The sequence below is a fragment of the Podarcis melisellensis genome, assembly GCF_964234715.1.
Source record: "Podarcis melisellensis genome assembly, chromosome: 14".
In the NCBI taxonomy this organism is placed as follows: Eukaryota; Metazoa; Chordata; class Lepidosauria; order Squamata; family Lacertidae; genus Podarcis; species Podarcis melisellensis.
This window is the reverse complement of record NC_138546.1, coordinates 9367051-9439139: the sequence shown is the minus strand read 5'-3', so window position 1 is coordinate 9439139 and position 72089 is coordinate 9367051. Positions and strand designations below refer to the sequence as shown.

The window sequence follows — 72089 nt, the reverse complement described above, 5'->3', positions numbered from 1 at the left end:
AGTTCTCCACTGGTTCATTTTAGGATTGTGCGTCAGATATTTCCTGCTGCCTCCTAATTGTTACATTTATATCCACACTTTCTCCCATGGAACTCAAGGTAGCATAGGCAGGGTTTCAGACAGACTTCTTTCCAAGCATTGGCCACACCCAGCCCTGCTTAGATTCAGCAAGGTCTTTTGCCCAGACTTCCTCAACCCGGTGCAACTTCCATCATCCTTGACCATTGGCTATAGTGGCTGATATTGATGTGAGTTATAGCCCAAAACATCCTGAGGGCACCAAGCTGTGGAAAGATGCTTTAGCAGTGTCAGGAGTTCTGGTTCCCAGCTTGATAACACTGTAAGCGTCAGTAATTAAAAAGGAGGATTTATTGCAAAAACAGATAGTTTCGGACGGCTCTGACAAAGCCTCTGGCATCATTACTCAAGATGACCCTTCTGAAGACTTCTTCCGGCATTGACAGAAGATATTGAATTCACGACCTTTACTTCTCTTGTTTTGCTTCCTATCTTGCAGCCCTCCCATTCGCCCACTCTTCGGACTTAGTGGATCAGCTCCAACCCCTTCCTAATCTGAGAGGCTGTCTCTGAATCTATTTGCGCCTATTTGTGCTTCCGGCCAGCTTTGGTTGTGTTCTAGCCTGCTCTCAGCTACTGCCTTATCAGCCTGCCTGTCAAGGTCAGGAAGAGCCGAAGTCTGCAGCTGCCTGCTCTCCCCTGCCTGACTAACATCTAAGCCTCTCTGTTCCTGGCTGCTTTCTGCAGTTGGCTGTAAACCTTTGCTCGGAGCTGGCTCATTCCTGACAAGCACATAGGCTTTGGCTTCCTTCTTCTCAAAAATGAAGTCAAGACGTTCAGTTGTGTCCTTTGCCCATTGTGGAAAAATGATTTTGTTGTTCTTGTTTATTTCTATCCATTATCGTTCCAATGATGTAGAAGTCACTTGAGACCCGAGTTCCAAAGACCTCACCATTCTGCTGACTCAGCCTGCTCCATTTCTTATGTCTCCTTGAAGGAGATTCAGTCAATTCAAGGCTTTGCTACCCCATACATAGCTTTGCTATATCCATAAGTAGCATAAAGAGACCAATTTGGGTCAGTCAAACTCACAAAGCATTCATCTTGCTTCCCATGGGAAGACCTTAGTAACACAAGAAAGTATCTGCAGACTCTTGTGTGGATCAAAGTGACCCTCAAGAGGAGCTGGGTAATTTTGCAATATGATGATATTGGGACCTGATAAACCCTAGAAATGCTATTCAAATTCAAATAAAAGCAGTTATTGAGGTCACTGATAGGCTTTAAGAAGGACATGTCTCGTCCATGCCATTCATAGGAACTACCTTGCTGGAACAAGCTAACCCAGACCCTGAAAAGTGCCTGGAACCTTTGGAATGTTGCACTGCTCAGAGATTGGGCTGGTGTGCAGCAATATTAAGACAAAGTACCGTTCTAATGAAGGGATGCAGGTGGTGCTGTGCGTTAAACCACAGAGCCTAGGACTTGCCGATCGGAAGGTCAGTGGTTTGAATCCCCACGACAGGGTGAGCTCCCGTTGCTCAGTCCCTGCTCCTGCCAACCTAGCAGTTCAAAAGCACATCAAAGTGCAAGTAGATAAATAGGTACCACTCCGGCGGGAAGGTAAACAGCGTTTCCGTGCACAGCTCTGGTTTGCCAGAAGTGGCTTAGTCATGCTGGCCACGTAAGCTGGAAGCTGTACGCTGGCTCCCTCGGCCAGTAAAGCGAGATGAGCGCTGCAACCCCAGAGTCGGCCATGACTGGACCTAATGGTCAGGGGTCCCTTTACCTTTACTCTTCTAATGATGAACTCATACGCAGAGTAACAACCACTGCATAGCCCAAACGGTCCCACTGAAAAACAAGGAGCAGGTACCAGCATGCTTGGGAAAGTCCAGGATTTGCAGAAGTACACAAAATTTTAGAAAACCCAACGAGGACGTAGTGGAATGCTGAGCCTCTGTTTTTGGGATGGTTTGGAGCATAGCTGCCTTGCTGGAAACCTCAACCAGGGAGCCCCACATTATTGCACTATTGCACTGCAGGTCCCTCTTGTAAATTGCAATGCAAATACTTATTGACAGCAATTATACATCAATCCATCTTGCATTAGCCGTAGAATCAGTTTTGATGCCAGATGCCATTTCAAACTCTTCAGGCTGCTGTTTGCAAAAAAATAAAACCAACCAATCAATCATCATATCTTTAAATGGCTTCATTTAAAGCTTTTGATAAGTCCTGAGGCCTGAGACGAGTTACTGGTGGAAGGCTCTGGTCTGACCTCTGGTCAGGTGAATTGCTGCTAGTTATTGGGAGGGGTGAGGTGGCAGGGAGGGTGGTGCAAACACAGCAGCAGGAGCAGCACATCTGCAGTGCACCAACCTTGATGCTGCCTCATCCTTCTCCCTTCTAGGAAGCAGCAAGGACTCACCTGCTGGGAGGTCAGGTAAGCGCCTCTGCCCACCATGTCTGCTGAAATGCATCTGTGGCTGATCGTCCACAATAGAATCATAGAATTGTAGAGCTGGAAGGGACCTCATGGGTTCTCTAGTCCAGTGTTTCCCAACCTTGGGTCTCCAGCTGCTTTTGGACTACAACTCCCATCATCCCTAGCTAGCAGTACCAGTGGTCAGGGATGGTGGGAAATGTAGTCCGAAAACAGCTAGAGACCAAAGGTTGGGAAACACTGCTCTAGTCCAACCCCCTGCAATGCAGGAATCTCAACTAAAGCATCCATGGCAGATGGCCATCCAAACTCTGCTTAAAAACCTCCAAGGAAGGAGAGTTCACCGGAGGGAGACCGTTCCACTGCCGAACACCTCTTACTGTCAGAAATTTCTTCCTGATGTTGAGTCAGAATCTCCTTCTAACATTACTCCATTGGTTCGGGTCTTGATTTCCGGAGCAGGAGGGAACAAACTTGCTCCATTTCCCATGTGATATATTGCACAATATGGGACACGGGTGGTACTGTGGGTTAAACCACAGAGCCTAGGACTTGTCGATCAGAAGGTTGGTGGTTCGAATCCCTGCAACGGGGTGAGCTCCCATTGCTCGGTCCCTGCTCCTGCCAACCTAGCAGTTCGAAAGCATGTCAAAGTGCAAGTAGATAAATAGGTACTGCTCCGGCGGGAAGGTAAACGGCATTTCCGTGCACTGCTCTGGTTCGCCAGAAGTGGCTTAGTCATGCTGGCCACATGACCCAGAAGCTGTACACCAGCTCCCTTAGGCCAATAAAGCGAGATGAGCGCCGCAACCCCAGAGTCGGCCTTTTTATATTGCACAATGGTTATGTACACTTCTGTTCGCTTCCTGTACTTCTGATTGCAATGTTTCCCCCCCTGCCAAATTAACAGCTCCTCCTCCACTTCAAGCTCCCAGGCAAAATTAATGGTACCTCCCCATCAGTGGAGACTGGTCCATTCAGACAAATGGGGTGCTATGCCAACAACCTCTGCCATCAACCAGCCTCCACCCGCCTGCCTTCTTGTGTACAACCAGTCGGAGGGTGTCTCTGCCTGTCACTGGCTCTGGCGCTGCCTACTGTTGGCCTCCCAGCCTCTCACCCTACCAGTGTCAATGGAACCAGCTGCCACTACTTCCCAGGTGTGGCAGTACTTGAGCCACAATGTCCTATGTGCATTGCATGAGATTCTGGGATATATCTCTTGGAGGGCATGTTGGTTTATTAATAGCCCTAAAAATATGTGTCCCAAGCACTCATCTGGCTTGCTTGTGGTGTTGTGATCATCCTGTGTAGTTGGTGTCCATCACTGCCTCCTGTGGGCATGAGTTCCACAGTTTCTTCTTTGGCGATCACTCGTAGCCGAGTAAGATTGTCTTCCATAAACATGGTGTTAACAATGAGTCCATAAGCGACTGTGGAGGCCAAGTCTGGACCCACACGTCCTTCCACAGTGGGGACATTGGTTTCTGGGTGGGAGTTGATCACCGTGTGGATTTGCCAAGCGTGCCTTCCTCTTGGCATGTTTCTCCCTTGGGTCCTGAGTTCGAGTGTCTTCAAAGCCCATGACACCTTTGGTAAAGGCTGTTCTCCAACTGGAGCGCTCGCAGGCCAGTGTTTCCCAGTTGACAGTGTTTATACTACATTTTTAAAGATTTGCCTCGAGACAGTCTTTAAACCTCTTTTGTTGTCCACCAGCATTACGCTTTCCATTTTTAAGTTCGGAATAGAGTAGTTGCTTTGGAAGACGATCATCAGGCATCCACTCAACATGACCAGTTCAACGAAGTAGATGTTGTAGAATCATTGCTTTGACACTGGTGATCTTTGCTTCTTCCAGTACATTGATATTAGTTTGCTTGTCTTCCCAAGTGATGTGTAAATTTTTCGGGAGACACCGTTGATGGAATCTTTCAAGGAGTTGGAGATGGCGTTTATAAGTGGTCCATGTTTCACAAGCATACAGTAAGTTCCGCAGTTTAATTCTATGCTGAGACCAATTATACGCTGTTTTGTGTCTCTTTCTCTCTTTTAAGTAAGAGAACCCTTCCCAGCTTTGGCCTACCATTTCCATATCTCCTTCTTAAGGGCTCTAATCACCTTACAAAGAGCTGCAAAATGTTAGGCATTTGCCAGCCACAAGTGCTTGCAAACTCACCATGGTACCAGAGCAATACTCAAGCTCATTAAGGGAATTATGAACTCATTGCTGTTTTTGGATCGTTGTTGGAAAAGGAAGTGAGAAATATACCATTACAATAAACTGAATGACTTCTGCTACTCGGATACTCTAATGGCTTGTTCTGTGGAATGCGGCGGAAAACAAGGAAGGCAATTAATATTGCATCAAGCAGCAACCGAGATGCACTCAATCTAAAACAAACAAGCCAAGTAATTTTCTTTTTCTATTTAAAAAAACCCCAATGCATTATGACAGCTATGATGTTAGTCATGTGCAGAGCAGACCCATCAAAATCATTAGACCCAATTTATTTGGGTCTATTGCAATTTCAGAGGGTCTACTCAGCGCATGGGCTTCCTGACATTACTCAGAACAGTATCATTTTACCTGTGAACATGTCTTATCCAGGAACGTCCAGTTAAAACCACTCTCTTCCCCACAGTACAATTTCAGTCCTCAATTGGCAACTGACCAGTGCTGAAGCAACATCGCAGGCTGTTTTAGCCAGGCTATGAACCTCTCCATGAGCTGTCCTTGGTACTGATCCCTTGCCACTGCAACTATTTGAGCTGTGTAATGGTGACAGCAGCCACGAAATTAAAAGGCGCCTGCTTCTTGGGAGAAAAGCAATGACAAACCTAGACAGCTTCTTAAAAAGTAGAGACATCACCTTGCCAACAAAGGTCCTTATAGTAAAAGCTATGGTTTTCCCAGTAGTGATGTATGGAAGTGAGAGCTGGACCATAAAGAAGGCTGGTCGCCGAAGAATTGATGCTTTTGAATTATGGTGCTGGAGGAGACTCTTGAGAGTCCCATGGACTGCAAGAAGATCAAACCTATCCATTCTGAAGGAAATCAGCCCTGAGTGCTCACTGGAAGGACAGATCCTGAAGCAGAGGCTCCAATACTTTGGCCACCTCATGAGAAGAGAAGACTCCCTGGAAAAGACTCTGATGTTGGGAAAGACTGAGGGCAGAAGGAGAAGGGGACGACAGAGGACGAGATGGTTGGACAGTGTTCTCAAAGCTACCAGCATGAGTTTGACCAAACTGCGGGAGGCAGTGGAAGACAGGAGTGCCTGGCGTGCTCTGGTCCATGGGGTCACGAAGAGTCGGACATGACTAAACGACTAAACAACAAATACTTGAGTCCTTATATTTGGCTGATTTAGAAAATGTGGGCGTCCCCCACACCTGCCCCTCTTCATTAAAGTCCAACACCTGGGACAGTGAAAGATCTGGGGAGATTGTGGGAACCGGAGACAATTCACCTGGCCAGTTCATCATCACACAGAGGGCCAATATAGTGTGAAGGTGAGAGAATTGGACTAGGAGAGGAAAGGGCAGAGTTCAAGCCTTTTCCAGCTGTGAAGCTTTCTGGGCGATCACTATTTCTCAGCCTATCTCATAAGGTTGTTGTGAAAATGAAATTCTGGGAAGGAATCCATGTGAAGGACCAGGTGTGCAGCCTGGGAGTCATTCTGGACTCACAGCTGTCCATGGAAGCACAGGTCAATTCTGTATCCAGGGCAGCTGTCTCCCAGCTCCATCTGGTACGCAGGCTGAGTCCCTACCTGCTTGCAGACCGTCTCGCCGGAGTGGTGCTTGCTCTGGTTATCTCCCACTTGGACTACTGCAATGCTCTCTACATGGGGCTATCTTTGAACGTAACCCAGAAACTAATCCAGAATGCGGCATCTAGACTGGTGACTGGGAGTGGCTGCCGAGACCACATAACTGACGGTCCTGAAAGGCCTACATTGGTTCCCAGTACATTTCCGAGCACAATTCAAAGTGTTGGTGCTGACCTTTAAAACGGACTTGGCCCAGTATACCTGAAGGAGCGTCTCCACCCCTATCGTTCTGTCCGGACACTGAGGTCCAGCGCCGAGGGCCTTCTGACGGTTCCCTTACTGCGAAAAGCGAAGTTACAGGGAACTAGGCGGAGGGCCTTCTCAGAAGTGGCACCTGCCCTGTGGAACGCCCTCCCATCGGATGTCAATAAAATAAACAACTATCTGACTTTTAGAAGACATCTGAAGGCAGTCCTGTTTAGGAAAGCTTTTAATATTTGATGAATTATTGTATTTTAATATTTTGTGGAAGCCACCCAGAGTTAAATAATAATAATAATAATAATAATAATAATAATAATAATAATAATTGTTATTATTATTATTATCCCTAACTCTTGGGCTCATTGTAGTAAAAGTGGGGTATAATTGTAATAATCCAAGCTCACTGGGTCCCTATTTCTCAGCCTAATCTACTTCACAGGGTCCTTGTGATGATGAGGTGGCGGGGGGGGGGGAAGCACCCTGATCTTTTAGGGATAGGGAAGGAGACAGGACGCAAATATAGCAAATATTATCTGTGCAAGTCCTTACTTGATTGCTCCCTGGTCTCCAGTTCCTTAGGACCTGCCGCTTAAGATAGCTGTTTCTTAAAGCAACATGGCATGCTTTATGAATAAAGATAAACTCGACTTGGAGGTTTGGGAAGGGGAGGGTGGGGAGAGGGAAGAAAAGAAAAGAAAAGAAAAGAAACCTAAAGCTAAATCAGAACAAAAAAGCGACTCTCAGAGAATAGATACTTGCTCCAGCTCCCCAGGCGTCCCCTAAAGGGCTTAGATAATATGTCTGAGCAAAAGAGCAAAAGAGTCCTCTCTGACTGTTTTGCAACTAATGGCTCAGCGGCACGTCGAGTGGCTCTTTGTCAACCCCTGGCAAATCGGAAAGACAATTCTGCCCATTGTTTGTCGCTTGGCATCTTTGGGGAAGGACGAGGAGGGGCGTGGAGTTAATCCATGACCCGGAACAAGGCAGAGGCTTCTCCCTCTCTCATAACAGTAGAAGAGAAGGGTGTATGTCAACCGATGAAGCAGATTTTGTGGGAAGATTCAGCGACAGGAGCAAGCCAGCAGTAAATCACACTGTGCACATTGAAGTGAACACTTTATTAGCAAGGACAGGATATGCATAGACTTGGAAGAGTGTCAGGCCCAGTGAGCACAGGAACTCATCCCTGATAGGTCTTGCCTCATGGATCAGTTGCTGAGACTAAAGGTCCCTGCCTCTCCACAGCTGGCTATGTTATTTCCTCTCCAGGGTTCCCCCCCCAAGCAATTGAAGACTAAGGCTGCATATCTGTCTTTGCTCCTCCCACTTCATGCCTCTACTGGTTCTGGGAGACCAGAGGGGAAAGGAGCTTGTTGCGCAGGAGGGGGAAACACCTTTGACTCTGCACCAGCCTCTTGGCCTCCCTCCTCCCCTGCTTCTGCTTCTGCCTCTGCCTCTGGACTTTCTACCACAAACTCTCCCCGCTCACTAAGCCCTGTTACCACTTCAGCTTCTGACACCTCCTCTTCCCAGTCTTCTTCCTCTGACCACTCATTAACATCTGAGCCTTCTCCCATTAGGGGTTCCCCAGTTGGTTCCTGCCACCATTCCTCTGCCTCTAACCAGTCCAGGACATCCGGGGTGCTTCTTTGCAATGGTGCACAGCTAAAACTGTGGAACTCACTGCCACATGATGGAGCAACAGATAGCTCTGAAAGGGCATTAGACATTGGGTGGGGAAACTTTTTCGGACTGGAGTCTGCATTCCCTGCTGGGCAACCTTCCAAAAGCCACAAACCAGTGGTGGGGGGCAAAAAATTAATTAATTAATTAATTTTACAATTAATGTAAAATCCATCTCGGTGCAGCAGCCTAGTTTCTACATGCAGTCACCCCACCTCATCCTCCAGAGAGAGAGGTATTATCAGAGTTCAAGGATTCATTCCAGCTGAGCCAAAACATTTGGGGGGTGAAGCAAGGTGTAGACTGGGGAAGGTTCTGTGAGACAGATAGAGAGGCCTGGGGCCACATTTGATTCCCAACCCCCAGAGCATGAGATCCCCCTCCTCTGGATTAGACCAACCCACAGAGGATGCCTATCAAAGGCTACTGTTACGAAGGCTATGTGGCATGGATGCTGAGTGATTCTTTGTATTTTGTCATGATCATGATAGATTTTGCATGTTTGTGTGTGTGGGTCCGTGTGTGTGTGTCCATGTATGTGTGTCTGTGTATACACACTACTGCTGTTAATGGGTGAGACCCAACATTGCATCCGTTATAAATAAACACACAATTTATTTATTTAAATTTGTATACCACCCTTCACCTGAAGCTCCCAGGGTGGTTCACAGCATAAAAATTCAAGATTTGAACACCCCCTTCTCCCCCTCCCCACAACAGTGCTCCCACCATGCCCCACCAAATCTGTGCCGGAGGCTTGGGGACCTATCCAAAGCAGATGGGGTGCAGGGCTAAAGGGACAGAGCAGGTAAAAAAAGGTAAAGGTAAAGGACCCCTGGATGGTTAAGTCCAGTCAAGGGTGACAATGGGGTTGCAACGCTCATCTTGCTTTCAGGCCGAGGGAGCCGGTGTTCATCCACAGATAGCTTTCCGGGTCATGTGGGCAGCAGGACTAAACTGCTTCTGGTACAACAAGACACAGTGATGGAAACCGGAGCACACGGAAACGCTGTTTACTTTCCCGCCACAGTGGTACCTATTTATCTACTTGCACTGGCATGCTTTCGAACTGCTAGGTTGGCAGGAGCTGGGACAGAGCAACAGGAGCTCACCCCATCGCGGGTATTTGAACCGCCGACCTTCTGATCGGCAAGCCCAAGAGACTCAGTGGCTTAGACCACAGCGCCACCCGCATCCCAAAGGGACAGAGCATAGTCTTTGTGGCTAGTAATTGTAGCTATCAATTGTCTTCTCCTCCGTGAATTTGTCTTAATCCTCGTTGGAAGCTGTCTAAGTTGGGGGCTATCACTATCTCCTGCAACGTGTTGTCATCAGGAAACAGCCTTAGGCCGTGTTCACATTTTGGACAACACAGTGTGGACACAGAAATTTTAAAACCCACAGCACTAAACGGCAGAGTAAACAGGACTGTGAACACAGCCTTAGCTTTTCATCAAACAACACACCGCTCCTTCCTCTACAGAGAAAACTGAACTTAAAACCAACCCTTGCTGAACTTGAATTTCTTTGGATGCCAGCCAATGTTTCCCTCTCCAAAGGGGAGGGGGGAAGGGGGAGAAACTTCTAGCAAAATGTAAAAAATATAATAAACGAAGCTGTATCTAGAATCTATGCACCACCAGATATACGATATGCATAAGGTAGACAAAAAGAAGGGTGGTTTTGGACCAAAGCTCACAATTTCAAAAAGGAACTGTTACAAAATAAGGATGAACTGCTATCCAAAATGTATAATTTTTTATTAGAATGGGAAACAAAAAATGAGCTAGTTAAAGTATCGATGACACACTGGGCAATAGATATAGGACACAATATAGACCTAGACCTCTGGGAGAAACTTTGGAAAAGTGATTTGAAAATTACTGTGTGTTATTCTCTGAAAGAGAACTATTTGAAAATGATTCATGGACGGTATTTAACTCCGAGTAGGTTGGCTAAGGTGTATAAAGCAGAATCAGATACATGTTGGAAATGTAAAGAAATGGAAGGAACTTTTTTCATATGTGGTGAACATGCAGAAAGGTAAAAGAATATTGGGGAATGACTTATAATGAGTTGGGGGGGAATGTTTAAATTTACCTTCCCCAAAAAACCAGAGACATTTTTGTTGGGAATAACCCAGACAGAAATCCTCAGGTGCCAGAAAAAGTTTATTTATGTATGCAACAACAGCTGCCCACGTTCTCTTAGCCCCAAAATGGAAAGTGAGAGAGATCCCATGTGAAGAGGACTGGCAACTTAAGATGTTAGAATATGCAGAACTTGCAGGCTTAACACATAGAATAAGAGAGCAAGAAGAACGTACATTTAAAGAAGAGTGGAAAATATTTATTGAATATATGGAAAAGAATTGTACACAGCTGAAAACACTGGCAGCATTAAGATAAATTCAACAAAGTAAACAATATTTGATTGATGTAAAAGTTGAAAATTGATTTGAATGGTTATAGTAAAACATACAGGAATGTGTGATATGTCATGTGAACAATGGATAAAGAGTAAGGGAAGTCACTGGGTATTTGAAAGTTTGCAAAATGTTTATATTGAAATGTAAAAAACTGAAAACTCAATAAAAAGTATTATTATTATTAATAATAATAATCCATGCACTGCTGACCAACTCATTCACAATTCCCACATCAAAGCTATCCTTGTGACAGTCAGGTCTGAGGTAAACTTGCATGCATTCTCTTAAGACCCATATTCATACGCACACAGCACTGGTGAGAGCTGGCTCTTTCTGACATCCTCTGTTCTTCTTACAAAGGGCTTTGGTTGGGTACTGCCAGCTTCATTTACAATTCAACTAGGACCTCTCCTCGTGTTTGATAACCTCACCCACTTTACAGCCAGGATACAAAAGGGAAGCACGTGTTTTTCACTGAACCTCAAACAGCCACAAGAAAGCAGCCGTCCTCCGCCCCTGGGTATTGCTTTCCCCTTCAGCCGATGTCATCTTCTCAGCAGGATAACCTCTGTTGCCTTTCATTCCATTGGCTGGTGGACATGCTGGTTCCTTGGGGTCCAGGCTGTGGGATTGCTGGATCGGTAGATCTGAAGAGATGCGGGAGGATAGTTCAGTCCTTTAGAAAGACAACAACACAGAAGACTTTATTCCTACCACGTTTCTAAGTTGCAAAGCAGAAGAGGCTAACCTGTGATCCTTCATAAGTTGTTGGACTCCATCTCCCATCTCCCCTGACTAGTCACCATGCTGGCTGGTGTTGATGGGCATCAAAAACCCAAGAACATCTGGAGGGATGGTCCCGCCTTTCTCTTTGTCCCTAGCGGAGGAATGGGGATCCTGTGATTTCTAAATGTTGCTGGTCTATTATAAGGGAGATGAGAGTTGTTAAAGGTAAAGGTAAATGGACCCCTGACCATTAGGGCCAGTCGCGGACAACTCTGGGGTTGTGGCGCTCATCTCACTTTACTGGCCAAGGGACCTGGCATACAGCTTCTGGGTCATGTGGCCAGCATGACAAAGCCACTTCTGGCAAACCAGAGCAGTGCACGAAAATGCAATTTACCTTCCCGCTGGAGTGGTACCTATTTATCTACTTGCACATTTGAACTGCTAGGTTGGCAGCAGCAGAGACTGAGCAACGGGAGCTCTCCCCATCACGGGGATTTGAACTGCCGACCTTCTGATCGGCAAGCCCTAGGCTCTGTGGTTTAGCCCACAACACCACCTGTGTCCCTGAGAGTTGTTAGGAGACCACAATTCTCCTTTCAGAGCTACAGTTCCCAGTGTTTCTTGAGAAGAGGGATTCATTGTTGAAACCACTCTAGGAATTGTGGCTGTGTGAGAGGAATATGGGGGTCTCCTAACACCTCTCAGCACCAGTGCTTCTTTTCTGGGGGACACAGGGGTACACATACCCCTAAACATTTTGTGAATCTAACGGGAACATGGTCTAAACAAAATTTAAAAATTCCATCTAGTAGGGAGCATGGTGAATCATCAATTCTGTTGCTACCCTGATGGCAGCCTCATTTCCTTTCCCGGTGTTTCCTGAGGCTCAAACGGAAGCGAGCATTTAATGTGTGAAGCAGTGTGAAATGTGGATGTGTGGTGTTTTACTGATGGAAGTCGGGAAGATGTTAGTGTACACAACCTCATGCCAATGTGGAAGTTACTGTGAGCTGTCAGCTGTGTATCATGAGGTAATGCATGTTCTTTGTACTTTTGTCCATTTACTGTACAGTGGTACCTCTGGTTACATACGCTTCAGGTTACATACGCTCCAGGTTACAGACTCTGCTAACCCAGAAATAGTACCTTGGGTTAAGAACTTTTCTTCAGGATGAGAACAGAAATCATGCTCCGGCAGCACGGCAGCAGCAGGAGGCCCCATTAGCTAAAGTGGTGCTTCAGGTTCAGAACAGTTTCAGGTTAAGAACGGACCTCTGGAACAAATTAAGTACTTAACCTGAGGTACCACTGTATTTATTTTTCCCGATATGAACTATAAAATGTCAAGTAGGAACCTAGAATGCAACAACTGATTGGCTTGCAGGAGAAGACCAATCAGGCTCCAGGAAGAAGTTAATCAGCCTATTGGGCTGGTAGGATCATAGAATGCAACAACTGATTGGTCTGCAGGAAAAGACCAATCATGCTCCAGGAGGGAAGCAGAATCAGCCAATCAGACGGGGCTCATTGTGTAAATAAAAGCCTGAGGTTCGGGGAGCAATTCAATCACTGTTTTACAAGCTGCAATAAAGAGCATGAAATCACTACAGGACTCCGAGTATAATTCAACCACTAAACATTTTTTTAAGGGGAAAAAAAGCATTGCTCAGCACACTTTACAAACTACAGTTACCAGGATTCTTCAGAGGAAGCCATGACTCTTGAAAGTGGCATGAAACTGTTTTAAATGCTTAGTGCAGACACGGCCTTTGCTTCTGAGTCACCCCAGTTGATTTGCAAGGCTGGTCATCACGGTCCTGTTCCCAGGATTAGGAACCACAACCCCATTTGTGATGATTCTAAGGTGGCAGGAAGCCTGAAGAGCCAGGCCGCTTGCCAGCTGCACAGAAGCAGAAGCCATGGAGACCGCGATGTTCCTACTAACAAGCCCCTCCGTCCCTCTCCTGCCACAGCCGTGAGATCACCCACGCAAGTGGCTTTTAAGGCATCACATTTCGCCTGGAGGGGGGAATCCGAGGAGCAAAGAAGTTCACACCCAGGAAACAGGGGCACATATGCTCCTCTGCGTCTACCGCCCCCTGACAGCGGAGCCTCCGACAGGACTGGACGAGGAATTTGGCTCCTGTCCCAGTCAATCCTTAACGCCTGTTTACATAATCAGTTATCCTGGGACAAGAACCTCTGGTCTCCTGTCAGCATGCATAAAAACAGTCCTAAGATATGGGGCTCCGTTCATGCTGTCTGTCTTATATTATTTTTTGGATAGCACCGGTTGGATCATGTCAGTTTCTTAATTTGAACGTGTTAGTTTTTAGGGAATGTGGCTGCTTGCAGACGATCCGCTTAAATTGTGGCAGTATATGGTTATTGACTCTCACTTGACGTTTGTTTGGGGGGCGGATGTAAAATCTAACCAGGTCTAACCAGCCTGGTGCCATCAGTGGTGCTGCTCTGCTAGGAGAGTGCAAGAACCTCTTCCCAAACCTTCTCTCTCCAACAGCATATTCATCCTGATTTGATGCCCCAAAGTTTGCATGGAGGTTAGAAGTCGGCTGTACACACACCACTAAGCATCTGAAGCACATTCAAGGAGCATCTCCCCTCTCAAAGAATTCTGGGGCCTGTAGTTTGCTGGCAAATGTAACACTCTGAGGGGTAAACTACAGTGCCCAGCATTCTTTGAGGGGGGAAATATGCTCTGGATTTGCTTTAAAGGCACAGGCAATGCTCTCCTTTCTTCTCATGCAGAGGATTGTTCATAGCGGGGTAGGAGAGCTGAGGGGAGGGGGGGATCACCTCTGGCAACCAGTGTGGCCCTTTGGTTTTGGATAGTACATGGGTAATAATAATAATAATAATAATAATAATAATAATAATAATAATGTATTATTTATACCCCACCCATCTGGCTGCGTTTCCCCAGCCACTCTGGGCGGCTCCCAACCGAATGTTTAAAACACAATACAGCATTAAACATCAAAAACTTCCTTAAAACAGGGCTGCCTTCAGATGTCTTCTAAAAGTCAGATAGTTGTTTATTTCCTTGACATCTGATGGGAGGGCGTTCCACAGGGCGGGCGCCACTACCGAGAAGGCCCTCTGCCTGGTTCCCTGTAACTTGGCTTCTCGCAGTGAGGGAACCGCCAGAAGGCCCTCAGCGCTGGACCTCAGTGTCTGGGCTGAATGATGGGGGTGGAGACGCTCCTTCAGGTATACTGGGCTGAGGCCGAGACACAAATTTTCATGGCCCTCTGGCGGCTATGGTGGCTCATTTACCAGAAATAATGCATTCAGCATTAACTCTGGAAGTATATTCTTGATTCTGACCAAACCTAGACTCCTGATTTATATTGTGCATGCTTAGGTAATCTCTCAGCCTCGATAGCAATGTTCCCCCTCCACTGTCAGAGGCACCACACTTCTGAATAACAGTTTTGATGTTCTTATGCTCAGGCACTGCTCGAGTGGAGTGGAGAATTCCAAGGAATTGCTGTGATCGAGTGGTGCTCGAGGCACCCCTGTAGGGTAAGTGCATCAAGGATTGCAGCCAACTATGGCTGGAGATGGTTCGATTGTAACCTCTTTTGCTGCCGCCCACCAGATCCCAATGCAACAGTCTCTCGGAGCCCATCTTTGCATACCCTCTGTTCCTTTAGAGACAATGACCCAGCTGCAGAAGCGAGCCCTGCGGGGGTTCCTTTCCAGAAAAGTACCCCTTATTCGTTTAAAATGGCAAAAAGAATCCTCCGTCTCCAGGTGACATTTTCCTTCTGACCAGCAGGATGACTTGTATAATGAGCTGCGTGACATTCACCTGAAACAGCCAGACGGTACACAGACACACAGCTTCAGGGAAGGCAGTTGGGTGATGGGCTGGTCTTCCCCTCAGACACAGGGATAGGCTTGGGATCACTCGTGGGCTCAGAGAGGGCAGAGTGGAGAATTCCAAGGAATTGCTGTGATCACTTTTGGGCTCTGAAAGCGTTGCCGCCTCAAAATGCAGCTAGGTGATTCTTTTCCTTCTGTTCCAATGGAACCTTGTTTGGGGAGTGAGAGGGAAAAGCACACCAGAACACACTATTTCCTAAGGAATATGGTGGTACCTCTGGTTAAGAACTCAATTCGTTCTGGAGGTCCGTTCTTAACCTGAAACTGTTCCTAACCTGAGGTACCACTTTAGCTAATGGGGCCTCCCACTGCTGCTGCACCGCCGCTGCGCAATTTCTGTTCTTATCCTGAAGCAAAGTTCTTAACCCGAGGTACCATTTCTGGGTTAGCGGAGTCTGTAACCTGAAGCGTGTGTAACCTGAAGTGTCTGTAACCCGAGGTACCACAGTACCTGCATGTGACCTGGGAGATGGGCATGGCCCTGGCTGACTCCATAAAAAAGATGAGTCATGCAGCCATTTTCTCAGTCTAGTTTTTGCTAGTTTTCTCTTTTGCTGCCATGCTGCTCTCCTGCAGCCATTTTGTTTTCTTAATGTAATTTTGCTGTCTGCTGGGTCTCCGCCAGCAGCACATGAGTTCAGTCACCCTATGAGATGAACTCACAGTTTGTTGTAACCACTAAGCAAAGTCTGCCTTTCAGGAATCATATCGTGAACTGAAATGTGAGTAAACGTTTTGTTACTTTACTCAGAAAGATTCTTGTGTCTTTCTTCTTTTAAGGGGGATTAAAGGGGACACCAGGAAATAATCTTAGCTAAGAGATTCAAACGAATCTGCAAACTAACTTCCAGCTATATTGAGGGAAATCTGCGTGAGTGAAGGAAGGATAATACTTATTCAATATATCCTTTCCTACAATCCTTAACATTCCGACAAAAGAGTAGGGTGAGGCCCTGTGGGTCACCTGTTCATATGCCCAGAAATCCTTTATACAGGTAAGAACGGTCTTTTTTCCATTACAGCAGGGGAGCAGTCACACTGGGAGTGAGATGTCACTATTACATCCTTCTCTGTTTCTTGGCTTCTCAAAATCAGCCACCTCGGTCTCAAGAGAATGAAATTGTTCCCACATGTGATATTCTATACAATACAATGGGCAGCCCCTACATTGCATTAATTTACCTCTGAGCTTGGTATTTATTTGGTCACTAAGGGGAGAGGGGCAGAGCAGTTTGTTCTGGCCTGATTGCCCTGCTGCTGAACTTGCTCAGTTGCAGAACTCACTTGTTACCATGACACTTTGTCGCTGGGGTTGAGCCATGGCTTCATCCGGGACTCCCCTCTTGCCAGTCGAGCGGCTTCCCTTGCTAGGTTGTGCCAAATTTGGCTTGCTTCCTCCGGCTCCTAATGCAACTAGAAGGTCCTCGTTTGAAAAAACACAAGGAAGTGTGGGTCAATTTCTGAGCTAAACCAAATTCCAGTGAGTAGGAATTTGAATGAGAGGTTAGTTTTGGCTCAGTTTAACCCCCTGGGAGTGGGGAGTAGACAATGGGTGGTGATTATTTGAGGATCAACACTGTGCAAGATTTTTCTTGAAACCAAAACTAGCGTTTAACTGGGTGGTTGTTGTTGTTTTTTACTGAACTGAACTGAAAGCGGAAACTTGGACTCAGACTGAGATTTACTATTGACTTTACCTTGTATGCTGCACTTAATAACATTTGATTGGACCTGCCATTGTGCATGAGGCTTTTTAAAAGCACAAGTTGCACTGTAGTCGGAACATGTAAGCAAAGGTTCCCCGTTCCTGAGCTGCAGTAAGATGGCCTTCTCCCTCACATGGCGGTTTCAGTAGGTTGTAAAATTGCCCATTACTATGGACCAGAGCGAGTTACATAAAGTATTTACTGTATTGCCTGCGACCATCTTGACAAGAAGCCAATGGGATGATTAGGTGACGTTTGCTCGGCCTGGGAAGGATTTCACTTGAGAACATCTGCTGCCCGCTCCGGTGGCCCGAAATATTTTATGTAAGCTCCTGGCAGGAGTTTTACGCGGTGGAGTTGGTTTGTGCGTGGATGTGAGAAACATGACCTCGGCCAACTTTCAACCTTCCTGCCTTCAGTTCGGAGGGACAACCTTCCCTTCTGTCACAGTCTGGGCCTTGAGCTTGGAGTCTGAGGAGGAACATGAGCTGGTCAAGTCTGCCGTTGGCCAAAGAGATCTTCACTCTGAGCCTGCTAAGCCAGAGTCTGCAGAAGCAGAGTTGGCCAACCTTTGCTTGAGCCTGAAGAGCCAAATGCCTCCTACACCAGCACACCTGGTGTGTTGCGTGGTGAGTTCCTCCCCCCCCCGGTAGAAATAATGACACATGACTCAATTATTAAGGTCAATGGGCTAAAACAGGCCACAACTTTATTGGTTACAGGTGATGAGTGGTATTGACTTAGGCATTGGACCTCACCAACTATATCTGACTCCAGCCCATCTGTTGGAAGTCCGGGAAGAGTTAACCACCAGTAGGGGGAGTCCTGCTGATGCACATCAACTAGGAGCTCCCCCGGGGTCACCGATAGGGGGCATGCCTTAGGCCCTCACCTCCATAGGCTTCGGACAGGGCCACGCCCCCGGAATCCTTTATCAGACTCCACTCATTACTCTCATGGCATTTACTTAAACCATCGGTGGAGCAGGCAGCTGTGCTTCTGCATCAGAAATCGGGGCATTGGAAGGGAGATACAGGAATTGCACAAGAGAGACTCCTGCTGAAACCCTGAAGAGTCACTGCCAGTCAGAGTAGACAACACTGAGCTGGATGGATCAATGGTGTGATTTGGCATAAGGCAGTTTCTTATGTTTATTGTAAGCTATGGGGAACATAGAATCATAGAAGGGATCCTGAGGATCATCTAGTCCAACCCCCTGCAATGCAGGAATATGCAACTGTTCCATCTGGGGATCGAACCTGCAGCCTTGGCACCATCAGCACCACGCTCTAACCAGCTGAGCTAGGAAGCTACCTTATACTGAGTCAGACCACTGGTTCATGTAGCTCAGCACTGTCTGCTCTGACTGGCAGTGGCTCTCAGGGTTTTGGCAGGACACCAGGGATTGTGCATGCAGGGAAAGTAAAGTTACATTAATATTAAGATAAATTACAGGACAAAAATTGGAAAAGATGGGAAGGATTTGCTGAAATAGCTAACCGAACTAGAATACAAAAAAAGGGAGGTGTGAGGAGGTCAAGGAAACAAGCTAATGAAAGATAAGTTATGGGAAGAGTTGCTGTGTTTTTTAATTGTTTGTATTTTTCTGTTCTTTTTTCCCCTTCTTTTTTTCCCTTTTTTAAAAAATTCATTGTGATGTGTTGACTTGCTTTTGTTTAATATGGTGTTTTTGTAACCCTTAAAACTTTAATAAATATTATCTTAAAAAAGAGAGAGAGATTGTGCATGCAACACAGGTGCTCCACTGCTGAGCTAAGGTCCTTCCGAGTATAGGGCGAGTATATAAACTCAATAAATAATAATAATAATAATAATAATAATAATAATAATACCTTTCTGAGATATTCAGGTGAAGGGTGGTATACTACTACTACTACAACTACTACTACTACTACTACTAATAATAATAATAATAATAATATACAACAACAATGCAACCCACAGCAATGAACGCAGGTGGCTCAGGTTGAGATGGAGACTACGTCTACCTAGAAGTCAGCCCTATTCAATTCAGTGGCGCTTACTCCCTGGTAAGTGGGGTTAGGAATGCATGCCAAGCCACCCTTAGGTGTGCCCTGTGTATCTCTGCCACCATCTGATGTGCCCTTTCTGCTATCACTGCCAGTGGCACAGCCCTCTCCTCTGCCACGAATTTGCTTGGTCCCTTATCGTACACCGAACGAGTGTCTCTCGTCATTATGTAAGAGAAAAAAAGACTGAGGGAATCTATCGATCGTCGTTTGGCCGGATAAATGCCCTGGCTTGTGACATTACATTAATGCTAAAGTGCTCTTGGGTGGTGAGTGGGGTGGGAAGGCAGTGATAGGGTACATGATGGAGAGGACAGAATGATGGGGGAGGGGAGGGAAAACAAGTCATTAAAAGGTTTTGGTAATAAAGATACATTTCCCTCAATACACCGACTTATTTGTTGTCTCAAATCTCCCTCCCATCCTTTCTGGCTAGGTTTTGGGACACAGCCAGAACTCTCTCTCCCAATCATTCCCAAGTCCACTGCTGTTAAGCCATGTTATGAGGGGGAATTTCAATTCAGTTTGCATTTAAAGTGTTATTTTCCTAGAAAAAGAGGTGCCAGAACTCATTGTGAATACCTCCCTTGTTCTCTTAGTATGGCAATGGCGCCCACCTGAGAGGTGAGCTCTGGTGAGTTACGGCTGGGGTGGGGGGCGGGAAGCCCCAGATCTACCTAATTCTCACTTTGGGAAACGATAAAAGAGCCGTTCTTTGAAATTCGCACTGCTCTGAATTTTGCAATGCAGTTCTCAAGCCAAGAAACATTTACAAAAATCCATATAGCAGGAGTGACTTGTCCCTTAAAAAAACATGTATTGGTGCAAATGACATTATATTAGGGGAAACTGCTTTGCGGAAATGTGTTTATTGGGGGAAATGACATACAAACTCATGTATTAGGAGGAATTTATACTAAAACGCTGATGAATTTTCATGAGGACTTGAAAAAAATGTGTAAACGCGGAGAGCTACTGAACTCAAGTTTGGGAAAAATAAGAACGTGAAGGAAGCAGAGACTGACAGAGTTTCCCATTCCTTGCCACATAACAGCAATGGTTGCTTTTTTAATTAATTTTTTAAATTAATTTTATAATGAATGGTTTTAGAGTGTTGTTTGTGCTGTACTTTTGTACTGTTTTATTGTTGTTAGCTGCCCTGAGCCCGGCTTCGGCTGGGGAGGGCAGGATATAAATAAATTTATTATTATTATTATTATTATTATTATTATTATTATTATTATTAGGAGGGTATGGAACAGCCAGGCGTAACTTCTATTTTATATCTGGGGAAAGGCTAAAAATTAAACAAGGATCAATTGAGATATTGTGGAAGGGGTGGGTGGGAAACTTGTCTATATCTTTTTTAAGTTCCTTCAAGAAAGACTACAAATTTTCCTCAAAGGATAAAACTGGTCAGTGTGTATTTTTCATTTACACTATGCAGTCTACCTCTGATGAGGATTTTGAAAAACTTAAGTTGAAACTTCAAAAGCATTCCTAAAATGGGTAAACAACATAAGAGAGCACACCCAGATGATATACCGTATTTTTCGCTCTATAAGACGCACCAGACCACAAGACCCACCTAGTTTTTGGAGGAGGAAAACAAGAAAAAAAATATTCTGAATCTCAGAAGCTAGAACAGCAAGAGGGATTGCTGCGCAGTGAAATCAGCAATCCCTCTTGCTGTTCTGGCTTCTGGGATAGCTGTGCAGCCTGCATTCGCTCCATAAGACGCACACATATTTCCTCTTACTTTTTAGGAGGGGAAAAGTGAGTCTTATGGAGCAAAAAATATGGTATATAAAGGGCTTCTTTTCTATACTCCCTCAAGGGAGTTGGACTTTCTTAGATCTCTTGTAGAATGACCAAGTCTCTTATTTCACAGAGGGCAACCCTCTATTTGCAGGGCTCTTTGGTTCAACTCTGGCTTAAAGATAAGGTCCCCTCCAATGTGTGCGTGTGTGTGCGTGTTGTATTTAATTACAGTCATACCTCATGTTGCGTCTGCTTCAGGTTGCATTTTTTTCGGGTTGCGGACTGCTGAAACCCAGAAGTACCAGAACGGGTTACTTCCGGGTTTCGGCAGTCACGCATGCGCAGAAGCGCTAAATCGTGCTTTGCGCATGCACAGAAACACCGAATCGCAACCCGCCTGTGCGCAGACGCTGGTTGCGAACGCTGCAGGTTGCAAACGTGCACCCCGCATGGATCACGTTCGCAACCCGAGCATCCACTGTACAGTGAATCCTTGGCAGATTTATACTGGACTGCCTTGTGGACAAAATATCACTTTCTGCTTCCCCAATGCACCCTTGCTGCCTGGAGAGGCACTCTTTCAGCAAGTGGAACAAAAACTGGACCCTCAGAATATTTGTGGTATAAAGGTTTTGGGATTTCAGCAGGAAGATATGGAACTGGAGCTGAACGGAAATGAAGCAGTGTGCCTGCCATGAAGCTTTTGCAGACGCAAAGCGTATTTGCCATGAGATGGTGTTTAACTGCTCCAATGCCATCATGGACACAAATCGTCATGTATCTGCAATAAAAGGGATTCCTGAGAAGGAAGGAGAACACTGAGGAAAGGGCAACTGAAGTTGCCTACCAGCAGTTAGGACATGAAAAGTTTGGCCGAGCAGGAGCAAGGGCTCACCTCCTTCCCCAAAGGAAGGGTTTCATTTCAATAGAAGTAGAGCAATTCCTTCTACATTTGCATCTACACGTATATAAGTCACCGTGTACAGAATGTATGTAGATCCATGTCCTTTTTTGCCATCTCTTTTATCAGGAGCGGGTGTCAGGACCAGGTCAGTAATAACTCACACGGTGCCAGTGAATTCATTCAAAGAAAATGACAACTCAGGAAGCCAACTGAGCGCAGCAACTCTTGAACAATTTCCAATGAGCTCCCATGGTTGTTTTTTGCAGTTGCATACACACAGTTCCAGCCACGATCCGTATGCATCCTGTCATTTCTTGGGAAATATCGCTGTTTGGTACATTTCCCCTTAAACCAGCTTCCATCTGATTTGCAAAGGTCAAGCCGTGTGGTTAAGCTGAGGTGTGTACATCTGAGACAGCCTTTGCGCATGCGCAGAGGACACCTTCACTGAACAGGAGTTTGGCGTGGGAAAACTACCGGTAATCAGGTAATGCACATCGCGTGAAAGCATCCTCACCACCTCTCCGGTGTGTACAGCGATGTAAGAAAAAAGCCACAGCATGGGGAAACGATCTCATTGTGTTTGAAGCTGCTTAAGGACTGCATAGCTTCTCTCTCACCATGAGGAGCAGGAATAATTGGACATTTCGAAACATTCCCCCCCCCCCACACACAAAAGGACCGTGGCCGATGGCGGTTTCTTGCTGAGAGAATGCAGCAATGAAGGTGGGGAGGGGAAACAAAGGCGATGGTGGCTGTGGGTGAAATAATCTGGGGGTTTGGGGAGGGAACAGGCTCTGGAAAAGCTCCAGCCCAAGTAGCCAAAGAGGAAATGCAGAAGCCGAACTTGTGGCTAATAAGAGAGAGAGAGATTCAGTAGCTGCTGTTCTTGAGCGAAGCAGTAGGAGGGAGTGGAGCAGTGTGGGAAGGAAAGCAGCTCTCTCTTTCTCTTCTGCTGGTTGCCTGTGTTACATGCTCTGCTGAGAGAGAGAGAGAGGGAGCCTTCGCTGGGAAGCCAACTGCACTGAACTGCAGCAGCATTGCCCCCCCCTCCAGCTCAAATAGCCCAAGCCACCAATAGCACACAGCAAAAGAGAAGAAAGTGACCACAACTCCACAGTGAGAGTCAGGACAGCACCTTCCTACCACGCCAAGCGCAAGCCAGCCAAGATTTGAGCCGGGATTAAGCTGAACAACTAAAAGAAGACTTCTTGCTGTTTTTATTTTTTTCGTGGGGAGGGGAAAATGGATCCTCTGTCCCTTCCCCAACCCCACTTCAGCCTGTCGCCAGCTCCCATGGGATAGAAGGGTTTGACATTAAATGCACTTGTATTGGATGTTCCTGGGCATTATTTTTTTGTTTTAGAAAAAGAGGAACTATATATATTTTTTCCTCCAGAGGAGTGGGGGGGGAAGTTGGATATTCTTCTTTTTTCCCCTCCCCCTGCTTGTGTCCAAAGATTTCTGCCCTTGTGGTTAAAATGGAGCGGTGGATTCTCGACCCGAGGGCCAGCACAGCCCAAGTCTTGTGGGAAAAGAAGGAAGATCTAAGGAGGATCCCTACTTTCTCGGGACTTACAGGAAGGTTTTGGGATTTGGTGGGATCCATGCAGTGAGAGGTAAGTGATGAACGGGGCGATGAGGCAGGTGCAAATCGATGCATACCAATGTATAATATATGTACAGAGCTGCAGGGGGTCTAGCAAGTTTTTCGGAAGGAACTGAAAAGAGCCATCTCATAGTGAATTACTCAGTCATGCCACAATCTGTAGCTATGAAATGAAGGCAAAGAATCGAGGAATGGAAGGGAAGGGAAGCTTCCGGGAACCGGAGGAATCCTCAAAGGTGAAATAGCACCGGCGTGGGCTGGCTTTGAGTCAGAGAATCATGAGAGATAGAAGAGATAATCTAGCACAGTTCAGCCTTTTAGTTTTTAACTACACACACACAGGGTACAGATGCGTTTTAAATAGATAAGCAAGAGGACAGACTCAGCCTTGCTTGCAAGAGAAATCAGAACTAATCTCTGTTGAATGATCCTCAGCGTGTATACTCTTTGCTGGAACCGGCCGAGACCTAACCAGTTCGCTGTTCTTTGCCAGGATCCCAGTAACCTGTAGATATTAGGCATGTGATCCAGTAGATGCCACCAGCCAGTGGTCCGTTGATGAACTGCGGTTGACCTTTTTGCCCCCTGTGCTGAGGCCAGATCCATTGCCACATGAAACAGGCACTTATCTAGGGGGTGAAGCCCAACTCAGGCACAGGGGGGCTTCTGAGTAAACCTGCAAAGAACCGAGCTACTAAACTAATAGTAATAAGAAGAGCAATTATTACTTTTATTCGTAGGATTTATTGAATGCCCTTCCCCATCATGTTCAAGGGTGCGTTCTGATAATATCATCATGCAGTTATAAAAACAAGTAAACAGTGATAAAGGCAGTGTTACATACATGGAAAACACGCCCCCCCCCAAATCTTGGGAACTGTAGTTTACCCCTAAGAGGTACAATTACCAGCACCCTTAGGCTGCTGTTCCTGGGGTTCTTGGGTGGGAGGGAATTTGCTTTCAATGGATGTTGCAAACATAGCCAAAATGAGCTAATCCAGTCGAAGCAAAACCGGACAGTATGGATCCAACGAAATAAGTGTTTCCCACAAAACAAAATACCTTACCTGTCAAATGCAAGGGTAAAGGTGATGATAAAGACAGACCTCTAGGCAACTGCTTTAAGAGGGCGTGGTGCTCTAAATTTACAGGCAGGTGAATATTTTGGAGGGCACTCCAAACAGTGCAGAGTTCAATATTCCGAAAGAGGGAAGATCTGGAGTAAGGCAGGATCTAGATTAAAAGAGTGCAGGAAAATAAGGAGGGAAGTAGAAAAAAGAAAAGGAAAAAGCACCAGAGGTTTTCACATAGCCATGCTCCTCTGGTCCTCTGGCCTGAGAGATCATTTACATTGGTGATATATGCTCTGCACTAAAATAATTGGGGGACTGCAACAGCCTTTTAAAACACTTGCTGTTTTTAACCGTCTAAAGTTTACACCATGTTAAACATTGCAACCCTATAGACATTTATCTTTGAGTAAGTCCCAGCAAGCTGAATGAGTAGGCGTGTACAAGACTGCACTGTAAATCCTTTATAGTCTCTGCACTGCTTTAAAAACAAAACAAAACCAGGGTGTTTTGGTTTTTTTTTTTGTTCCAAGCTCCTTTGCGATGTCTGTGATCGTGACCTCTGCGTTTCCGGATCTGCTTTGAAACTTTCCCAAAGCTCGCGTGCTTGTGTGTGTGTGTGTGTTTTGCGCACACAAGATCGCAAAAGTGACAGTGCTCAAAAGACACACTTATTAGGGAGTAAGCCCCATAGAACATAGTGTACATATTAATATGTACATAGGATTGTGCTGTTGGCATCTGTTAACCATCCTGAATGTTCACCTCTCTGAACTCACTTGAACCACTTTTACAGATTTGGAGAATGAAGGGGGAGGGGAAGTGTTTAAAGGGCAAAGATTATGATTCTATTAGCTGACACCAACCCCCCATTCCCCATTAGAACTGTAATAATAATAATAATAATAATAATAATAATAATAATAATAATAATAATTTGTACCCCACCCCTCTGTCTCAGTTGCACCTCACTTCTGAGGAATGAACATTGAGTACACTGGGACTTCCATTTGCTAAAACATGCATAAGATTGTGTTAAATGTGAGGGTTTTCTTTTAAAAAATAGTTTTTATTGAGTTTCAGAACAAACTCAATAATATACTGAATAAAACCATACTGTATTCGGGAGGAGGTGATCCGTCCTCCTACTAAATGAGAGGTTTGTTTAAAAAAACCCACCTTGTTTTTATAAGCATCCCTTGAAAGTAATTTGATTTTTCATACTGAATGCATTTTAAGTCTGCAAATACATACATGCATTTATTAATGGTGTTGAAGAGGCAACAGACACATCTACGTTAAATGATTATGGGTTTTATTCGATGCTATCCCTACCCAGAGGAGCCCTATTGAAATTAATGGGTGTGACTCCTTCAGGTCCATTAATTTCAATGATTCTGCTCAACATAGAACTTAGCTGGTTACAGCCCAGTGAGAACATGTTAGAATTCAGCTAGGTTTTTTTTGGGAGCAGTACTCTTTGAGAAGAGAAGGAGGCTATCAGGCTAGATTTCCTCTCACCAAATTACCTGTTTTAAGATTCCATTTCTACAGATGTTTCTTCCTCCCTGCCCCATTTCTTCTGGAGTAATGAGCTGCCTTGTCTTATGTCTTTAAAAGCAAGGAAAGAGTCTTAGAAATGTAGAGTTGAAAGGGACCACAAGGGTCATCTAGTCCAACCCACCAATGTATGATTCGAACCCACAACCTTGAGATTAAATGTCTCGTGGTCTACCAACTGGGCCAGATTTAATTCAGCAGCCACCAGTGGCTGACCCCGCTGAACTAGAAAGTGTTACTAATTGTACTAATAGTAATGGCATTTCTAATGTGAAATCGATTGTGATGATTAGGGATATACAATAGTTGGATAAAGGATAAGATGCAGAAAACTTAAACTTTAAATATAAGATCCTATGGTTGGGAGGGGAGGGAGTCTGAAGGTTCAGAGAACCTTGTAATTTAATGTTTGAATTGGTTAGAGTTAAAGTGTATAAAATGTGAAATGCTAATAAGAAATTTATAAAATAAATAATAAATAAATAAAATTCCCTACAACTCAAAAAAGAAAAAAAGAAAGTGTTACTAATTCCAATGACACAACTAGGAAGTTTCCTACATAATATACATGAATCATTCATCCAGAATAAGAGAAATAACTTTTGCAACTGGTACTCTAAACCCAGATAGATAGATAGATAGATAGATAGATAGATAGATAGATGATAGACAGATAGGTAGATAGATATATAAATGGATAGATAGATGGGTGGACAGATAGATAGATGGGCTGGTGAAGTTCTACACAGAGCAGATCCTAAGTCAGCTATGCCTATGAATTTCAGTGGATAGGACTAGCATGCAATACAACCCAAAACCTTCCTCTGTGTGTCTTGCAACCCACACCCCATCGGTTGCCTCCTTGCTTATCCACCTTCCTGTCAATCTCAGATAGCAATGAACTGACAATATATTCCTGTCCCCACCGGGCAAGCTGAAAACTATAGTGCTAATCAGGAAAAGCAAAATCACACATCTAAAAAGACATTGTGCTACAGGAATAGCAACATCTCTCTACAAGAGCTGGCAACGATAATTTCCCCTTCGAGTATTATATTTGGAAAGTGCCTTCAATTACCACCTTAATGTCTCGCTGGCTGGCATGGTGTGGCGGACTAGAATAGCAGGCATCTTTGAGGAGCAAGAATCCTAGAGGGAAATGTACTGGCAGAGTAGCACCTAAGCGTGTCAATTTCAGACCTGTTAAAGCAGCAGGAGTGTGATCACAGCAAAGCTGCGAGGCTGTGTGTGTTTTAGAAACCTTTGTTCCGATGGCAGTCGCCCGCTTTGTAAGAACAGCGCAAGCGAAGAATCTATTTTTGCCGCCTGTTCTTAGAAAGATCTGTGGCGGCTTATTTACCAGCACATATTGTTGTTGTTGTTGTTTAGTCATTTAGTTGTGTCCGACTCTTCGTGACCCCATGGACCAGAGCATGCCAGGCACTCCTGTCTTCCACTGCCTCCTGCAGTTTGGTCAAACTCATGCTGGTAGCTTCAAGAACACTGTCCAGCCATCTCGTCCTCTGTCATCCCCTTCTCCTTGTGCCCTCCATCTTTCCCAACATCAGGGTCTTTTCCAGGGAGTCTTCTCTCCTCATGAGGTGGCCAAAGTATTGGAGCCTCAGCTTCAGGATCTGTCCTTCTAGTGAGCACTCAGGGCTGATTTCCATTCAGAATGGAGAGGTTTGATCTTCTTGCAGTCCACGGGACTCTCAAGAGTCTCCTCCAGCACCAGAATTCAAATGCATCAATTATTCGGCGATCAGCCTTCTTTATAGTCCAGCTTTCACTTCCATACATCACTACTGGGAAAACCATAGCTTTTACTATATGGACCTTTGTTGGCAAGGTGATGTCCCTACTTTTTAAGATGCTGTCCATATATATTTTTTTAAGATGCTGTGTATATTGAGACATGACAATTTTTAAGGAAATGGTCCATACCGAGAGGTTGGGGGTTGGAGTTCTTACAACCAAGGTCTGAGTGCACAGGGGGTTGGGCAGCTAATAGCCTCCTCAGACTGGAATCTGGGCACAGAAACATCATTCATACCTTCATAGATACAAAGCCCACAGATTTGAATTGTCCATGGAAAACGGTATTGTCAAATCCTATAAAAATAGCTCCCCCATCCCCACTGGTACTTCAGCAAATCTGCAGCCTGGATACTGAACTAATATTTGCCTCTCCCAGGAAGTTGGAACCCCTCTATCTAATTATTAATAATTGTGCTCGCATGTCTTGCCCATCCACTGAGAAACTCAGGACATCGCTACAGGTAAAGTTATCCTCATGTTCACCCAGGTTCCAGCCTGAACTGTTACTATACCATACCTGAGTGATGGAGGGAAGAGGCTGCCCAAGGGATTGGTCCAAGATCACCCAGTCTTCTTCAGAGCTGCGTGGGGATTTGAACCCAAGGCTCGCCAATCCAGCTGCAAAACAAGCCACGCTACCTTTCTAAGCCCATGGCCACTTTACTGTGAACTCTGAAAGATTTTTTCCCTTATACAAGGCACTGTATAGAGAGCCAGTGTGGTGTAGTGGTTAAGAGCGATAGACTCGTAATCTGGTGAACCGGGTTCGATTCCCCGCTCCTCCATATGCAGCTGCTGGGTGACCTTGGGCCAGTCACACTTCTCTGAAGTCTCTCAGCCCCACTCACCTCACAGAGTGTTTGTTGTGGGGGAGGAAGGGAAAGGAGATTGTGAGCTGCTTTGAGACTCCTTAGGGTAGTGATAAAGCGGGATATCAAATCCAAACTCTTCTTCTTTTTCTGCTGTCCTCTGGAGGAGCAAGCAGAAGAAGTTAGCACATCAAACCATTGGTCTTTCCGGCTCAGTATCGTCTACACCAGGGATAGGGAAGCTGTGGCCCTCCAGATGCTATTGGACTACAGTTCCCATTATCCTTGACCACTGGCCATGCTGCCTGTGGCTGTCTGGTGGGAGTCCACAATATCTGGAAGCTACTGTGTTGTCTACCCTTGGTGTAGACCAGTGCTCTTCAGCCTTGGGTCTTCATGTGTTCTTGGACTACAACTCCCATCACCCCCAGTCATCTTAACCAATGGTGATGGATGCTGGGAGCTGTAGTCCAACAGCATCTCAGGACCCTAGATCAAAGAACACTGCTGTAGATAACTCTGAGACAGATGGACAGCTTCTTCTAACAGGAAAGATGCCAGCAAAATGCCTTAGGCCAGTCCTAAAGCCCATTGCCTTTTAAAACTGAACGTTTGCTTTTCTAGCAACGTTATTAAGATGCAGGGGTTAAAATATCATTCCAAAGGTGCGTCTACATGGCCTGTTTGCTCAATATTCATTCTGATTTGTTTGCCGGGAGATTAAATGGCACTGGTTAATTTATTGAACCTTCATTATGATTTGTTTGCGGGAACGGTATGCAGTGTTGAACCAAGCAGGTGTTCACCCCAAAGAAGGGATGTTTTTTGAAAGCTATGCTATGGACTATGCAGAAATGGCAAAGCTGACGGCAATATTAAGAGATCAGAACAATGAACTTTTTATAGAACAATGGAGGCCTTTTTTGGACTATTTGGAAAAGCATGAAACAAAATCGCGGGCAGGATTCGAGATAGGAGCAGCAAAACAAAAATGATAAAGTATTAGAGGGATTTTGGTAACACACGAGAATTTGATCTATAACGCAGTAGAAAAGAGTTTGAATGAAAAGACTGCGGAAGTGTGGGTGGGAAGTCAAGACATGAAACAATGTAACTATTTAATCTGAGGTTAATTAGTTAAAAAATGGAAATTCAATAAAAAATTATATTGGGGGGGGGGGAATTACGTAAATTACTTCACCCCACTCGTTCCGCTGCCTTTTCTCATCACTCGTCTTATTGCTAAAGGTCTGAACTTTTAGGGAAGGAGGCTTGTCACACAAGACTAGAATTGTGCAGCGTAAATAAGCTGGTATGTGATTGGATCTCACCTGAAAATAACCGTCTTGCAAGGGCCCTGGAACTTTAATCTTACAGTACCCTTGTCAGGTAGGTTAAGCTCAGAGTAATAAATTATTATTATTATTATAGGCAGCCTGAATTCACCCATCACATGTCAGGACTGGCAGAGATTTAAACTTGAGATTTCCTAAAACAAAATCCAGTAGGATAGCAGCTGCTCGGTTTGGGAGATAGTTGCGATTACTCAGCGGCAAATCTTTGTTGTGCCTTTAGCAGCCTCTCCTTCTCCAGAAGCCAGCAGGCAAAGCTGTTCACAGCACAGAGGCAAATATCAATCAATTGTCAATGTTTGCAGATCAAGCTGCACAAGAGCAGAGGTTGGTTAAAAAAAAAAGTTGGTAAGTCTGTCAACAAAGGAAAGGTGGGATCCTGCACATTCTTTTATATATACACCGTATTTTTCGCTCTATAAGATGCACCAGACCACAAGACGCACCTAGTTTTTGGAGGAGGAAAACAAGAAAAAAAATATTCTGAATCCCAGAAGCCAGAACAGCAAGAGGGATCACTGCGCAGTGAAAGCAGCAATCCCTCTTGCTGTTCTGGCTTCTGGGATAGCTGCGCAGCCTGCATTCGCTCCATAAGACGCACACACATTTCCCCTTACTTTTTAGGAGGGAAAAAGTGAGTCTTATAGAGCAAAAAATACGGTATATATATATATATAAAAGAGAGAGAGAGAGAGAGTGTGTGTGTTAGTTGCCGGTATTTGATAGCTGAGTTTTGTGAGCCCCCCCCCCCCCCCGGTTTGCAAACTAAATTAGGACTTGAGTTTGAATTTGACCTCTGCCAAAGAGCTTCACTCTACAGCTTTAGGAAGACACCAACTCAACCCCAGGTCTGCTGTCCCATCTACTTAAAAGACTCTGTGGTAAAAGAGATAAAATAAAGCAGATCTGGGGCTCTGAAGCCTTGCTCTGCACAGCACCTTTGCCCTACATTTCCATGTATCTCCCTATATACATAAAAACGTAATGTTGTCATCACACAGCCCCCATGGGGTGATTTCTAATCATCTATGTACAGGCAATGGACTTATTCTCAAGAGTATAGATCCTTTTTTAAATGTAAAAACAGCACCATCCACTCAGAATTAGGGTAGCTGGCTCAGGTTTTACAGAATTACTGTACAAAAATCTTGTTTTAAGGGGGAAGAAGTCCTAATTGGGGAGGGGGCACTGAACAGCCCACTGGGGACTGAGCATGCTCAGTGGGCATGGACTGTTGGAGAGAAACCCAGAGAGGAGGAGGAGGAATGGAGTAACCTGCAAAATGGCATGGCTGGCTGGAAACCTGTGCAGGGCATCCTATACTACAACATTTTGTTGCAGCTCTCATTTGTTTACCTCTCTTTCCAGCTTTTGCAGGGAGTTCAGGGTTGCCAACTTCTCCCCCCCTCCCCAACTTGGGCTATGGATGGTTGCATAACAACAAGCAGGGAGATCCTGCAGAGGGGTTGCTTTTTTCGCTCAGAAGATGTCATGCTTGGGGACGGTTCCTCTGCTGTTTTGCTTTTTGTTTTTCTTTTAAATAGTGCCCCGCAGCTGTTGGAGGCACAGGAAGCTCGCCCGACAAACAGGGGTGGGAACTTGAATGAGTTATTCTTGTTTGGCTGGCAGGTGGGCTGTGCTGGATGTGATGAGGGCGCTTCTCTAACTTTGGAAGGAAGGCAATGGTTTTCTCTTAAACTTGGTCTGGTGGTTGGTGACCGTTCTCTGCTTCTCTCTGGGGCACGAGGCTTCAAGATGTGGTGAGAAAACCAGTCCTGTTGCATTTGTGGGGCCTCCTGTTCATTCAGCCAAGTGAGACTCTGGCTGTGTGCCCCATGTCCTGCCCTGACAGCACCCCAGTCTAGGAGGATCAAATGATCACCATGGTTCCTTGAACATTCGGGGCACAAGGACCCAGGGCAATTGGGAAGGGGCCCAAATTTGGCTTTCTCTGGAATGACCTCCTGGCTAAGCCTGGGTTTATCACCCTGTATGAGTTTTGCGCCTGTAGCCACAGGTTCTAATCTCAGCTAAAGCAAGCCACTGCCTCTTGGCGTAAATTCCTCTTGTAGTCTGGAATATGTGGGTTAATAGAGCCAGTCTACCTTACAGGGTTGTTGTTAAGGCTGCTGAAATAGTGAATTGGAGAAGCATGCTCATCTGGAGAGAGAGACAAGGAGGAAAGCTGAAAGGACTTTGGGGAGAACGGAAGCTGCTCTGCAGTGCCTTCCCACCCATGTCTGCTCAGAAGTAGGGATGCATTTTGTTTGAACATCTCGATGCTGAGCTTCACTGCACAGATTTTCTTAAAATTCTCATTTCGCTCTTGATCTCGCTGACAAGCAAGTTATTCCCCCAACCCCTGGTTCTGCTAAAAAAATATCATATTCTTGCATATGATATGCATTATTATCTGTGATATTATACACATATGAATATAGATTCCTGGTTTCCTAAAGTAACCAGTAGATGAACAGGTACTTACAACAATGCACATAACTGTATAAAAATACAGTTTGGTATTTTATTGCTTATAAAATCATGATGTAGAAATACAGGGCAGAATGGGTGTGACTCTTCCATGTGTATTGTGTGCGTCCTATTCGTGGGCTGCTTGGATATAAGCAGACAGATGATGCAAAAGATGGTTTGATGTGGGCAAGGCTTGGCTGAGATGGAATATGTGTATAAATCCATTTACAATCTTCCATCTCTACTCAATAGTAGACCCTACTGAGGTCAATGCAGTTTATTCCTGGGTAAGTGTTTTGCAGGCTGGCAGACATCTGTTTATGTATATGTCTGCTTTGCAAGGTTCTGGTATCACTGTATTGTGAATAAGAAGATAATAAAGTTTAATTTTGCTAGCAGTTTGGAGTTGATGCAATCTGAAGTGAATTGCAGCCTGAGCTGTTTTATTGAGGTCTGTTTTTATTATCCTCATTCGTTCTGGTGTTCTATTTCTATTATCTCTATACTATATTCGCACCAGTCAGTCATCATCACGCGGTCTTCATTGCCTGCTTCCCAAAGTCTAAACCAGGGGTCAGCAAACTTTTTTAGCAGGGGGACGGTCCACTGTCCCTCAGACCTTGTGTGGGGGCAGGACTATAAATAATAAAATAAATAAAAATAATGAACAAATTCCTATGCCCCACTAATAACCCAGAGATGCATTTTAAATAAAAGCACACATTCTACTCCTGTAAAAACACCAGGCAGGCCCCACAAATAACCCACAGATGCATTTTAAATAAAAGGAGACATTCTACTCATGTAAAAACATGCTGATTCCCAGACCGTCCGCGGGCCAGATTAAGGCGATTGGGCCTGATCTGGCCCCCGGGCCTTAGTTTGCCTACCCATGGTCTTGAGGTAGGGGTGAGGGAGGGAACAGGAAGGTAAAGGAGGGAACATGTCTATAGTAAATAACTTGGAGGCAGGAGGGTTAAGAGAAAGCCTGGCAGGGGAAAAGAGGGTCTCTCTGTGTGTCAGTTTCCCCACAGAGTTCTCTTCAGCCACCATTTATGGACTCACAGCTGCCCCTCTGCCTCCACACTTACTTATTTACTTCATGAAATTTAATGCCACTGACTGGTTGGTTGCAGAGGAACAGTGGGATGAAGAAGGCCTAGAGCCCGGGGGAGTGTGGTGGGATGACCATGAGTAGTCAGAGGGAACAGACTGGGACAAGGAGCTGTTGGAAGCTGAAGAGATAACAATGCTTAGGACTCAGCTATACAGCTGAAAATAAAATGTTTTAAGTGCAATATACAAACGTGACACAAGAGGGCGACAGTGAGCTATGGCGAATTCAATGTCTTTTTCAAAACGTTTTTTTTTTTTTAAAAAAAGCATTTTCACAGCATTTTTTTAAATATGTGTGTAGATTCCACCTCAGTGAGCTGGGAGAGCCTGTGGCAGAGAGGAGTCCAGACTCAGACTCAGAGGCAGAAGCTGAAGCAGGAGAGGAGAGGGAGGCCAGGGGCAGAGATGGATTAGGCTTGTGAAGAGTCACAGGTGTCTCCCTCTCCTGCTGTGACAAGCTCCCTTCTCCCAGGTCTGCCAAAAACAGAAGAGGCATGAAAATAAGTTAGCTCCAAGCAGGCGCAGTCTTGGGGAAAACCCTGGAGAGGAAGGCACTTAGGGAAAGTGGAGAGCTTCTGTTTCTGCAACCGCTTCATGAGGGCCAGACCTGCCGGAGATGAGTTGCTGTGCTCTTTAGGCCTGACACTCCTGTTTTTGCTAATAAAGAGTTAACACAAACTTACACAGTACAATTTACATCTGGCTCACTCCTCTCATTGATATGGGGGGGGGGGGTAGAGTTGTTTGCAAAAAAAGACAAAATGGTAATATAATCCCCCCAAAAAAATCTACAGTCAAAATCCAAGACATACAAAAAGTAAAAACTGCAATAGGAGAGACTAAAACAAATTAAAACTCATGCAAACTGTTATAAGAAAAAACTGCTCCTTTTCCCTTATCCAAGAGCCTGTATAGAGTCCTTAAGTGGATTCCCTATCAGTGGGAGAGAAAAAAGAGGCTAACCAGAGTATATTGAGAAGCAAAGTGGCTAGTAAGCCTGATCTTTATTAAAGGTCCTCACTCACCACACGCAGGAAGGAGGAGACAACCCAGAACAATGGTGCACAAGCCCTTATATAGACTTTTGAAATTGCCTGTAGCCCAAGACCGGGACGCGGGTGGCGCTGTGGGTTAAACCACAGAGCCTAGGACTTGTCGATCAGAAGGCCGGCGGTTCGAATCCTCACGACGGGGTGAGCTCCTGTTCCTCAGTCCCTGCTCCTGCCAACCTAGCAGTTCGAAAGCACGTCAAAGTGCAAGTAGATAAATAGGTACTGCTCTGGCGGGAAGGTAAACAGCATTTCTGTGCACTGCTCTGGTTCGCCAGAAGTGGCTTAGTCATGCTGGCCATGTGACCTGGAAGCTGTACGGCAGCTCCCTCGGCCAATAAAGCAAGATGAGTGCCGCAACCCCAGAGTTGGCCATGACTGGACCTAATGGTCAGGAGTCCCTTTACCTTTAGCCCAAGACCATCCCCGAAAAACATCACACATACATCACAGAAGGAGGCGCTCTCCAGCAGAAATCCTGATTGCCAGAATATCTGTTAATGGTCACTGACTGCATTACCTGGGCAGCCTGGCCATTCTTTCGTGATGGTTAATACTTTAGTTTCTGAATCCAGGACACAGGCTCACCCTATTCATATACAAAAACGCCCTTAAGACAGGATTTGTAAGCAAAAGACAATGGGGAGGCTTTCCCATTTCCTTCCTAATTGCAGAGAAATATCTGAGGTCAATTTGGGAGAGTCAAAATGGCTCCAGGATTGCTCTCCCGTACTATTTCAGACACGTGGTTTATATACTTGTATATGTGTTTGCCTTGTACATTTACGGACGCTTCCTCTATATTTGGGACCTTAGAATTCTGATAACAAAGCTTTCTAAGCAACTGGGCAAGCTAGCCGAAATAAGAAGGTCTCCAGCAGTTTCACAAAATGACAAGGCAGAAAATTGTGTAGCCGTTGCCTGAATGTGGTTTGAGGGTGGGCTGAGAGCCAGCTAGCTGGCTCTCACTTCTCCTAGCTAGAGTCTGTCCTGTCAGGTGCCACCCGCCTTGAGAAACTGGAGTAACTCAATATCTCCGTGTGGTACACTGTAACCTTTGAAAGTCTGCCACGGCGAGACTGGGAGATCCTCAAAGGCTGCTAAATGCAGCCTTCCTGGGGGGAAGTTTTGTGTTTTCTTCCCTGACCTCTCCGAAGTCTTTATCATATTCCCCCCTTCCTTCCTTGGGATGGGAGGTGGGGAAGGGAGGTCAAATTCAGCCACGGCATTCACTGTGTAGTGGCACAGAGTTCACGGGTCACCCTGTGACTGCCCCCCTCTGCTATCTGATCCTGCCCCAACAGTTGGCATAAGTGAAGAGCATATGTGTGAATTTAAGGAGGGAGACAAGGACATGGAAGTGTGCATTTCAAGTCCAGCTGTTTGGAAATATATACGCCTCTGTGTCTGTGAGAGAGGCCTTGGTTGGTTGGGTTTTGGTGGGCAACCGCAGGTGGAATTCAGGTGATGCTGTGTTTGTGTATGTCTGCCAACCAGGCTATTATTATCTCAGGGTCTCAGTAAGGTAAAGGTAAAGGGACCCCTGACCATTAGGTCCAGCCGACTCTGGGGTTGCGGCGCTCATCTCGCTTTATTGGCCAAGGGAGTCGGCGTACAGCTTCCGGGTCATGTGGCCAGCAAGACTAAGCCGCTTCTGGCGAACCAGAGCAGCGCACGGAAACGCCATTTACCTTCCTGCCAGAGCGGTACCTATTTATCTGCTTGCACTTTAACGTGTTTTCGAACTGCTAGGTTGGCAGGAGCAGGGACCGAGCAACGGGAGCTCACCCCATCGCGGGGATTTGAACCGCCAACCTTCTGATCAGCAAGTCCTAGGGCTCCGCGGTTTAACCTTTAACCCAGGGGTCAGCAAACTTTTTCAGCAGGGGACCGGTCCACTGTCCCTCAGTCTTTGTGGGGGGCTGGACTATATTTTGAAGAAAAAAGCGAACGAATTCTTATGCCCCACAAATAACCTCGAGATGCATTTTAAATAAAAGGACACATTCTACTCATGTAAAAACATGCTGATTCCCGGACCGTCCGTGGGCTGGATTTAGAAGGCGATGGGGCCGCATCCGGCCCCCGGGCCTTAGTTTGTCTACCCATGCTTCAACCTGTTATGTTCCTATTTTTTAAATGCTCACCCGCGCTAGGTTCACAGAAAGCAATTTAGGAAATCAGGGTTTTAAAAAAATATTTTGATCCATAATCTTTATCATAGATTGTAATAGAAATAATCTTTTGATTAAAATATAAATTGTATCCATTTCTATCAATCCTATTTGACCATAGACACACCTCCTTTCCTTCCATTAAAAAGATTATCGCAGAGCGCCTCAGATATTGTTTGGTCATATATTTTGTGATTTACCTCTTGGCCTGGTTGCTCGACACTGAACGATGACCCCCGAGGAACCACAATTTGAGGCAATATGTTGGTTGCCTCCTATGTGGGGTCCTTATTGAATTAGAACCCCACTCCTGCAAGTCTTTTACGTCAGTGTTGGCTCTTTATAATACTTCTTCAGGCATTTTTATTTCAATTTGCTTCTTATTAACATCCTTAGATTCATCGGATTGTAGAGTTGGAAGGGACCACAAGGGTCATCTAAGTCCAATGCAGGAATATTTTGCCCACCTTGGAACTTGAACTCACAGCCCTGAGCTTAAGAGTCTTGTGATGGCAATGTTCTCTGAAAAGTGATTTAGAAATATTTTCATAACGGAATACAGGTGCCCCATAATAGTTCTCCTGCATTGGTAAGAAACTGATCTTTAAACATGGTGACCAAATACACTTTGGAACTCCCTGCCAATTGACAACAGGCAGGCAGCTTCGCTGTGAACTTTTCAGCACCTGCTTAAAACATTTTTGTTTAGACAAGCCTAACGCAGACATGTAACATGCAGACATGCGCTTAACCTCTCTTTTTTTGCTTACTGTTCATTAAAAATAATAATAATTAACGAGTGTTTTTAAATATCTGTTTTCACCTGTCCTGTTGATAATGTTAATGTTTTGGGGAGTTTTTTTTTGTAAACAGCTTGTAGGTTTTATTACAATCTAGAAGTATATAAATGTTGTGAAATGACATAAATAAGAGGAGAGGTCTCTGCCCTGGTGAGCTTACAATGTAAGCTTTTTCATAAGGAGAGAGCAGAGGAAGGGGGCAGGAAAAGAAGGCAGGAAGGGGCAAAGGAAGACTGTTTTATGTACCTGTGCTTGGTTTTAGAAAGGCAGGGGGAGCTAGTGGCTTCATGGAAAGGGTGGGGAAGACATTGGACTGAAGGGGCATTTGGTCAAGATGCCAGCCTTACAGGGAGAGGAAAGTTGCCAAAGGTCAGACTTTTAGAAGACATCTGAAGGCAGCCCTGATTAGGGAAGCTTTTAATGTTTGATGCATTGCTGTATTTTAATATTTTGCTGAAAGTTGTCCAGAGTGGCTAGGGAAGGCCAGCCAGATGGGCGGGGTCTAAATAAGAAATTATTATTATTATTATTATTATTATTATTATTATTATTATTATTATTCACTGCTTCCGACTTGCTGAAAGGAGAATATTGGGAGTCAGCCACCTGGCAGAGGCAGGATGCGGTCCCCGGCCACCTCAGAACCACACAGCTTGTCTGCACCAGGCAAAACATGATGTATGGGAGATGCCACCACACTGACTGGTGTACCCAGCTCAAAAAACTAATGTTCTGACTGCAGTGGGTTCAGGATCGGGGTGAGGTTGGGAAGAATGCATTTCATTTGTTGACATTTGGGACCAGTCTATTTTTGGTCTGAGTCAGTTTCACATCTGCTCATTCATAAGAACATAGGAAGGGCTCTGCTGGATTAGACAATCCTGTCCACCACCCGGTTCTCACCGTGGCCGACCAGATGTCTATGGAAAGCCCACAAGCAGACGAGGTTGCTGGGTATGTTTAGCCTTGGAAAGATGAGATTGAGAGGGGATATGATAGCCATCTTCAAATATCTCAAGGACTGTCACATGGAAGAGGGAGCAAGCTTGTTTTCTCCTGCTCCGGAGGGTAGGAACTCGAACCAGTTGCTGTTATAGCCGAAATCAGTTTGAAATCCACATCGTGATAACGGTTTCATAATATCTGACATGGCAATATATCGCAAATCGCAATGTGTGTGTGTGCTATATAAAAAACTGTGATGGGGGGAAACCGTGAAGCCGGTTATCGCTTCTCTCGTGATTTCTGCTGCTGCTGTTGTTCTGTACTGTAAAATAACAGTTGTAACCCTATGTTGGGTGGGACGCAGGTGGCGCTGTGGGTAAAGCCTCAGTGCCTAGGACTTGCTGATCGCAAGGTCAGCGGTTCGAATCCCCGTGGCGGGGTGAACTCCTGTCGTTCGGTCACAGCTCCTGCCCACCTAGCAGTTCGAAAGCACCCCTAAGTGCAAGTAGATAAATAGGTACCACATTATAGCGGGAAGGTAAATGGTGTTTCCGTGTGCGGCACTGGTGCTGGCTCGCCAGTTGCAGCTTTGCCACGCTGGCCACGTGACCCGGAAGTGTCTTCAGACGGCGCCGGCTCCCGGCCCCTTGAGCGAGATGAGCGCGCAACCCTAGAGTCGGTCACGACTGGCCCGTACGGGCAGGGGTACCTTTACCTTTACCTAACCCTATGTTAAAGGTAAGTAAAAATGTCCCAGTTTTAGACTCCGAAGTAGTAGTAGTAGTTGCCACAACATTATGCCTGCACAGTGGTACCTTGGTTCTCAAACTTAATCTGTTCCGGAAGTCCATTCCAAAACCAAAGTGTTCCAAAACCAAGGCGTGCTTTCCCATAGAAAGTAATGCAAAATGCATTAATCCGTTCTAGACTTTTAAAAACAACCCCTAAAACAGCAATTTAACATGAATTTTACTATCTAACGAGACCATTGATCCATAAAATGAAAGCAATAATCAACGTACTGTATTATAAAATAAATAAGACCATATTGTAGATGATAAAAATTAAAATTAATGTTTTTTCTTATCTGTACTGATGATAGTCATTGTTTGGATGGGGGGCTTTTATCCATTTCCACAGTCACACAATCAATCAATCAATCAATCAATCAATCCATCAATAGCTGAACTGGGTTCCACATAGCCACAAAAACAAATGAACAAAAAAAGCCTCAAAAAAGAAAGAAAGGAAATAAATAGCAAAAACATAAGCGCCAAATGCAATGGTACCTTGGTTCTCAAACTTAATCCATTCCGGAAGTCCATTTGACTTCCAAAATCTTCGAAAACCAAGGCACAGCTTCTGATTAGTGCAGGTGCCCTGGAAACAATAGCCGACAGCCGCATTGGACGTTTGGCTTCCAAAATAGTTCGAAAACTGGAACACTTACTTCCGGGTTTTCAGTGTTCGGGGACCAAAGTGTTTGAGAACCAAGGCACCACTGTATATAGTTGCATCCTCATTTCAGACATGGTGATACAGTATATCAGTATATTGTGGTGTTTAGCTGATGATCTATTGCAAAGTTGAAAATTAGATATCGCCCAACCCAACTGTTTGTCTCTACATAAGGTAAAGGTAAAGGGACCCCTGACCATAAGGTCCAGTTGTGGCCGACTCTGGGGTTGCGGCGCTCATCTCGCTTTATTGCCCGAGGGAACAGGCGTACAGCTTCCAGGTCATATGGCCAGCATGATTAAGCCACTTCTGGCGAACCAGAGCAGCGCACGGAAACGCTGTTTACCTTCCCGCCAGAGCGCTACCTATTTATCTACTTGCACTTTGACGTGCTTTCGAACTGCTAGGTTGGCAGGAGCAGGGACTGAGGAACGTGAGCTCACCCCGTCGCGGGGATTCAAACCGCTGACCTTCTGATTGGCAAGTCCTAGGCTCTGTGGTTTAGTCCACAGTGCCACCTGCGTCCCTTTGTCTCTATATAGTTCCATCCTTATTCGAGACCTTGTGATATATCGGTACATCAAGACGTTCAGCTGGTGATATATCACGATGTTGAAAACCAGACATCACTCACCCACCAGAAATTCAGCTCACTTCCCTGCTGCCCCCCTTGCTTGCCCACTCTGCTCCCCTGCCCCACTGCAAGCCTCACTTCCTTGCCTGCTGCCTTGTTTACCGCATCCCCTGCCTGCCTCCGTTGCTCCCCTCACCCTGGAGCCTGCACAGCCCATCACCAGTGTGACAGCAGACTAGCAAAAAATAGCACAGAGAGAAAACACACATTTGTAGTGTGTCTTTTTGGTACGTCTTTTAAGTGAAGAACTGCTGCAACTAAGTTTGGAATCCAAAGGATAGTTATGCACCGATGTGGATATTATTCTGGGAGCTGAGGATCACGTCAGTTTGAATTGCAATTTGCAGAAATCAGATTCCTCGAAAAGAATAGCAAGTGCAATCTGATGAAGACCTTTTTTTTCTCCCCCTGACAGAGGTTTCACCTGGTGAGCTGCTGTTGTGTTGTGGTTTCTATGCTCCCTGGTATTTATAGGAAATTCTAGGTGCTGCACCTTTTCTCTTTAAATTTGCTTGAATTGGATGAACTTTTAATCTGTTTTGCTGTTCAGTTTTTCTTTTCGTGTTTGATAACGTGAGGCGTCTTGAGCCTTTAGAATGTATTCATCTATTGTTTTCAATCTAGGTAGGCTGCTTTTCACCATAAATGGAGAAGTCAGCATATCAAAGGATGGCTGTGTTTTGGCTTGTGTATTGCTTCAGAAAGTACAAATTAGACTAGTCTGCTTTTAGCTCAGTTGGTTACAGCATGTCGCTGATGACGCTAAGGTTGCAGGTTCGATCCCCATATGGGAGAGCTGAATATTCCTGCATTCCAGGGGGTTGGACTAGATGATTTTCAGGGTCCCTTCCAGCAATTCTATGATTCTGCTGTTTGTTTCAGCAGATGAATGGATGACATTTCTGTACAGCTTGCTCCTTTTATACAGAAAACTATCGCCTCAGAGAGAAGTTTAAGCTACAGTACTTTCCCCTGGCATGCTAGCTTTCTGTGTCTGAAGGGTTTTGTGGGGGGGGGGAAGCATATGTCATAGAAACATAAAGGTAAAGGTAGAGGGACTGCTGACCATTAGGTCCAGGTGTGGCCGACTCTGGGGTTGTGGCGCTCATCTCACGTTATTGGCCAAGGAAGCCGGCGTACAGCTTCCGGGTCATGTGGCCAGCATGACTAAGCCGCTTCTGGCGAACCAGAGCAGCGCATGGAAACGCCATTTACCTTCCCGCCGGAGTGGTATCTATTTATCTACTTGCACTTTGACGTGCTTTTGAACTGTTAAGTTGGCAGGAGCAGGGACTGAGCAACGGGAGCTCACCCTGTCGTGGGGATTTGAACCGCCGACCTTCCAATCAGCAAGTCCTAGGCTCTGTGGTTTAACCCACAGTGCCACCCGTGACCCACACATAGAAACATAGGAAACTGCCTTATGCAGAGTCAGCCCATTGGTCCATCTAGCTCAGTATTGTCTACATCAGGGACGTCCAATTCCCAATAGACTGTGGTCTACTGGCAGTGATCTCCCTATTGTCGTAAAAAGACTGGCAGTGCTCTACCCAAAGTTGTGGAGCTTTTTTTAAGGAAGCTAAAGTTGTTGAGTTGGGTTTTTGTTTGTTTGTTTGTTTGCTTGCTTTTTTGTAAGGAGATCGCTGAGGGGCCAGAGATCAACCAGGATCTACCAGGAACACCCCGCGATCTACAGGTAACTCGCGACCTACCTGTTGGAAATGCCTGGTCTACACTGACTGGCAGTAGTTCTCAGGGTTTCAGAAAAGGTTCTCCCCCAGCTCCATCCAGAGAGGCTAGAATTGAACCCAGGACCTTCTGTACTCAAAGCAGATAGTCGACCACTGACCCATGGTCATTCCCTGTCAGAATCTCCCCATGTGTAGTCCGAAGTGGGATAGTCATCAGTGGCGTAGTGTGGGGGGTCAGGGGGGCTGGCCGCACCTGGCGCAACATCTGGGGGTTAGGGGGCGCAAATCCACAGGTTGGGGGTGCAAATCCACGGGTTAGGGGGCGCAAATTACTTGCCTTGCCCCAGGTGCTGACAACACACGCTACGCCACTGATAGTCATGGGCCAGGACTGTGTCCTTTCGTCCAGCGGACGATGTGTCCATTTCCAATGTGGCAGGAAGGAAGGAAGGAAGGAAGGAAGGAAGGAAGGAAGGAAGGAAGGAAGGAAGGAGAAGAAGAAGGAGGAGGAGGAGGAGGAGAAGAAGAAGAAGAAGGAGAAGGAGAAGGAGAAGAAGAGTTTGGATTTGATATCCCGCCTTTCACTCCGCTTCAGGAGTCTCAAAGCGGCTAACAATCTCCTTTCCCTTCCTCCCCCACAACAAACACTCTGTGAGGTGAGTGGGGCTGAGAGACTTCAGAGAAGTGTGACTGGCCCAAGGTCACCCAGCAGCTGCATGCGGAGGAGCGGGGAAGCGAACCCGGTTCACCAGATGATGAGTCCACCGCTCTTAACCACTACAGCACACTGGCTCCATGTATGCACACATGCACAGATTGGCCTCTGAGCTATTCCCGGCTCCCTGAACTAGAGGCCAAATGGTTGCCAGTGGATTGCGCTGAGATCCTGCCTTCCCCTCCCCTCTGCCAGCACTTGTGTGTTGAGGGCTGCTTGAGTGTTGCAAGCAACATCGGTTTCAACTCGACATTGTTTTTAGAATGAGAGGCATATATATATATTCTATAGTGCCCATATAGCATGCTGGAAAAGAGGGGTAAGGTGGTTATAACTCAGTGTCAGAGTTGCTGCCTTGCATGCTAGAAGGGTCCAGGTTCCAGCCCCGGGATCTCCAAGTAAAACCACAGAATCATAGAATTTGTTAAAACCTGTACAGCTGTTTCATAAACCGTAGGTTAAATATATAAATCAGAATTATCCTGTATAAATCCAAATGGAGGAAGTTGACGGGGTGGGAGATATTTCCCATAACACTATTTTTTAAAGAAGTGAGATAGGACTTCATGCTGTGTATTTTTGTCAATGCTTCTTTCAAAATCTTTGTCTCCAAACGGACAAGAAGCTATTGAAAATGTTTTAAGAGTTTAACCTTTGTGTGTAATGCTTGGAACTAAGTAATAAGTTACTTGCATTGCAGGGCGTTGGAGTAGATGAGCGTCGGGGTCCCTAGGAGAAGACTGGGAGGTGGAGGTGTTTGAAGAGGTAACAGGGCTTAGTGAGCAGGGAGAGTCTGTGGCAGAAAGAAGGCCAGAATCAGAGGCAGGAGAGGAGGGAGGCCAAGAGGCAGAGATGAGTCTGTCGGGGGAAGAGGCATCGGTGTCTCCCCCTCCTGCTTCAACAAGCTCCCCTCCTCCCTTATCTCACAGAACCATAATAATAATAATAATAATAATAATAATAATAATAATAATAATAATTTATTTATACCCCGCCCATCTGGCTGAGTTTCCCCAGCCACTCTAGGCGGCTCCCAATCAAGTGTTAAAAACAATACAACATTAAATATTAAAAACCTCCCTAAACAGGGTTGCCTTCAGATGTCTTTTGAAGATAGGATAGCTGCTTATTTTCTTCACATCTGAAGGGAGGGCATTCCACAGGGTGGGCGCCACTACTGAGAAGGCCCTCTGCCTGGTTCCCTGTAACTTGGCTTCTTGCAGTGAGGGAACCGCCAGAAGGCCCTTGGCGCTGGACCTCAGTGTTCGGGCTGAACAATGGGGGTGGAGACGCTCCTTCAGGTATACTGGGCCAAGGCCGTTTAGGGCTTTAAAGGTCAGCACCAACGCTTTGAGTTGTGCTCGGAAACTGAAGAGACATAAAACAGGCGGATGAGAGCTTGGCTGCAGGAAGCCACAGTCTCTGATTACTAGGCTGTGAGGAGGTGGGCTCTTTCAGTCTCAGCATCTGGTTCTCATGGTTTTGATAAGAAACTGTTCAAACTCCAACTTTGAACTGTGTGAACTGACCAGCAAGCTCCTTTGACACCAGTGACAGATTGGGAATATCAGAAACGATACGATAATCTTTATTGTCATTGCCCCATACAGAACAACGAAATTGAAAAACATACATTAAGACATTCAGAAACCAACAAGCCTGCCATCCCAGCTATCCCAACCTGGTTAGCCCCCTAAAAACTCCGATACCCCATTTTTAAATACAACATACTCCCATACAGACTCCTTAATAAAGGTAAAGGGACCCCTGACCATTAGGTCCAGTCGTGACTGACTCTGGGGTTAAGGTGCTCATCTCGCTTTATTGGCCGAACCAGAGCAGAGCACAGAAATGCCGTTTACCTTCCCGCCAGGGCGGTACCTATTTATCTACTTGCACTAGCGTGCTTTCGAACTGCTAGGTTGGCAGGAGCAGGGACCGAACAATGGGAGCTCACCCCGTCGCGGGGATTCGAACTGCTGACCTTCTGATTGACAAGTCCTAGGCTCTGTGGTTTAACCCACAGCGCCACCCACATCCCTACAATGCATTTAAAACCAAAATCCCATTTGGGTAGAAACTGTTTCTCAGGCGGCTAGTCCTAGTCTTTATAACCCTGTACCTTCTTCCAGAAGGCAGAAGCTGAAAGAGAAAAACCGTTATTGACAGGTTTGCTGAGTCCCTGCCCCTAAGTCAACGCAGCTGTTTCAGCTACAAGATTTCTTCCCCGCCCCAATCTAGATGGTGGGAAAGAATATCTGTGCAACTGAATGCCTCAAAAATCCTGTAATTATTGTGTCATCCCCCATCTTCCCCCCATACAAAAAAAAGAAGAAGCACCTTGTCAAACACCCACCTCTAACTGGGGAGCCTTTTAATGCATTTTGGAGAGGCACCTGAGAATGTTCTGTGGCTTTGTGTGTGCATATTATCTTTCTCTCGTGTGTATATTTGTGGGAGCTTGTGGGCTCGCGGAGTGAAGGATAATTTATGGCTCTGCTTGCTAATGGAGTAACTGATGGGGCCAAATCAACCTTCTGCCACCTTGTTAAAAAATCCTCCTAAAATCAAATCCTTACAGGAGTGGGTGGTTGGTATTCCTCCTTCCCTTCTCTGCTTCTGCAAGTGATTTGCTGAACCAGGTCTGAGAGTCTGGAGTGGGGCGAAGTGCAAAGAAAGGCCTTGTGGAAGCAACGTCTTGCTACAGGCAGCGTCTGCTAAAAAGGAGTGTCATTGTGTAGCTGGAGGTGTAGCTGCACCCCACTAAGTATGAGATGCTCACTGCGGCTTCCAGCAGCGACTAATGGAACTCAGAGCTCAGCCACTTGGAAGAATCATCCTTCAGAATGGAGCCTCCCTGTCTCTTCTCTGCGGGGTTCTAAGTATCGCCTTTTGTTCCGTCTTTAGGGCATGTGGCCGATGAACTGGCTTGCTCCATTTAAAAAACAAACAGACTAGGCTGAAAACCTTTCTCTTGTTGTGGGGGTGGGTGTCTGAGCCTCAGGTCCCAAGGAACAGACCTACCTAGGAAAGAGAAAACCCATCAGAAAGAATCTCTTTTGTAAGAGAAATTGCAGGCAGCTTCCCATGACAGAGGAGAAAAAACCCGCAAGCCACAACTTTTATTTAGGACAGCTCGAAACGTCGCAAAATAGCAAGTTTTCAAGTCCTCCAGAGCTCCTCATCTGGCTGGGCGCTAGAGTAGGGGAGATAAACAGTGAAACAGGCTTGCTGTTGTAGCCAGAAAGTCTGCATTGGGTCACGGTGGGGTCATCCACAGGGGTTCTTCACAGACAGGTTAGTGAGGCTGGTGGGAGAGCTTAACTTTCTTTTCCCCTTAGGTATGAAAAAAAGGGAGGTCAGGTTTCATCAAAGGTATTTTCCTTTATAACCCCAGTGGAATCTACACACATCTAAAAAAACACTGTGCAAATGCTTTTTAAAAAAAGTTTTAAAAATATATCGAATTTGCCGTAAGTTCACCATCGCCATCTAGTGTCACATTTGTATAATGCACTTCAAACACACTTAAAATGTTATATTTGCAGCTGTATAGCTCAGTTCTCCATTTGCAACTCCTCTAAGCCCAGTAAGGTGTTCTGAACTAGCTCTATCCCAAATATTATTGGGATACAGGTCTGCACTTTAAAGTGCTGTGTTCAAATGCTCTCTCCTGTTTTCTCCATGAAAACCTGTTCTTTAACGCTGATTCGGAATAAACGTGTTTTCTGCAGATTGCTGTTTGTAACCGATTCAGCAGTAAAGAGTGGGTTTTCACAGAGAAAGTGCTGGGGTGAAAAACTAAATGCTCAGAAACAAAGCTTTGAAGTGCTGACCTGTGCCTAGAAACACAGCACAAAGGGAAGTCTGGATGAGACCAGTCTTACTGATGGAGTTGGGGGGAAATACAGAAAGGAATTCAATTCAGTTTGCAGTTAAAGGTGAAACTCCCTAGTTTGCACTTTTTGTAACGTTACGCAAACTGATGCGAAGCCAGCCTTCAAAATTTGTAGTTCTCCAGATTTTGTGGTCTAAACCACTGAGCCTAGGGCTTGCTGATCGGAAGGTTGGCAGTTCAAATCCCTGCAACGGGGTGAGCTCCCGTTGCTCTGTCCCAGCTCCAGCCAACCTAGCAGTTCGAAAGCATACCAGTGCAAGTAGATAAATAGGTACCGCTCCGGCGGGAAGGTAAACGGTGTTTCTGTGTGCTGCTCTGGTTTTTCCAGAAGCGTCTTAGTCATGCTGGCCACATGACCCAGAAAAACTGTCTGTGGACAAACGCTGGCTCCCTCAGCCAGTAAAGCGAGATGAGCGCCACAACCCCAGAGTGGTTCACAACTGGACTTAACTGTCAGGGGTCCTTTACCTTCTCCAGCCAAGTAACACATGCTGTAGATGTGTGCCATAAAGTGTACATAAAAATGCATGCATCCACCCAAGCAATATTGCAGGAATGCATTACAATTCAGGGAAAATACATACTGAACGCGCATAAATGTAGGGTCGCCTGTATGGTTCGAAGTGACTTTTCCACGAGGAGAAAAGTCCAGTTGTCCCTTCGGAGGCCAACCTTTTGTGCTACCCTCTCCTGTGAGGCAAAACCACTTTGCCGGCTTTGATACGGCTGTGCGTGCAAGCTGTCCTCACAGCGCCATCCAAGCTTGCGCGACTCCAGGGCTCACGACCCTCTGAGCACCGTGGGGAGTTGCTCTTTTTCTTCTCCTCCCTTCAACCTTTTAGCTAACGAGGAAACAAATGCCTGGGATATTTGTAGCGACCCTGGAGAAGCTGGAGTTGGAAGGTCAGTGTGGTTTCAGCGGAGGAGGCCTTGCACAGCTGAAGGGACCACCAGTCGCCAAGGAAACCAACCGCAACCTGTCAGTGGCAGATGCTCAGGCCGGCCTGCGTGGCTTTGTTCCCTGACGAAAGGAAAAGGCCCGCAATGGGGGAAGGACTGCAAAGGAAGGGAAACAAGAGAACCATAGAATTTTTGAAGGGCAGAGTTGGAAGAGGCCACGGCGGTCACCTAGCCCAGCGCCCTGCAATGCACGAATCTTTTGCCGAAAGTAATTGTGATGCTATGATATGTGGATGAGGGTGAATCCAGTCGTGTGTGCGTGTGTGCAATATATAACATTTGTTCCATTTTATAAAACATGCATTTTACTAATTCTCCTGTTTAAACAAGAAGCAGAAAATTGGAACCTTAATTGTCTGTTCTGACACTGTGTCACCTCAAATACAGTTTTGGATTTTTGGGCTGATTTGTTTATTAGTTGCTGCATTTATATCCCAGCTTTTCTCCAAAAGAGCTGAAGGTGGCATATTTTCTCCCCCTTTCCATTTTTGTGAGGTAGATTAGGCTGAGGGCATACCCTCCAACATTCCTCAGATGAAAATAGGAGCATTTCTCATGCCTCTTAACTGGCTGTCCTTGACCCCTCTCATTTTTTGTGTCCCCCACCCAACCCAGCCACAAAGCATAACTAATAATAATAATAATAATAATAATAGAGCATTTATTATAAGAAGTGCAAAGGCCACCGCCACTTAACCAACGGGACACAACACTTGCACCCTCACTCTCTACCGTTCTGAGAAAGCCACTTAAGCCCAGTTTTATTTAATTTTATTCTTTGATAAATTTACAAAAAGAAAAACAAACACCAACAAATACATTTTAGAAAGGGGCAAGATTAGACACAGACACACAAGACTTTTTTTTAAACAGAAAAGAAAATCAAGACCCCATGTGCTTTGTTCTGCTCCCCCTTTCTTCCAGCCGAGGGCGGCCATGCCCTCTGACTGCCCCTCAGAGCCAGCACATCATGTAAGGCTAGGCATCGGTGATGGCAGCCTCTCCTTCTCCCCTTCTATTCTCCAGCAGCCGCTATGAGCTGCTTAAGAAAGGATGTTGTCCGCGTTGGCCAGGGAGAGGCGATGGAGAGGCAACAGGATTCTCCCTCGCAGTCACAGCTGCTTCTTGGGGCAAACACCGGCTCATTTTGGTCCCCGAGATGAGCAGAAGTAGCACTGGCAGGGGAAATAGGGACATTCTGGGATCAAATCAGAAGCCAGGATGGCTTTCGTAATTCCGGGACTGTCCCTGGAGAATCAGTGCACTTGGAGGGTATGTAATCCTCCTTTAAAAGATTCAAAGAAAGCCAGTTCTCCATTTCACTGATTTGGGGGGCGGAGGACCTAGCAAAACATTAAATAGTCAGCAGATTGGAACTGATCGTACTGGTGTTATGTAGCCTAATTGGGCAGGACTTATTAGAACAGGAAGCTAATGCTACAAGATGTTAGGAGACTAGGAGCACACTCTCTCCCTCCACCCTCGCTGCCACCAACTGATCAATATTTCTTCCCTGAAAGGTATTTATTTCAAAGAATAGAAAGATCTCAGCCAGCAGAGCACTCAAGGGTCTGCATTTATAGGGTCTGTATCAAGAGTTAACTTCCTGTCCCCACACGATCAAAAGCTGAGGTCAGGTCTACAAAGGTCACAGACACAGAGCGTGGTTTGTTTGTTTTTTTAATAAAAATCATTGATCAAATTAGAGGCAAACATTCTACATCGATCACTGGCATACTTTGCCAATGTATGATATCTTGTGCAGCCTGTTTCAGACATTGTGTTCTTCCCCCTCCTCTTCCTTCTCGCTGCTAACGTAGTGAAACAATTTCCCTCCAGCCTACCTCATCCGAACCTGAAATCATAAACCCTCCTGGCCTTTGCCCACTAAGACACAGCTGGAGGAGGAAACCCCACCCCTCCTTGCCCAGTACCTCTTGACCCTCTTATTGGCTTCCTTGATGGGTTAATGATTGGTCACCACCAGTCTTTGTCCCTCCTGTGACCCCCGCTCAGCTAGCACTGCCAAGCTGGTTCATTTGCATAAACTGAATTCCACGTTTGGCAAATTTTATTCAAGCCTCAATTAATTCTGTTCTTGTTTAGTCATTTAGTCGTGTCCGACTCTTTGTGACCCCATGGACCAGAGCACGCCAGGCACTCCTGTCTGCCACTGCCTCCCGCACTTTGGTCAAACTCATGCTGGTAGCTTCGAGAACACTGCCCAACCATCTCATCCTCTGTCGTCCCCTTCTCCTTGTGCCCTCCATCTTTCCCAACATCAGGGTCTTTTCCAGGGAGTCTTCTCTTCTCCTGAGGTGGCCAAAGTATTGGAGCCTCAGCTTCAGTATCTGTCCTTCCAGTGAGCACTCAGGGCTGATTTCCTTCAGAATGGATACGTTTGATCTTCTTGCAGTCCATGGGACTCTCAAGAGTCTCCTCCAGCACCATAATTCAAAACGATTAATTCTAACATTTACTAAATCCAGGAATTATGGGGAGGTTCTGGCACCCAGGAGTTTAGGGGATACTTGTCCACCTCAGAATTAAAATATTATAATGAAATGTAGTGTGGACATGGCCCCACGTCCCAAATTGACAGACTCTTCCATCCTTACTCTGAACACAACACGCCAGTGGACACAACAGCTGTTTGTCTGGTTCTCCTCTCCTACCTCCATAACATGGTTATGGGAACCATGGAGAGGATGGCCCCATCTGTCATTCACTGGGATGTTGCAAAGCCATCCCCATTGCAACTGTGCTCATTCAGTGGGCACTCCAGACATAACTCACCATAAAAGCTGCTTGGTGGTTGCGATGCAACTCATTAGAGTCTCCTCATTGTGAGCAATGAAATCGTCTCTCCTCAGCATACCTGAGCACGTCTGCTAATCTAACTCTCCTCTCGGGATGCCTTTTAATGAGGGAAGATGGATAGCTCTTCTCAAGGACTTCCTTTGTGTCTATTAGCCACTGCCAAGCTGGGCTCATTTGCATCTCTCCGTTTGTTTTTTGGGAGATGTGGCGTGGTCCTGAAAGTTAGCCAGAATCATAGAACTGTAGAGTCAGAAGGGACTCTGAGGATCATCTCGTCCAACCCCCTGCAATGCAGGAATTTGCATCTGTCCGGTATGGGGATTGAACCTGTGACCTTGGCGTTATCAGCACCACACTCTAACCAACTGAGCTATCCGGAGGGAGAAAGTTCTGCAGCCCCATGTCCTGCTTTACAGACAACAGACCTCTGTTTGAAAGAGTCCTCTGCTAGGAAGGCGGCCCAGTCCAAGCCCAGTTCAACTTAGCCCCTTGAGCCTGAGACTCCCCAAGCTCTGGTGCAAAGAGTAGACTTCCACTCATACTTAGGGACATAGGAAACTGTCTAATACTGAATTAGAGCACCGGTCCATCTAATTCAGGCATGTCCAAGGTCCGTTCGGGGGGCTTAAAGTGCGGCAGTTTATTTCCTGGGGTAAAATACTAAAAAAACCTCAACAACTCCAACCCTAAAAAAAGCTCAACAACAACTTTAATCCTAAAGAAAGGTCAAAAACTTGGGTTGGCTCTTCGGTCGGCCCCCACGGCCCTTCACTTCATCAGATCTGGCCCTCTTTGAAAAAAGTTTGGACACCACTGATCTAACTCAATATTGTCGACACTGACTGGCAGCGTCTCTCCATGGTTTCAGGCTGGGTGTCATGGGCTGGCTGGACATAGAGGAGTGGTGGGAGGCACCAGCTGGGGAACCTGGGGCAGAAAGAGCCTGGGGGTTGGTGGTGGGGCAATGATAAGTCGTTAGAGGGAGAAGAACTAGAAGACTGGGGCAGTGGGGGGGGGAGAGGTGTCAGAAGCTGAAGAGGTAACAGGGTTTAGTGAGCTGGGAGAGTCTGTGGCAGAGAGCAGTCCAGAAGCAGAAGCAGGAGAGGAGGGAGGCCCAGAGGCAGAGACGAGTCTGGTGGGTGAAGAGGTCCCCTCCATGTGGGTAGGTCGCCGGACCCCGGGGTGAGGCAAGTTTTTTTGAATATTTTTTATTAGGTATTTCAACATAACAATTCATCAAAAACACGTCATCCTCATTTTTCCTCCCCCTCCCCAAGATATAAAAACCCACCCTCCCACCACCCCCTTGACTTCCCACAGCTCCTCTCTCTGGTTTTTCAGCACGTTATTCTCTGCATATTATAAAATTGTAAAGATGCTTAATTTATCTATCTATATATTACCAACAAAAAGTTTGTGAGTATTTATTCAAAACCTGCCAAGGAGTTCAATTCATTTTGTTCTTTCTTTGTAAAAGGTTCCCATTCTTCTTTAAAGTCACAGTTGTCCTTATCACATAGTTCGTGTGTCAACTTCACCAATTCCACATAGTCCATCAGTTTCTCTTGCCACAATTCTTTGGTTGGGATTTCTTCGTTCTTCCATCCTTGTGCTATTAAGACTCTTGCCGCCGTTGTCGCGTACATAAAGATGTTTTTCAATTTCCTTGGCAGGCCGGGGTGAGGCAAGTGTTGCACCCCCTATGGTGGGCTTGGCAGGCAGGGTGGAGGCGATGCCCTCCCCTTCTTCTCCCTCTCTCTAGGCCAGCCCAGGGATGGGGCGCGCGTGGTGGGCACCCCTTCTCCAGCCACGAGGAGAAGTAGGGGCCATTGCTAGTGTTATGTACTGAAGTTCTCACCCTGGGCCAGCAGGGGGATACTGTAGATAGTTCAGGTCCACATATGCAAATAAGGGATCGAAAGTGACGTTCAGTGATTGGATAGTCACAGAAAGTTGTTACAGTTACATTGTACTGGAGCTCTATATAAGCAGGCTGGCTGAACCCTTCAGTTCAGTTCTGTTCTGACCTGTGAATAAAGAAGAGCTGTTTGAAGAATCGCTGTGTCGTCTGATACGTTCACCCACAACTTAACAGCCAGTCCAGCCCTGAAGGCCTGGCTTGCCTTCCTGCAGCTCCAGCCTCGATGAGGGAGCCTGTAGTGGGGTGCCTGGTTACGCCCCCTCATAAATTTGCACCTGGGACCACGGCCCTCCGCGCTACTCCTCTGACGTTCAGGGTCCGTCCTGCCGTGCTGCATCCTGGCAATGCGTTCCGTTCCATGCGCTTTTGCAAACTGTTTCCTCCAAGCTCAGCTTCCTCCAAGCTCCTGCGGTGAGGACGGGCCTCTGGCCAATGTGGAAACTGCAAATTACATTTGCAATTGAGCAGCGAGTGATTTCAAATTGGAATCGGCAGGTTCGCTGCTACCTGCTGACAGCAACCATCTTGACAAAAGGCAGCTGATCTGAGGCTCTGCCAGGTTTCTTTGCCTCCTTTGCTTATTCATATGGAGGGGCTCTGTCAGTTTGTGGAAGCAGTAAGCCATTTCCAGAGCATGGATTACATTTAACTCTCTGTGTGTGTGGTGTGTGTGTGTGTGTACGCCTGCAATTTGCAGTGCACCAACACCCTTTTTTCCAGAGGCTTTTGTGATGTATGCGAGAGCTGATCCACACATTTATTTACTTAGTTTTAAAGCATTTATATCCCGCCTTTCTGTCAGTTTTCCACCGGCACCTCGGGGGCAGATGGCAGTCAATGGTTTAAGAACACATTGCGTTGCAATAAAAACAACAACAAAATAGAAACTAGAGCCAATTAAAGAGCAAATAAATGATGGATTTCACAGAAGAACTGCTAAATAGATGTTGTCAAAAGCTTGGGCATATCCAATGAGATGTTTTTAACCGTCATGCAAAATATTGCAATGTAGGAGCATGGTGGTTGGGACTGGGGAGCATGTTCTGTTGATAGTCTGGGGGCCAATGCTGAGAAGGCCCTGACCTCTGAAGACACCCGTCTCACCTTTGGAGGTAGAAGCATCTGAGTCAATCCTATAGTCAACTCAATGATGTGAGACACCATTTCATGTTGCGGTCACCACTTGATGCTGCAAAGCAAATGAGATGCATCTGGAATAGTCCATGAAACACTTCTTTCATTTGAAAATAGATGTTGGAACTGATTTGGGGGAGCTATGGAAGTTCTGCTTATTGCTTTTCCTCTATGATAGGGAGAGAGATTTTGTACCCCTTCGATTCCCATTTCAGTGCGATCTCATGTCATCTGCACTTCCCAAACCAGGCAAAAATATTCCTCTTCTCCCAGGCCTTTGGCTAATTAAGCAATCTATGACCTTTTCAATTGTTTGTGTGTTACTGTTTAGTTTGTTGCTAATTTATGTATTTTTGCATTTTTATATTGTAAACTGCCCTGTGTTCCTCGGACAAAGGACGGTATGGAAATGTTTATAATAGTAATAATAATAATAATAATAATAATAATAATAATAATAATAATAATAGAACCAAAATGCAACTATCCTTCACACTTTTCTGAATTTTGCAATGCAGGCTCTGTACATATTATACAATTAAAGCACATCACTTTCCCCATAAAACCCCATGAACTGCAGATTGTTCAGGGTCCTGCCAACTATAGTTCTGTGAAGGGTAAACTACAGCTCCCGGGATGCTTTGCGGAAAAGCCACATGCTTTAAATGTGCTTTACATGTATACTGCATATGAAGGCATGGTTCTCCAACCATAAAATGTGCATGAAAGTGCAAATATACAAGGAAAACACACACAATGTGTATTTATTTATTTATTTATTTATTTTTTATTACATACAGTTTGTATGTAAGAGCCAGTGTGGTGTAGTGCTTAAGAGCGGTAGACTTGTAATCTGGTGAACCGGGTTTGCGTCTCCGCTCCTCCACCTGCAGCTGCTGGGTGACCTTGGGCCAGTCACACTTCTCTGAAGTCTCTCAGCCCCACTCACCTCACAGAGTGTTTGTTGTGGGGCAGGAAGGGAAAGGAGAATGTTAGCCGCTTTGAGACTCCTTCGGGTAGTGATAAAGCAGGATATCAAATCCAAACTCTTCTTCTTGTATTACCACTCCAATGTAAAATGAAAAAAGAAAAGAAAACCTCACATCAGTTTACAAAATGAGTGGAATTAATTAGTGAAAATTACAAAGAAATGCATTGTATTAGGGAACGCTGCTTGCAAAAATGTCTCTCAAGCAAAATTGTGTCCAGCAATGTGGATGTTAAGAGAAATGGGCACAAGAGCGAGTACAAATTTTCATGCAAGCTCTTAGAAAGCCATTCACAAACTGATGCAGAAATGGTACAAGCTGGAATTAAGAAGGGAAGAATGAATCATTCAGTTGTAGAGTTGGAGGGGACCACGAGGATCATCTAATCCAGGCATGGCCAAACTTGGCCCTCCACCTGTTTTGGGACTACAATTCCCATCATCCTTAGCCAACAGGACCAGTGGTCAGGGATGATGGGCATTGTAGTCCCAAAACAGCTGGAGGGCCAAATTTGGCCATGCCCCAACCCTCTGCAATGCAGGGGGGGGCGTTTTGCCCAATGTGGGGCTCAAACCCACAACCCTGAGATTAAGAGTCTCGTGCTCTACCAACTGAACTATTACTCATGGGCAAACTCGACCAATCAGTTCATTTTTAGTCTCTGATAGCTGTTTCACATGGAGAAGCCATTGCTTGATGGTGCTGTTGCAGAGAGAATGGCATATATGTGTGAAGTAGTGGGAGGTACGGATTCATGTCCCTACACAGCTTTGTTGTTACTTTAAGAGAGGTGGACCCTAAGCTGGTTGCATTTCCAACTCAATGTCCCCCCCCACCGCCCCCAGTCTAAGTGGGTGCTAGCAAAGTCACTTAAATAACACAAATGGTGTCCAGAAAGAAAACTCCTGATACCACTTAACTGAAGAAACTCGAGGAGAAAGGAACAGAGACGTTTTTGTCACTCTCTGGTCAGGCCTTGTACGTAGCAGGGAGACATTCAACCAAACATACAGAGGAAAACTCCTTCAAAGCTACACACTCAGTCAGAGAAGGTGCTGGTTCAGTGAGGATCCTGCAACGCTGCCTGGTTCCCATATCCCTTTTGGCTAGTTGACCTGAATATGAAGAGAAATAACCCTTAAGTTACAAATGTAAATATCCCTGTCATTGCACTTTGAACAGCTGGATCCTTTGAAGAGGCAATCTTTGTGCTTGAGGTGAGGGACCTTTTTTGGTCTGGGGACTGCATCCCAGAGTGATTCGGCAATCAATTCCTTCTCCCAGGGAGGGGAATAGGGGTTTTCTAAGAACTCTCAACTCCCTTAACAAACTACAGGTCCCAGAATTTTTTTGCAGGAAACCATGGCTGCTTATTGTGGAATGATGTGACTTTAAACGTATAGTTCAGAATAAATCTACGATCTTACCTGAGTCTGACAGAGGTTAGGAAGAGGGAATTGATATGATGGGATTGATATAAACTAGACAAATTGCACCCTTCACATTTGAACTTGTTTATTTCCAACATATTCCAAGTTTGCTGGTGAAATTTTCCTCTTAAAGGCTCATATTTGATGACTAATTGCTTTCGCTCATTACCTTTCCCTCCTTCCAAAACACCAAGTTCATCCAGAACGGGGAGCGTTGAAAAGGAATTGAATGAGGAGGAGACTAGTACATTTGATTGCTTGTTTCCCAAGCAATTTGGAACAATCAGAGTTTCTTCACCATTTCCCCCTCTTCAAATGTGTTTCAGGTGAAGCAGTCAGCGGCCTCTGTAAATAAATAAGGGACCTCACCGAATACCCTCACACTTGCCCCTCTTTCAAAGTTATTAGCCTCTGGGGACATGGGCTGGGGAGGGCTGCATTGATAGGAGTGGGGTCACATGTCTCTATGCGGAGCTACACATGATGCATGCAAAAGAATTATGCAACGGCAGCGGTTGGGAACATTCGGCATTATAGCAAGGAATCGAAAGCAGCCAGAGATCAGAGAGATGGATATGATGGGACTCTCGTTTCCATCTCCCTACCCTGCTCCACAGGGAAAGCGCCATAGCTCAGTGTCAAAACAGCTGCTTTGCGTCTAGAAGGTCTCGTTTTCATTTCCCAGCACCCCCCTGCCTGAGCCCCTGGAGAGCTGCAGCCAGACGAGACTGACTTAGATGGACCGATGGTCTGATCTGATGATAATAATAATAAATTTTTATTTATACCCCGCCCTAGCAGTAACTGTTTGTTATACCTAGCAGTTCGAAAGCACCCTTACGTTCAATTAGATAAATAGGTACCGCTTTATAGCGGGAAGGTAAACGGCGTTTCCATGCACTGCTCTGGTGCCGGTTCACCGGAGCAGCTTCGTCACACTGGCCACGTGACCTGGAAGTGTCTGCGGACAGTGCTGGCTCCCGGCCTCTAGAGTGAGATGAGCACACAACCCTAGAGTCTGTCAAGACTGGCCCGTATGGGCAGGGGTACCTTTACCTTTACTTACCCCGCCCTTCCCGGTTCAAAAACCGGGCTCAGGGCGGCTAACAACAAATTTTAAACAATTAATGCAACAAAAAACAGCATAAAATACAATATAAAATGTGAATAACAATAAATTCAGAATTCAAAAATCAATTCAAGGGGGAAACACATCCAATAAACATTAGATGATCACCAGGGCTAGCTGGCTAAATTAGTCCTATTTGGGCCAGCGTGGAGACCAGGGGAGAATTAGCTGTGGGATCCCAGAGCTGGTAATCTTCATAAAATGGGGAGGGGGAGGGAAGGAAGGGGAATAAAAGATCAGGCTAAGTTCAAGTTGAAAGCCAGGCGGAATAGCTCTGTCTTACAGGCCCTGCGGAAGGGAGTTAAATCCTGCAGATGGAAGGAAGGCACCTGTGTTCTTGTGTTCTGGGTGTTCCAGCTGAGTGCAAAGGTTTTTCTCTCGCATTTCAACAGGAATGCTGCTCCACAGAACAGGGGCAGCCACGCTACAAGCCCTGCTCTGAGTTACAGCAGAACAGACTTCCAAGATCTTTGGAACTGGCAGGGGAAACTCTTGCACAGACCGCAGCGATCTACAGGGTGTACAAGGGATAAGGCAGATAGAGAGGTAGCTTTGCCCTACAAAATCAAAGGAGGCTTCCCAATGAGAGGAAATTGAGGTTCCTTAACAGCAACAACAGCTTTATTATTTATACCCTGCCCATCTGACTGTGTTACCCTAGCCACTCTAGGCAGCTTAGAATGAAAACACAGCAAACGCTAAACATTAAAAACTTGCCTACCTTCAGATGTCTTTGGAAAGTTGTGTACAGTGGTATCTCGGGTTAAGTACTTAATTTGTTCCGAAGGTCCGTTCTTAACCTGAAACTGTTCTTAACCTGAAGCACCACTTTAGCTAATGGGGCCTCCTGCTGCCGCCACACCGCCAGAGCACAATTTCTGTTCTCATCCTGAAGCAAAGTTCTTAACCCAAGGTACTATTTCTGAGTTAGCGGAGTCTGTCACCTGAAGCGTATGTAACCTGAAGTATATGTAACCCAAGGTACCACTGTAGTTGTTTATCTCCTTGACATCTGACGGGAGGGCATTCCACAGGGAAGGTGCCACTACCGAGGAGGCCCTCTGCCTGGTTCCCTGTAGCTTCACTTCGCTCAGTGAGGGAACCACCAGAAGGCCCTCGGAACTGGACCTCAGTGTCTGGGCAGAACGATGGGGGTGGAGGTGTTCCTTCATGTATACATAGGGATGGGAAGCCTGTGGCCCTCCAGAAGTTGTTGGACTACAAGTCCCATAATCCCTGACTATTGGCCACAGCATCCCGAGGACCACAAGTTGCCCACCCCATAGTGCTTTGCCCATCCTGCCCAATCCTAAAGAGGATTTGGGTGGATCCTGTTTTACAAAAGCCACATCCACTCACCAAGGGGGAAAGACATAGTGCAGTGACCTCTTCTTTTCATGCAGGTGGCCCCAGATTCAATACCTGACACCTCCAGGTAGAACCAGGGGAGACCCCTGTGCAAAATCCTAGAGCAGCCTTTCTCAACCTTGGGTTGACAGATGCTGGACTAACAACTCCCATCATCCCTAGCTGGCAGGACCAGGGACCAGGGATGACGGGAGTTGTAGTTCAACAACATTTGGGGGCCCAAGGTTGAGAAAGGCTGTTCTAGAGAGTTGCTGTCAATCTGTGTAGAAAATACTGAGCGAGCTGGACCCGTGGTCTGACTCAGTAAAATACAGCTTCCTAAGAAGGCTGGATTTAGCTCCTGGCTATGTGCACAGCCAGAGAGATCTTTAGGGATCCGACGCAGGTTTTCGATGTCATGTGATACCACTGTGGAGGAGTAGGGAAGAAGTACTCCTGGTTATTGCAAGAGGAACGATGACATCAAAAAGGGGGCCCTAGGCAAAGTCGTACTCTCTCAGCTGCAATCCTTGCCTTCAGCTGTTTTTAAGGGTAACTCAAACAACTCTGAATATGCTGCCGTAATTATTACTACTCATAATGTAAGGTACTGGGGGAAAGAGTTAAATCAAAATAAGAACCTTATATGAGCCGTTTTGCTGAGCAACGTGTACCCAAAAAAAGGGTTTTATTCTTCATCCGGGGGCAAGTTTATTATAACAGGGCTGTTCACTACCATGTCAATGGCCTTCCAGATGTTGATGGGCTCCCACCTCTCAACAGCCCCAGCCAGCATGGCCAAGGGTCAGGAATATATGGAGCTGTAGTTCTGCAAGCTTTTAATGTTTGATGCATTACTGTATTTTAATATTTTGCTGAAAGCCACTCAAAGTGGCTGGGGAAGTCCAGCCAGATGGGCGGGGTATAAATAATAAATTATTATTATTATTATTATTATTATTATTATTATTATTATTTGGATAGCCACAGGTCTCCCACCCCGAGCTATGTGCAAAATAGTACGTAATTTTATCTCCTTTTGTTTTGGATTACAAGCTCCATCATCCCTGACCATTACCCATGCTGGCTAGAAGTTTTAGTCCGTAATATCTGGAGGGCACGATGTTCATTATCCCTGGTGTAAAGTTACTCTCTTAAACCGGGGAAAACGTTATTGGATCGTGGGCTGCATTTCCATCTTAGCAACCTTACAGGGGCCGCATGGGGCCACAGGCAAAAGTGGGCGGGGTCACAAATGTGAATGAGGCAACAAGAAGGCTTTGTTAGTGACGGATTAGCATAGAGCGAGTTGGGAAAGGAAACAAAAATAAGCAGAAGCTGGGTACTTCTTCCCTTTTCTTTGATGGGGTCCTTTCTTCAAACTAGCGTTTTAAATGGTGACACTTCAGTGCAAGATGGTTTGCACGTCTAAGTGAAAGCTTAAGGTTGTATTCCAGCTGGCTGAAGAGCTTTTGTTAAAGCCAAGTGTGTTCTCCAAGTCGCCTCTGTGTGACTAGGAGTAAGCCCCACAGAGTTCAAAGGAGCTTACGTCCAGGAAACTATGCATCGGTTTATTAAAATCCTAGTAAACTGTGTGTTGAAATATGTACCTGCTCTTTCGTGGCAGTGTACGTGTGTAGTTATGCATATTGCAGTGACTAACAAAATAAAAATGTTAAATTCTTAAAGCAAAATATTTTGGCTTCTGCTTTCATCAGTTGCTCTGATAAAAATTATGCCGTTTCCAAGGAGGCTGTTATAGAGCTTTGAGAATGGACAGCTCAGAAGGCCTTTGAAGCCACTAAAGCTAAGAGATGCTGATACTCTACTCTAGCTTGAAGCCATGCGGTGTTGATATGCTCAGAGTTTACATCCAGAAGTTCTTCCTTTCTCCTAACATTGTTGGATCTGTCTGCATCTCTATAGCAATTATCGATAACAGGCTGCGGTTCTCAGATTTAAAATGTTTAGCAACAGGCTGCTCTGCTTTTCTTTTCTTTTTTTGTCGAAATTGATGATTTGTGGTTTCTAAAATGTGTTCGCAGGTTGATTTTGCGATGCAATTTCCCCCCAGGAAAAGAGCTTTTTTCTGGGGCTGCGATCTCACTTTTTGTGCCTGAAAAAAAGCAAGTTCCTGTCGCAAAATCGTGCAAGATTGCATCACCCCAAATGGCCGCTGTCCTCTTATGAGAAAAAAAGGGATGATGGCATCCCAAAGTTGGCCTTCCAGTTTTTCCCTTTGACATGTTGGAGGGTCTAAGAGAGGGGTTAGTGAGCATGTGCAGAAAGCAGCCTTCTGCACAATGGTAAAATTCGCACTCGTCGCTCCGCCCACCTTCACACCTGGGACATGACCCTTAGAGGGTAATCCAGAAAGGATCATGGACTTCAGGCCGAAAAGGGTTTCCCATCCCTGTGTAGAGTGATCAGTAATTTCCCCCTCTGTGTCCCTTTGTGGCATCTGCAATTGCAAGTTTCCGCTGCGATCATTACACACTTTGCACATGTGATTTCAGCCTCCTGCTGCCCCGGCCCCTCAGAAAGCTCCCAGAGCCGCTGGACACTGTTTGCCCAAAAGAGCTGGGGGGGGGGCTTTGCCAGGAGGCCACTGAACCTGCAGCTTGCCCAGCTCCCAAGCAAGCACTGGCCTAAAGCAGAAAGCGATTTCTGTTGTTTTCTGCAGAAGGTCCCCAAGGGCAGTGAATTAGGAAGGATTAATTGAACGGGTAGCCTGATGATCCCTCCAGGAGGGAAGAACAGCCACATAGTTACATAATCTCTCCCCCTCTCCACCTCCCTACTTTAAGTAATAAACTCATCAGATAAAGCAGCTCTAGTTTGTTGGAGGTCACTAATTCCTCCCTCCCTTTCCCTTTGTAACTGTTGCTTTGCCCAAACTCTTTGGGAAGAGTGTTGCCTTGATGCACATCAAAGGGAAGCAGACCGTTCCCCTTTCCTAAATGTATTTCTTCCTCGAGATAGGTGGGTTTTTATAAAGGGATCTTGGCACTTTTTTTATTTGCGCCAAAAACCACCTCAGGATATTTGGGAGGTGGGAAAGCCGGTGGATATTTTCCAATCAGCACAATAGCGCAGGGAGGAAAAATGTGATTAGGTTGGTTCACATCAGAATTCAAAGTATCAAATCCAGGCGCAAGCTGGATTCTCTACAAATAGGTAAATCTGTATCATCATCATCATCATCAGTGTTATTTTTCTAGAAAAAGAGGCGTCAGAACTGACCATGAAGTCTCCCTTGTTCTCTTATAATGGCAATGGCACCCACCTGGGGGGGGGGAGCCCTAATCATTATCATTATCCATCGTTAATCAGTCACTTTATGCAATATAAAAAGCCTCAAAGTGACTTGACGGGGTAAAGCACAAAACACAAATGTAATTAAAAACTGGGGGGGGGGGGGACGGAACAACGAACATTACAAAATACATCAAAAGCTCATCCAGCAACATTTTAACCACCTAAGAGGTTTTATTACAGTCAAGTGGTATGCAAATGATGTGAAATAAATAAAGATAAACACCACCTCAAAAATCATCACCGAAGAAGAGGCTTTTTGCTGTCCCTGCTCAGTTCCTTGTACTTCCTCGGCCTCTCTACCTCAAACACATTCAGACATGCCCACATTGAATTGATTCTAGCATTGGACCCCACATTCTCTCTTACATTCTGAACAGAGGAAAAGTACAAATATATACTCTCTTGTTATTTTTAATAACAGCTCACAGGAGCCTGTTGTAGATGTTGTTTTCCTCCACTGATGGGGTGCAAGATGGTGGGGAACAAGCCCACACCATTTTGTGATTGTGTACCTTATATGCTCATTTAGATAAGGCAGCCATTTTGTGCTATGCCACACACACCCCGTGGCCGCCATTTTGTTATTCCTTTTATTTATTCTTTACAAATTATATTCCTAAAACTGCCCGCTGGTATAAAATACATCAAGGTGGCAATGTATGCAAATATGATGGGACATAAAATACCGTTAAAACAATTCAAAATAATCATGAATATGTCTGGCTCATCTTAGGAAAATTTAAACAACTGAATAGAGTTTTTGGCGTAAAAAGGACTTTGAGAAAAACCTTAAAATTAGCAAGAATGCCTGCCAAATCTCAGCTGGGTGTGTGTTGCGCACCATGGGACCAATGACACCAAATGCTTGACTACTAGCTGAAGCCAGGCTTCTGAAACCCAGAGAAAATTCACAGCCCTCCTCCAGATGATTGGGTGTGTTTAGCTTGGAAAAGAGGAGGCTGAGGGGAGATGATAGCCATCTTCAAATATCTGAAGGGCTGTCACACAGAAGATGGAGCCAGCTTGTTTTCTCCGGCTCTGGGGGGCAGGACTCGACCCAGTGGATTCAAGCTGCAAGAAAGGAAATTCTGACTAAGTATCAGGAAAAGCTTTCTGACAAGGAAGAGCTGTTTGACGGTGGAACAGACTCCCTCAGAAGGTGGTGGACTCTCCTTCCTTGTAGGTTTTTAAGCAGAGGTTAGATGGCCATCTGTCAGGGATGCTTTAGCTGAGATTTCTTCATTGCAGGGGATTCTATGACTGCAGTGATCTAGCTGGAATATAAGGGCTTGTGTGGTCTTTAGGGCTTTGTATATTAGTACAAGAACCTCCGACTAGGCCCTGTAGCATATGGGCAGCAGCGCAGCTGTTTTGCCAGAGATATCACATGCATGCCCTCCAGCATTTCTCCAGTGAAAATAGGGATGTCCCATTCCATAATGATAATTTTACTATTGATACCCCATACATCTTACTAGGTGGCCCCAGCCACTTGGCAGCTTCCAAGGTGTATAAAAACATAAAAAACAATAAACAATAAAAAACCACTTCCCTATACAGTGGTACCTCAGGTTACATACGCTTCAGGTTACATATGCTTCAGGTTACAGACTCCGCTAACCCAGAAATAGTGCTTCAGGTTAAGAACTTTGCTTCAGAATAAGAACAGAAATCGGGCTCCGGCGGCGCAGCAGCAGCAGGAGGCCCCATTAGCTAAAGTGGTGCTTCAGGTTAAGAACAGTTTCAGGTTAAGAACAGACCTCCGGAATGAATTAAATACTTAACCTGAGGTACCACTGTACAGGATTGCCTTCAGACAGCTCGGGAGTCAGATAACTCCATACCCTCCAACATTTATCCAGTGAAAATAGGGTCATCCTAAGGAAAAGTGGGATGTTCTGGGATCAAATCAGAAACCAGGACAGCTTCTCTAAATCAGGGCATAGCTGTCAACTTTTCCCCTTTTTTGCGAGGAATCCTATTCGGAATAAGGGAATTTCCCTTAAAAAAAAGGGAAAGGTTGACAGCTACGAATCAGGGATGTCCCTGGAAAATAGGGACACTTGGCGGGTCCACACCTGCAGTTCTTTTTTGCTGCATTCTGCTCTAGATGAAGCTTCTAGGCCAGCCCCACATAGACCCCATTGCGGTAGTCCAGTCTCAAGGTTATCAATGCACGGGGCTACAGTGGCTGGTTTAATCTGATCCAAATACAGCTGTTGCTGGTTTCTCAGGCAAGGCTGCTAAAAGGCACTCCTGATTACCTCCCACTGCATTTCCCTCAAAATCCTAAAGAAACCTGCTGGCTGAAAAAGTTTGGTGACTCCAGATATATGTGCTTTGATTTGCAGAAACAATTTTAAAAAATTAACTGTGTCAGCCAAAACCACAAAACAGGTATTCTAAAGCCCTTGGACCCATGCTGGGAACTAATCAAAATCAACACTGGGCAGGTAATTGGTTATTTATGCTTGTTCTGGTAACAGGTGAGAGAAGGGAGGATAAATTCCTTGACCAGTTTTGAGTTGTCCACCCAATGAGAGGCTTCATGGGAAAGGACTGTCAATTCAGTGGGAGATCATCTTCTTTGCATGCCGACGACCTCAGGTTCTATTCTTGGCACCTCCAGGTACAGCTGGTAATGTTACCTGTCTGAAACCCCAGGGAGGGGGGGACTGCTGTTTGTCAGTGTGGGACAATATGGAGCTAAATAGGCCAATGGTCTTAACACAGCCTTCTATGTCTCTATCCAGACCCTTCCCTTGTTATGAATTTCATAACACCGACAGCAGATGAAAGGAAATTGACAAGAGGCTGTATTTAAAGAGATTACAGGGTCTTCTAGGGATAAGCTAGAAATTCAATTAAAGCTCCTCTTGCGCTCTCTCTTTTTCCTGGCCAAACCAGCTGCAGGGAACCAAATCCAAGAATCAAGGAGACCTTTAAGCATCTTCCAGGTGCGTTCTGGTCCCATTCTTAAAGGGCCGATCGGCGAATTCTGTAGGGAATTCACTTAAGCCGCACGGGGTTGTTCTAACACAACAGAGGCCTGTCTTCTAATGCCTGCGTAGTTCGTAGCAAATCCGACAGGAGTGCAAGATTATGTGTTTAGTTCTGGGTTGGGAGGAATACAGGAAGCTGACTGAAACCGAATTCCTCCATCTAGCACAGTCATGTTGGCACTGACTGCCAGAGCCTCTCGAAGGTTTCATTTCGGGGACATTCCCAGCCCTGCCTGCTGAGGATTGAAGATGCAACCTTCTGCACGCAAAGCAAACGTTTAATCACTGAGCCACACCCCTTCCTCAGGACCCACATGCCTGCTGCGATAATTCAGGAAGTTTTCAGGTGTGTTAATGGTTCAGAGGGCGGTCTGCAGGTACAGAGCACAGCTCTTCAGCTGAAGTTAAGCAGGTTCTAGCTTAGTTAGCTGCCTCGATTGGAGGCTGAATGGGAACCAGACAGAAGCTGCTCTGAGCTGTTTGGAGAAAAAGTGATCACAACTACGTACAAATATGGGAGCAAATGAAGCTGTTAGCACCTCAGTCCGTCTAGGTCAGTACTGTCTACACTGATTAACAGCAGTGCTTTGGGTAATAATAATAATAATAATAATAATAATAATAATAATAATTTATTATTTGTACCCCGCCCATCTGGCTGGGTTTCCCCAGCCACTCTGGGCAGCTTCCAACAAAGACAAAAAATACACTAAAATGTCACACATTAAAAACTTCCCTGAGCAGGACTGCCTTCAGATGTTTTCTGAAAGTCAGGTAGTTGTTTTTCTCTTTGACATCCGGTGGGAGGGCATTCCACAGGGCGGGTGCCACCACCGAGAAGGCCTTCTGCCTGGTTCCCTGTAGCTTAGCTTCTTGCAATGAGGGAAGCGCCAGAAGGCCCTCGGCTTGTTGTCAGACAGTGGACTTTGCTATCCCATTCTGGAAATGTCGGGGATTGAAGAGTTGGCTGTTTAGATTGGGAAGACGTTTGGTGCTTCAGCGGATGAGCTGGGGGTGGAGAGCATGGGATCGGGCAAGGAAATCATGCAGATCATTGGCAAAGCATATGTTTTGCATGCCCAAGACCGCAAGTTCAGCCCCTGACATTCCCAGGGAGGGCTGTTCAAAACCCAGAAGAGTCACTGTCAGCAGGGCCTTCTTAAGTATATCCAGTGCTGTGGTGCAAAGATCCCACCCCCATTTCGCAGAGTTGCCGACCTTTTTACTGTGCTGCTGGCAGCTTTGTGGGGCTGGATGAGGGGGGCAGCAGCTGGGGGGCAGCTCCTCCAGTGGGGAAGAGGCGGAGGCTCCGGGCATGGTGCTACTTCAGCGAGGCGGGCGAGGGCAGCGAGCTGATGCCAGGAGGTGCTGCGCCCAGTGTCTGCCTCTTCCCTGGCACCCTCCAGAACCTAGCACCCTGGCACCCGGCGCCACTTGCCTCTATGGGCAAAACGCCCCTGACTGCCAGTCAGTGAAGACTAGGGTTAACCAACATGGCAACCTCCAGATGACCCTGGAGGCTACACTTCCCATCATCCCTGACCATCAGCCATGCTGGCTGGGCTGATGGGAGCTGTAGTCTAACAACGTCTGGAGGATATCACATTGGCTACCCCCGTAAGCAGACAATACTCGGCTAGATGGACTCGTGCTCAGACTCAATATCTGACACGTCCTTCTGTTCCTGAGCTCCTTTGTTTGCTCCGTGAACTGATTTGGCCTTCCGGTTTCTGCAGTGCTCAGCGAATGGCATGAGGCGGCCCTCGCCAGCTGACATAGAGCCCCTCAACGTGACCACAAGAGTGTTTTCGTTACATCTCTCCCCCCTGGCCATGGCAGTGATTACAGCAATCGACTCTATTGACCAGTCTAGCTGTGAGATTCAAAGCAACAACACACCCAGATCAGGAAGCTCGGAGGCATGTCGTCAACACTGTGGCTCCAAGGTGCATTTTGCAAAGGCGGTTGCTCGATGGGCCTCGCCTTGTCACGAAAAGGACCGCTTATTCTGTTCCCTGCTCTGTTGTGCTCTTGCTAATTCCATGTATATTCCCCCCCTCCATTATGCTTCCTTGACACTCCCAGCTAGATGCAAAATGAGAACACAAAATTCATAATGAAAAAAGGCAAAGATCCGAATATCCCCACCTCCCACAAACACATTTAAAAGGCCACAGATTCTTCAACACTTCAGAAACAATCTTTATTTTTTTATTACTAGAGAGGATGAAACGCACCTTCAATGGAACAAATGCACACTCAGTGCTTCTAAAGTTTTTAAAAAGTGGTCAATCTTCCTGAAATAGTAGTCACTTTGCACAGTTTATACTACTTCTAATGTTTCCTCATCCATTTCATCTATCTGAATGCTTTGAGAGTGTCTGATGCTGTAGCACTGTTGAAGCTAAGTACCAACAACTGTTATTTGAAGGAATCCCCATGAGGGCTAGTATCTTGATTCCCCAGCCCAGAGTGGCTGAGGAAACCCAGCCACATGGGCAAAGTATAAATAATAAAATTATTATTATTATTATTATTATTATTATTATTATTATTATTATTATTATTTCTTTTCTAATTGATGAAAGCTGAGATTCTGGGGAGGCATAATTCTGCACTCGGTTTCAAAATGTTGAGCTGTAAACAGTACTAGTCCTACTCAGAGTAGGCCTCCTGAAGATAACAGGCATGGCTACCTTAGGTCAATTCATGTCTGTGTAGACCAGGGGTCAGCAAACGTTTTCAGCAGGGGGCTGGTCCACTGTCCCTCAGACCTTGTGGGATGCTGAACTATAATTTTTTTTGGGGGGGGAATGAATGAATTCCTATGCCCCACAAATAACTCAGAGATGCATTTTAAATAAAAGCACACATTCTACTCATGTAAAAACACCCTGATTCCTGGGGCATCCACGGGCCGGATTTAGAAGGCAATTGGGCCAGATCCAGGCCCCGGGCCTTAGTTTGCCTACCCATGGTGTAGACCTTAGCTGGAGACAACCCTACCTGCTTTTCCTGCACATGGACAAAAGCAGAGAGAAACTTGAACCTTGTTAAGTTTGAAATATGATTTTATTTTATCTACCTTACCTTTCCAGCAAATTCCTGGAGTGGCTGTCACAACTTCTCGTTTCTGAGAGATAACCCATGTGTCTTTGTTTTCTCATTGCAGAACCTCCACTTAGATCTATCTGCCTGCAGCACTTCAAAATCTAAGGGCTCCTTCCTCTCTTCCATAGGGTCAAGACTGGGAGGGAGCCAAGGGCAACGCCCCCCAAAGAGTCCAGAGACCCTTCTGCCCCACTGCTGCTCGACTCAGGGATGAGTGCAGGTAGAGTTAACCCTTACAGCATCGTATCTTCTGAGGAAGACGGGTTGACTTTAACCACCATGCCGGGAGTGAATGGCTTTGGCAACGGTAAGATCCACACGAGGAGGAAATGCCGGAACCGGTTTGTTAAGAAGAACGGACAATGCAACGTTGAGTTTACCAACATGGATGACAAACCACAGAGGTACATTGCGGACATGTTCACTACGTGTGTGGACATCCGCTGGAGATATATGCTGCTGCTCTTCTCCCTTGCCTTTCTGGTGTCCTGGTTGTTGTTTGGTCTTATTTTTTGGCTCATAGCGCTTGTCCACGGAGATATCGAGAAGCCAGTCAAGGACGAAACCTTCACCCCTTGCCTCCTCCAAGTGAATGGCTTTGTGGCTGCTTTCCTGTTCTCCATTGAGACACAGACCACGATAGGCTACGGGTTCCGGTGCGTCACGGAGGAGTGCCCGCTTGCTGTTTTCATGGTGGTCCTCCAGTCCATCGTGGGGTGTATCATAGACTCTTTCATGATTGGCGCCATCATGGCAAAAATGGCTAGGCCCAAGAAGAGGGCCGAAACCTTACTCTTCAGCCATCATGCGGTCATAGCCATGAGGGACGGCAAGCTTTGCCTGATGTGGAGAGTGGGGAACCTGCGGAAAAGTCACATTGTTGAGGCTCATGTCAGAGCTCAGCTAATAAAGTCCAGGATCACCGAAGAGGGGGAATACATCCCACTTGACCAAATAGATATCGACGTTGGGTTCGACAAAGGCTTGGACCGTATTTTCTTAGTGTCTCCGCTCACCATCCTCCACGAGATCAACGAAGAGAGCCCTCTGTTTGGGATTAGCCGGCAGGATCTGGAAACGGACGACTTTGAAATCGTGGTTATCCTTGAGGGCATGGTGGAAGCTACCGCCATGACGACACAAGCCCGGAGCTCCTACTTGTCCAGCGAGATCTTGTGGGGCCACCGCTTTGAGCCCGTCTTGTTTGAGGAGAAATGCCAGTACAAAGTTGACTACTCGCACTTCCACAAGACGTATGAGGTCCCGTCGACCCCTTGCTGCAGTGCCAAGGACCTGATGGAAAACAAATTCCTCCTTCCCAGCACCAACTCTTTCTGCTATGAGAATGAGCTTGCCTTCATGAGCCGCGATGAGGAGGAAGAGGAGGAGGAGGAGGATGACAGCAGAGGTTTGGACGACCCAGGCTCAGACAACCAGCCTGAATTTGAGACGCTGCAGGCCACCGTTGCTCTGGATCAAAGATCCTACAGAAGGGAGTCGGAAATATGACCCAGGGCCTCTGTAACTGCTTTCGAGGGTGTCTCTCCCCCTGCCCCGGTCTCTTTCCCTCCTCAACGAAACCCAATTCAAATTATGCAGAACAATGCAAGTGCCATAGGAATGCCTGAGAGCTAGAATGGTTTTTAGGGTGTTGTTTTTGTTGTGCGTTTTTTTTAAAAAACAAAAACACAAAAAACCCCAAGGTTTAATCGCAATAACTACTGAATGGCATGGTCTGAGAAACCCTAGCCAGCCTCAAAGTGTTGTGAACATCCAGTGTTAACAAAGCTGTTAAGAGAACATATTGAAGGGCAGATTCAATATGGTGGCACCACAAGCTTAGAAACCCAAACATTGTGAGTTTGAGGCTCTGTGCGGGAGGAGTATCATCACATCCAGAGTGATATGATCTAGGACTCATCCCTTTTGTCCTGCAACTTTATCCCAGGGACAACAGTTCTTTAGCAATCAGTTGGAGGAGACAGCAATTCAGGTTTTCTCCTGATTGCTGATTGCTGTGGTTTAAAGTTAAAGAGTGGGCTTTCCCTGGGAAAGGTGTAGGGCAAGGGGGAAACTGCACAGACCCATGCCTGGGAAGTGTGGGTCAAACAGAATACTGCTTGGACCCGCGCTTTCTAAGCACAGGACAAGTGGAAATGTGGGCAAGCTCTTTGTCTCTATGTTCCCTGTTGAAAATGAGGTTTGTTTTTTTTTAAAAAAAAAGCTAAGCACTATACAATTTCAAAAGGAGAAAATATCAGGTAGCAAAATCATGTTGTTGTTTTTCAAAATATGAATGAACAAATTATATTATATTTAATATATGTAATATATACATGTACTGCCTGGAGATGTAATTCTGTTGCACTAGATCAGCACTTGAAGTCCTACAGCTCATAGTACACCTTTATTGTTGAGGGGAAAGCAAGGGAGGTTATTTTTAATCTTTTTGTTTGACTTCCCACATGCAAAACTATTTACCAAAAAACATTATTTTTCAAACAAGAAAAGCGATTGCTTTTTAGAAGGGAACAAAGTCCAAAGTCGACAAAAGGAACAAAGCTCTTTTGTCTCTCTCTCTCTCTCTTTCTGAAAAACAAAACAAAACACATTTTCATTTAGGAAAAGCTTTCAGTTTTCTTGCCTGGTGTCCTCAAAAGTGGAGGGAGAAAATCCACACAAAAAAATTGTAGAGAAGGACTAGACGTTACGACATGGGAGCCCCAACCCTGTGGTTTATTTATCCTGTGTTGGTAATGCAGGGCAAGGGGAGATAAGTGCAGGGAGGAATCAAGAGGAGAAGCGCTGAACCCTTCCTCCAGCCGCTCATCTCAAATGACCCAACCCTCTCCGTCCCGTCCCGTCCCCCCCTCAGACAGGCCCTGAGACTGAAAGCAGGGCCAGGTTTAGGACAACCACTCTCAGAGGGTCCTTTGGAAAGATCACAGGGGCACAGGAAAGATTAGACACTGTCCCCTCACATACCAGTTTCCTACTATGGAAGGCATTGGGAAATTGTGGCCCTCCAGAGATGTTGCTGGAATAATAGTAATAATAATAATAATAATGTATTATTTATACCTCGCCCATCAGGCTGGGCCTCCCCAGCCACTCTGGGCAGCTCCCAATAGAATATTAAAAACACAATAAAATACCAATAGCACTGACAACATCCCTTGACCATTGGCCATACTGGCTGGGGCTGATGGGGACTGTAGGCCAACTCCCCCATTCACATTATCATAGGAAATGTGGATGTGCAGAGTTAAAACGAGGTGCCACACAGACTAAGGTCACATCCACAACATACATCTCAAGCACTCTTAGGCCACTTTGAACAATTCTGGCTTCCCCAAAGAGACGTGGGAGCTGTAGTTTGTTATGGCTGCTGGGAATTGTAGCTCAGCGAGGGGCCTCTGGACAACTCTAAGCACCCTTAGCCAGTGGCGTACTGTGGGATGTCAGCACCCGGGGCAAGGCAAGTAATTTGTGCCCCCTAACCCGTGGATTTGCGCCCCCTAACCCTAACCCCCAGATGTTGCGCCCAGTGCGGCCGGCCCCCCCTGCACCCCCCACGCTACGCCACTGCCCTTAGCAACCCACTGTTCCCTGGATTCTTTGGGGGGAACCATGGCTGGATTAAGGCGGCATGAGAGTGCTTGAACTGTGTGCAGATATAGTTTATGTCTGTATTTATTTGGGGGTGTTATGCCGCCTTCCAGATCAAGGAGTTAAGAGCGGTGGACTCGTAATCTGGTGAACTGGGTTCGCTTCCCCGCTCCTCCACATGCAGCTGCTGGGTGACCTTGGGCCAGTTACACTTCTTTGAAGTCTCTCAGCCCCACTCACCTCACAGAGTGTTTGTTGTGGGGGAGGAAGGGAAAGGAGAATGTTAGCCGCTTTGAGACTCCTTTGGGAGTGATAAAGTGGGATATCAAATCCAAACTCTTTTTCTCAAGCTCACAGTGAGCATGAAGGGAAGGGGAAAAAGTTTTTTAAAATATTGAGCCATTATGAAAAAATACATTACATTTGGGGAAATTGCTTTGTATAAGTGTCTATACATATATATTAGGAGAATATGTA

General features: G+C 45.8%; 1 protein-coding gene and 1 long non-coding RNA gene across 4 annotated transcripts; one reads left to right on the top strand and one right to left on the bottom strand.

Annotated features, from left to right (window-relative positions):
• Positions 1–22612: 22612 nt before the first annotated feature.
• Positions 22613–70564, top strand: LOC309357200 (ATP-sensitive inward rectifier potassium channel 12). 3 transcript variants are annotated; one of them, XM_081889261.1, is made up of 2 exons: positions 22613–23291; positions 68132–70564. In XM_081889261.1, exon 2 carries the CDS (start codon positions 68214–68216, stop codon positions 69510–69512), a length of 1299 nt encoding a protein of 432 aa, XP_081745387.1. In that variant the 5' UTR covers positions 22613–23291; positions 68132–68213; the 3' UTR covers positions 69513–70564. The 3 variants fall into 3 exon arrangements, with proteins under 3 accessions (XP_081745387.1, XP_081745386.1, XP_081745385.1); XM_081889260.1 differs by having other exon boundaries at positions 68065–70564; XM_081889259.1 differs by lacking the exon at positions 22613–23291 and adding an exon at positions 31575–31650.
• Positions 69687–71727, bottom strand: LOC309357299. The gene is made up of 2 exons (XR_014163063.1): positions 71585–71727; positions 69687–71429 (listed from the first exon to the last, which is right to left on the bottom strand). It is a non-coding gene; the product is annotated as an uncharacterized lncRNA (long non-coding RNA).
• Positions 71728–72089: the final 362 nt, after the last annotated feature.